Below are 61,207 nucleotides of genomic sequence, written 5' to 3' on the forward strand. Positions count from 1 at the left end.
CACCCCTCTATACATCCTGCTGCTGTCTCTACACCCCTCTATACATCCTGCTGTCTCTACACCCCTCTATACATCCTGCTGTCTCTACACCCCTCTATACATCCTGCTGTCTCTACACCCCTCTATACATCCTGCTGTCTCTACACCCCTCTATACAAGAAGTATATTTGTGTTCAGGTACTTGACTGTGTTTTCACTGTGCTCTCAAAGATGGTCTGAGAGGTTAGCACCCCTATTCAGACACCCTAAAGCAGGGCATCTTAACCACTTCTGTTGGGGCTGTACCACATCTTATAATATCCAGTCAGCAGCAGCAGAGGTAGAGATAAATCAGACAGGGTAATGCAGACTGAGAGCTAGCCAATGATCTCTGGCGATGCTGAGAGCTAGCCAATCATCTCTGGCGATGCTGAGAGCTAGCCAATCATCTCTGGCGATGCTGAGAGCTAGCCAATCATCTCTGGCGATGCTGAGAGCTAGCCAATCATCTTTGGAGATGCTGAGAGCTAGCCAATCATCTCTAGTGATGCTGAGAGCTAGCCAATCATATTTGGAGATGCTAAGAGCTAGCCAATCATCTCTGGCGATGCTGAGAGCCAATCATCTCCCCTCTCCTCTCCTCTCCTCTCCTCTCCTCTCCTCTCCTCTCCTCTCCTCTCCTCTCCTCTCCTCTCCTCTCCTCTCCTCTCCTCCTCCTCCTCTCCTCCTCTCCTCCTCTCCTCTACCCCTCCTCTCCTCTACCTCTACCTCTACCTCTACCTCTACCTCTACCTCTACCTCTACCTCTCCTCTCCTCTCCTCTCCTCTCCTCTCCTCTCCTCTCCTCTCCTCTCCTCTCCTCTCCTCTCCTCTCCTCTCCTCTTCTAGTAGACCATTCACAACAGAGGTAACATGGTAAAAGTGTAAATGAAACTCTGGGAGCTGCTTCCTCACCTCTCTGGCATGTCTTGAAGAAAATGGCATTGTGAGGTGTCCTCAGGATGATGTTACCACCGGCGTCCATGACCAGTACGGTGACCTCGAACGCTGCTACGCCATCCTGGTCTCCTAAACACGGGAAGCCCACCTGCACCACTAAAACACAGAGAAACCACAAAGTAATCAGTATGCAAGCTATTATGACTGATTTCAAGCTATTTCACTGTACTGGCATGTGTGGTCTAGTGGTTAGTGTTGGGCTGTTGACCGTCAGCTAGCATGGATCCAGCAGCTCCTGTCTCACCTGAGGGTCTACATGGCACAGAGCCCAGCAGAGGAACGTTGACCGTGGGGTTGTCCATGATGTCCAGATCCATGGAGCGCAGTGTCTGGAACTCATAGAAGTACTCTGCCTGCAACACACATGGATGGAGGACGGCTGAAGTCTCATAGAAGTACTCTGCCTGCAACACACGAGTTTGTGTGTGTGTGTGTGTGTGTGTGTGTGTGTGTGTGTGTGTGTGTGTGTGTGTGTGTGTGTGTGTGTGTGTGTGTGTGTCTGGATGCGTTCGTGCGTCTGTGCTAGTGTGCTTGCATGCATATACAGTGCTATGAAAAAGTATTTGCCCCCTTTCTAATTTTCTCTACTTTTGCATATTTGTGATACTGAATGTTATCAGATCTTCAACCAAAACCTAATATTAGATAAAGGGAACATAAGTGAACAAATGACACAACAATTACATATTTATTTCATAAACAAAGTTATGCAACACCCAATTCCCCTGTGTGAAAAAGTAATTGCCCCCTTACACTCAATAACTGGTTGTGCCACCTTTAGCTGCAATGACTCCAACCAAATGCTTCCTGTAGTTGTTGATCAGTCTCTCACGTCGCTGTGGAGGAATTTTGTCCCACTCTTCCATGCAGAACTGCTTTAACTCAGTGACGTGTGGGTTTTCAAGCATGAACTGCTCGTTTCAAGTCCTGCCACAACATCTCAATTGGGATTAGGTCTGGACTTTGACTAGGCCATTCCAAAACTTCCAATTTGTTGCTTTTTAGCCATTTTCATGTAGACTTGATTGTGTGTTTTGGATAATTGTCTTGCTGCATGACCCAGCTGCGCTTCAGCTTCAGCTCACAGACGGATGGGTCTGACATTCTCCTGTACAATTCTCTGATACAGAGCAGAATTCATGGTTCCTTCTATTAAGGCAAGTCGTCCAGGTCCTGAGGCAGCAAAGCATCCCCAAACCATCACACCACCACCACCGTGTTTGACCTTTGGTATGATGTTCTTACTGTGGAATGCAGTGTTTGGTTTCAGTATCACAAATGACAGAAAGGGGGCAAATACTTTTTCATAGCACTGTACATGTATGTTTGTCACACAGTGAGTTTGTATTAGTACGCCCTGTGTCCCTCTCTCTAAATAATGTCTGTGTTCATCCCCCCCTCTCCCAAAGACATGCGGTCCCTCTCTCTTCTCCCCTTTGAAAATGACCCATTTGTCAGGTGATTGTGGCGGCATGGCAGAACACACACAGGGAAAAAAGAGAGAGCCCAGAACAGAGAGATGAAAGAGGGAGAGAGGAAGGGGCCAGTGATTTTTCCCTCTCTGCAGTGACTCCTTAAAGGGGCCAGTGATTTTCCCTCTCTGCAGTGACTCCTTAAAGGGGCCAGTGATTTTCCCTCTCTGCAGTGAATCCTTAAAGGGGCCAGTGATTTTCCCTCTCTGCAGTGAATCCTTAAAGGGGCCAGTGATTTTCCCTCTCTGCAGTGACGCCTTAAAGGGGCCAGTGATTTTCCCTCTCTGCAGTGACTCCTTAAAGGGGCCAGTGATTTCTCCTCTCTGCAGTGAATCCTTAAAGGGGCCAGTGATTTTCCCTCTCTGCAGTGACTCCTTAAAGGGGCCAGTGATTTCTCCTCTCTGCAGTGAATCCTTAAAGGGGCCAGTGATTTTCCCTCTCTGCAGTGAATCCTTAAAGGGGCCAGTGATTTTCCCTCTCTGCAGTGACTCCTTAAAGGGGCCAGTGATTTTCCCTCTCTGCAGTGAATCCTTAAAGGGGCCAGTGATTTTCCCTCTCTGCAGTGAATCCTTAAAGGGGCCAGTGATTTTCCCTCTCTGCAGTGAATCCTTAAAGGGGCCAGTGATTTTTCCCTCTCTGCAGTGACTCCTTAAAGGGGCCAGTGATTTTCCCTCTCTGCAGTGACTCCTTAAAGGGGCCAGTGATTTTCCCTCTCTGCAGTGAATCCTTAAAGGGGCCAGTGATTTTCCCTCTCTGCAGTGAATCCTTAAAGGGGCCAGTGATTTTCCCTCTCTGCAGTGAATCCTTAAAGGGGCCAGTGATTTTCCCTCTCTGCAGTGAATCCTTAAAGGGGCCAGTGATTTTTCCCTCTCTGCAGTGACTCCTTAAAGGGGCCAGTGATTTTCCCTCTCTGCAGTGACTCCTTAAAGGGGCCAGTGATTTTCCCTCTCTGCAGTGACGCCTTAAAGGGGCCAGTGATTTTCCCTCTCTGCAGTGACTCCTTAAAGGGGACAGTGATTTCTCCTCTCTGCAGTGAATCCTTAAAGGGGCCAGTGATTTTCCCTCTCTGCAGTGACTCCTTAAAGGGGACAGTGATTTCTCCTCTCTGCAGTGAATCCTTAAAGGGGCCAGTGATTTTCCCTCTCTGCAGTGAATCCTTAAAGGGGCCAGTGATTTTTCCCTCTCTGCAGTGACTCCTTAAAGGGGCCAGTGATTTTCCCTCTCTGCAGTGACTCCTTAAAGGGGCCAGTGATTTTCCCTCTCTGCAGTGAATCCTTAAAGGGGCCAGTGATTTTCCCTCTCTGCAGTGAATCCTTAAAGGGGACAGTGATTTTCCCTCTCTGCAGTGAATCCTTAAAGGGGCCAGTGATTTTCCCTCTATGCAGTGAATCCTTAAAGGAGCCAGTGATTTTCCCCCTATGCAGTGAATCCTTAAAGGAGACAGTGATTTTCCCTCTATGCAGTGAATCCTTAAAGGGGCCAGTGATTTTCCCTCTCTGCAGTGAATCCTTAAAGGGGCCAGTGATTTTCCCTCTCTGCAGTGAATCCTTCCCAGTGTTAAAGCGTCCGATGAAGGGGAAGGTACACAAGGCGGGCAGAGGGAGAGCAGGCTAATCCTGCAGCTGAATGGTAATTAACCAACACAGATAACTCTCCACCATGCAGCCTTTCATGCCCCCGGGCTTTGTTCCTAAGCCTCGCCGGCTGCCTTTGAAGTACAGGGGTAACAGAGCCCAGAAAAGAGAAGGGCCCTCTCTCTGTATCTCTCTCTCTCTCATTTGCCGACTCGACATGCCATTAGCGGATTACGATCTGTGTGTGTGTGTGTGTGTGTGTGTGTTTTGTGTGTGTGTATGTGAGTGTGTGTGTGTTTTGTGTTTTGTGTGTGTGTGTTTTGTGTGTGTGTGTGTTTTGTGTGTGAGTGTGTGTGTGTTTTGTGTGTGTTTTGTGTGTGTGTGTGTTTTGTGTGTGTGTTTTGTGGTCCAGCGTTGACACACCAGGGGAAATAGTGAATGAAAGAGAAGAACAAACTGGCTTGGAGGGAGCTGGAAGCTTTGGTCCGTTTCCGCTGTCTGACATCCTCTGTCATTTGCTGTCACCAGAGATGATCTCATCATGAAGAGAAATTGGTCAATACTTTGACTAAAATAAGTTTACAGTTTATTATGGATGTCAACACACTTGTTGCAGTCTACCACAATGGGGTTTTCTGTATGTGGATTCCTTGTTTTTACTGATAAGAGAATTCTACCATCCATGAACACCCCTCCTAACAAACCACTAACTCTATTAGAAGAAGAAGAAGAAGAAGGAGAAGAGGGTGAGGAGGAGGAGGAGGAGGAGGAGAGGGTGAAGGGGAGGAGGAGGAGAGGGTGAAGAGGAGGAGGAGGAGAGGGTGAAGAGGAGGAGGAGGAGAGGGTGAAGAGGAGGAGGAGAAGAGGGTGAAGAGGAGGAGAAGAAGAGGGTGAAGAGGAGGAGGAGAAGAAGAGGGTGAAGAGGAGGAGGAGAAGAGGGTGAAGAGGAGGAGGAGGAGGAGGAGAAGAGGGTGAAGAGGAGGAGGAGAAGAAGAGGGTGAAGATGAGGAGGAGGAGAGGGTGAAGAGGAGGAGGAGAAGAAGAGGGTGAAGAGGAGGAGGAGAGGGTGAAGAGGAGTGAAGAGGAGGAGGAGAAGAGGGTGAAGAGGAGGAGGAGAAGAGGGTGAAGAGGAGGAGGAGGAGGAGAGGGTGAAGAGGAGGAGGAGAAGAGGGTGAAGAGGAGGAGAAGAAGAGGGTGAAGAGGAGGAGGAGAAGAGGGTGAAGAGGAGGAGGAGAAGAGGGTGAAGTGGAGGAGGAGAGGGTGAAGTGGAGGAGGAGGAGAGGGTGAAGAGGAGGAGGAGAAGAGGGTGAAGTGGAGGAGGAGAAGAGGGTGAAGTGGAGGAGGAGAAGAGGGTGAAGAGGAGGAGGAGAAGAGGGTGAAGTGGAGGAGGAGAAGTGGGTCAAGAGGAGGAGGAGGAGAAGAGGGTGAAGAGGAGGAGGAGAAGAGGGTGAAGTGGAGGAGGAGAAGAGGGTGAAGTGGAGGAGGAGAAGAGGGTGAAGAGGAGGAGGAGAAGAGGGTGAAGAGGAGGAGGAGAAGAGGGTGAAGAGGAGGAGAAGAAGAGGGTGAAGAGGAGGAGGAGAAGAAGAGGGTGAAGAGGAGGAGGAGGAGAAGAGGGTGAAGAGGAGGAGGAGGAGAAGAGGGTGATCTTTATAGAAGAATGAATGGCACCGTGGTCCAGGGGCCTCCCACCCAGGGAGCGGTGAGGTCATGGCTCTCTGACCTGTTAACAATGTAACACGTGGCCCATGGGGCCCCTGGGATTCCTCCTGACAGAGACAGCCCCCTCGTGTGGCAGGGGAACAATCCTGCGTCCCAAATGGCACCCTATTCCTTGCTCTGGTCAAAAGTAGTGCACTATATAGGGAATATGATGCTATGGGCCCTGGTCAAAAGTAGTGCACTATATAGGGAATATGATGCTATGGGCTCTGGTCAAAAGTAGTGTACTATATAGGGAATATGATGCTATGGGCCCTGGTCAAAAGTAGTGCACTATATAGGGAATATGATGCTATGGGCTCTGGTCAAAAGTAGTGTACTATATAGGGAATATGATGCTATGGGCTCTGGTCAAAAGTAGTGTACTATATAGGGAATATGATGCTATGGGCCCTGGTCAAAAGTAGTGCACTATATAGGGAATATGATGCTATGGGCCCTGGTCAAAAGTAGTGTACTATATAGGGAATATGATGCTATGGGCCCTGGTCAAAAGTAGTGTACTATATAGGGAATATGATGCTATGGGCCCTGGTCAAAAGTAGTGCACTATATAGGGAATATGATGCTATGGGCCCTGGTCAAAAGTAGTGTACTATATAGGGAATATGATGCTATGGGCCCTGGTCAAAAGTAGTGCACTATATAGGGAATATGATGCTATGGGCCCTGGTCAAAAGTAGTGCACTATATAGGGAATATGATGCTATGGGCCCTGGTCAAAAGTAGTGTACTATATAGGGAATATGATGCTATGGGCTCTGGTCAAAAGTAGTGCACTATATTCACTCATGATTCATAAATGATTTGTCACGCTGCCTTGTTCGGAAGCAGCACATGTTATGTGTAGTGGAGTAGTGCAGTTTCGCGGGGCCCCTCTGCCTGAACAGGTGATTGAAATATTTTTCCCGAATAACAAAAATATTGACTCCATCAGTGATGGAGTTGACAAGCCACTGACGGAGTTGACAACAGACACTCAAAACAGACATATAAAAAAATTAAAATAAAAGTTCAACGCAAACATTAGTAAAATATGGAAAATGATTCATTTGAAAATCCTCAATAAAAACAACCAGTCTTTCAGCCCTCTGTCCTGGTGTGTCTTGGCTAGTTCCATTGTTTTGTTCACACACTAAGGTTGTTTTTCAATATTAGTTAGAGTTTGCTGCAACTGTCTGCTGCTAGCGAAGAGACACGGAGATTCTCACTTCTGACGCTGACGCGGCGCGGCGTTACCACGGTAACGGCACCCCCCCTTCATCCTTAAGAGTCGACCGTGCGTCAATCCAAATTAACATAATAATAAAAAAAATCCCCAATCAAAATCCATCAGTTTAAGCTAGAGATATCCTGTTTTTTTTTTTGTATGGGCTGCGTTTTCAATTCACCGCATCCACCTATGGCGGCCTTCTGCATCTGCGGTGGAAGTTGTCAGTGCTACAGCGCTGTTTATCAGACAGGAGACGTCCCGAACATCTGTCTTTCTCACAAACGTCTGTAGCGTCAGAACGGGGTATAAACGAATACTTTATGGACAGATGAGACTCTCACGAACACGATGGTGTTCACAAGTGACGCGTCAGAGAAGGAACCTGGTAACGGTTTTAAAAATGAATGGAAGTACGGAGGTAGTTTTGTGCCAATGAAAAGAAAAGGGAGTTAAATATCCAAGAAACTAAAATACTTCCTGATCTTTCTCATATCATCCTAGATATAGGACAGACACGTCAAAACCTTATTCCTTATGATTTATTTTTTGACTGTCTGTTTAGCCATTATTGAATGTGTTATCAAAAGCATTTCTAGTAAAGGCCAAATTCAATATTTTATCAAATAATAATTAACTAATTAATTATACCCCAAGACAAAAGATTGAAGTGCATTTGAACTGGGTATGGTAGTAGGTGCCAGGCGCACTGGTTTGAGTGTGACAAGAACGGCAACACTGCTGGGTTTTTCACACTCAACAGTTTCCCCGTGTGTATCAAGAATGGTCCACCACCCAAAGGACATCCAGCCAACTTGACACAACTGTGGGAAGCATTGGAGTCAACATGGGGGCCAGCATCCCTGTGGAACACTTTCGACACCTTGTAGAGTCCATGCCCCGACGAATTGAGGCTGTTCTGAAAAAAAAGGGGGGTGCAACTCAATATTAGGAAGGTGTTTATAATGTTTTGTACACTCTTGAATATACACTGTATATATAAAAGACGATTGTATTGAGCAATATACCACATTACTTCTTATTAGTGATACATTTGTTGTTTAAGAAACATTACAAAGCTCATCCTTTATTTGTGATATTTGGTGTAATTATGGCGAAAAAAAAAATAATCTGTCTGGTTAATAGAATCTGAGTGGCTGGTAGATTTATTTATTTTTTTCTGGCGTAACGCAGTGTCACGTTCGTTGATTAAAGGATCGGACCAAGGTGGAGCGTGGTAGGCGAACATATTAATATATTACGTGAACACCGACAAAACAACAAAATACGAACGAACGTAAAGTTCTGCAGGCTACAAAGCAACTATACAAAAACAAGATCCCTGTCACGATCGTCGTATACAGAGGAGGACCAAGGCGCAGCGTGGAAGGTGAACATGCTTTTTATTAATGTTACACGAACAAAACAACAAACGATACGTGAAGTCCTACGGTACAAACACTAACCAAAAGGAACAAGATCCCACACCATACTGTGGGAAACAGGCTGACTAAGTATGGTTCCCAATCAGAGACAACAAGCAACAGCTGATTCACGTTGCCTCTGATTGAGAACCACACTGGCCAACATAGAAACACAATACTAGAACGAACACAAATGAAAACTCACACCCTGGCTCAACATACTAGAGTCCCCAGAGCCAGGGCGTGACAATCCCACAAACTAAAGGTGGGAAAAAAGGCTGCCTGGGTATGATCCCCAATCAGAGATAACGATAGACAGCTGCCTCTGATTGGGAACCACACCCGACCAAACATAGAAATAGAAAAACTAGAATGCCCACCCAAATCACACCCTGACCTAACCAAAATAGAGAATAAAAGGGATCTCCAAGGTCAGGGCATGACGCGCAGTTTCTCTGGACCCAGCAAGGTATACAACCGTCCTGTAGAGGCAACCTGAACCTGCATGATGTTAGCCGTCCTCGCGCTCTCTCCCAGCTTGGATAGAAAGTTGCGCGTAAAACCAGTCTACATTTTTTACATTTTAGTCATTTAGAAGACGCTCTTATCCAGAGCGACTTACAGTTAGTGAGTGCATACATTTTTCATGCTGCCCCCCCGTGGGAAACGAACCCACAACCCTGGCGTTGCAAGCGCCATGCTCTACCAACTGAGCTACACGGGGGACTATGCCAAATAATAGTCAGTCCACCCTCCAAACCACTACCTCACTATGGATTGTGTCATTATGCAGTATACTGTCTGTGTAGCTATTTACCATATTTAGATGCTATTTATAAATGTTTTATAAAAAGTTCCGCATCAAATAGCCTAACAATGAGGAAGAAAAGTAGTCGGCTTGAGGATAAACTCAGCAACTATTTATTGTTGACCTCAGTGGGTTTTGTCTGGCTAATAGCCTACACAAACGGGCTGCAATATTCAAGGTCAATTAAATTAAATCAAATTAAATCCAACTTGAGAGACCTGAAGCCTCCTTTTTTTTTGTGTGCAAATGTTTTCACCACGGCTTTTAGGTCCAGGTAGCGGAACTGACTGTTTTCTATACCGAGTATTGCCGCCCCAGACAGTCTTTCCTGAGACATTGTGCATTATAGGTCCATTGGGCTGCACACAATATGAACTTAGTCTTGAATGATGCATGCCAAGATATACCAGAGATAAGGGACTGTTGCTATTGCAACCACACAACTCAAACATCGGTTCACCAGTACGAACCAAATCGCTTTTTTTTTGTGTTCAAGCCCTAAAGAACTGTTGTCTGCTAAAGATGGTAATCTGTTTGCATCTGCCAATTGATTGGCTGTCCAGCATCCAGACAACCTGTCCCCAGGGCTTCCTATACAGGTAATTCCTCCAACACAACTCACTCTGCCCCTACTCAGATGGTAATGCGCCGTCGCAACCTCCGCTCTCTCTCTCCCGCTACTCTCTCCTCTTCCATCCTATCATCTCTTCCCTCTGCTCAAACCTTCTCCCTCCAATCTCCTGATTCTGCCTCCTCAACCCTCCTCTCCTCCCTTTCTGCATCCTTTGACTCTCTATGTCCCCTATCCTCCCGGCCGGCTCGGTCCTCCCCTCCAGCTCCGTGGCTTGATGACTCATTGCGAGCTCACAGAACAGGGCTCCGGGCAGCCGAGCGGAAATGGAGGAAAACTAGACTCCCTGCGGACCTGGCATCTTTTCACTCCCTCCTCTCTACATTTTCTTCATCTGTTTCTGCTGCTAAGGCCACTTTCTACCACTCTAAATTCCAAGCATCTGCCTCTAGCCCTAGGAAGCTCTTTGCCACATTCTCCTCCCTGCTGAATCCTCCTCCCTCTCTGTGGATGACTTCGTCAACCATTTTGAAAAGAAGGTTGACGACATCCGATTCTCGTTTGTTAAGTCAAATGACACTGCTGGTCCTGCTCACACTGCCCTACCCTATGCTTTGACTTCTTTCTCCCCTCTCTCTCCAGATAAAATTTTGCGACTTGTGACGGCCGGCCGCCCAACAACCTGCCCGCTTGACCCTATCCCCTCCTCTCTTCTCCAGACCATCTCCGGTGACCTTCTCCCTTACCTCACCTCGCTGATCAACTCATCCTTGACCGCTGGCTATGTCCCTTCCGTCTTCAAGAGAGTGAGAGTTGCACCCCTTCTCAAAAAACCAACACTCGATCCCTCTGATGTCAACAACTACAGACCAGTATCCCTTCTTTCTTTTCTCTCCAAAACTATTGAGCGTGCCATCTTTAGCCAACTCTCTTGCTATCTCTCTCAGAATGACCTTCTTGATCCAAACCAGTCAGGTTTCAAGACTGGTCATTCAACTGAGACTGCTCTTCTCTGTGTCACGGAGGCTCTCCGCACTGCTAAAGCTAACTCTCTCTCCTCTGCTCTTGTCCTTCTAGACCTGTCTGCTGCCTTTGATACTGTGAACCATCAGATCCTCCTCTCCACCCTCTCCGAGCTGGGCATCTCCGGCGCGGCTCACTCTTGGATTGCGTCCTACCTGACCGGTCACTCCTACCAAGTGGCGTGGCGAGAAGCTGTCTCCGCACCACGTGCTCTCACCACTGGTGTCCCCCAGGGCTCAGTTCTAGGCCCTCTCCTATTCTTGCTATACACCAAGTCACTTGGCTCTGTCATATCCTCACATGGCCTCTCCTATCATTGCTACGCAGACGACACACAACTAATCTTCTCCTTTCCCCCTTCTGATAACCAGGTGGCGAATCGCATCTCTGCATGTCTGGCAGACATATCAGTGTGGATGTCGGATCACCACCTCAAGCTGAACCTCGGCAAGACGGAGCTACTCTTCCTCCCGGGGAAAGACTGCCCGTTCCATGATTTCGCCATCACGGTTGACAACTCCGTTATGTCCTCCTCCCAGAGTGCGAAGAGCCTTGGCGTGACCCTGGACAACACCCTGTCGTTCTCCGCTAACATCAAGGCGGTGACCCGATCCTGTGGTTCATGCTCTACAACATTCGGAGAGTACATTTACATTACACTTACGTCATTTAGCAGACGCTCTTATCCAGAGCGACTTACAAATAGGTGCATTCACCTTATAGCCAATGGGATAACCACTTTGGCACAGGTCCTAATCCAGGCACTTGTCATCTCCCGTCTGGATTACTGCAACTCGCTGTTGGCTGGGCTCCCTGCCTGTGCCATTAAACCCCTACAACTCATCCAGAATGCCGCAGCCCGTCTGGTGTTCAACCTTCCCAAGTTCTCTCACGTCACCCTGATCCTCCGCACACTCCACTGGCTTCCAATTGAAACTTGCATCTGCTACAAGACCATGGTGCTTGCCTACGGAGCTGTGAGGGGAACGGCACCTCCGTACCTTCAGGCTCTGATCAGTCCCTACACCCAAACGAGGGCATTGCATTCATCCACCTCTGGCCTGCTGGCTCCCCTACCTCTGCGGAAGCACAGTTCCCGCTCAGCCCAGTCAAAACTGTTCGCTGCTCTGGCACCCCAATGGTGGAACAAGCTCCCTCACGACGCCAGGACAGCGGAGTCACTCACCACCTTCCGGAGACATTTGAAACCCCACCTCTTTAAGGAATACCTGGGATAGGATAAAGTAATCCTTCTACCCCACCCCAACCCCCAAAAAAATCAAACAAAAAAAAACATTGTCAAGTGGTTATCCCACTGGCTATAAGGTGAATGCACCAATTTGTAAGTCGCTCTGGATAAGAGCGTCTGCTAAATGACATAAATGTAATGTAATGTAATGTAATTTATTTCCATAACGTGTTGAGGCCGGCAATTAAGGAGAACGAGAGTCTCAATTAACGGACGTTACAGAACTGCTGTATTTGAACTCCCTTCTGCCCAGTTTCCCTGAAGTTGCTACGGCAATCAAGCAGTTTTTTACCATCCCTGTAACTGTCGCTCCTGCGGAGAGATCGTTTTCTAAACTAAAACTCATAAAGAACTAGCCTGCCTAAGAAGCATTAGGCTCTCGGTCTGATATGCGCTTTTGAAACGCCTGAGTAAGCTCCACTTATTGCACTGGCGCTTTCGTAGCTTTCATCACTAGTATCCCCTTACACTTGTTTTGGGAGGGTTACTGTCAAAATGATTTATTCATTAAAAAATAAAAATAAAATAGACATGGATGACAGCCGCATGGGCCTCTAGAGCTGGTGGGCCCCTTTGCCTTGAGGGGGAGGCACAGGTGTCTGGTATGCCAGTCTGGTGGGCCCCTTTGCCTTGAGGGGGAGGCACAGGTGTCTGGTATGCCAGTCTGGTGGGCCCCTTTGCCTTGAGGGGGAGGCACAGGTGTCTGGTATGCCAGTCTGGTGGGCCCCTTTGCCTTGAGGGGGAGGCACAGGTGTCTGGTATGCCAGTCTGGTGGGCCCCTTTGCCTTGACGGGGGAGGCACAGGTGTCTGGTATGCCAGTCTGGTGGGCCCCTTTGCCTTGAGGGGGATGCACAGGTGTCTGGTATGCCAGTCTGGTGGGCCCCTTTGCCTTGAGGGGGAGGCACAGGTGTCTGGTATGCCAGTCTGGTGGGCCCCTTTGCCTTGAGGGGGAGGCACAGGTGTCTGGTATGCCAGTCTGGTGGACCCCTTTGCCTTGAGGGGGAGGCACAGGTGTCTGGTATGCCAGTCTGGTGGACCAAAAGGTTCAATTCCCACCCTGACGTTAGACAAACAATCTGACAGAGTTTATGTTTTTTACGGAGTTGACAAAAGTGACCATTTTTCTTCATTCATAGTGGTACACACAGTAGCGATTTAGTTTTTTTCATCAGTTGCTTTATGACTCTAAAACCTAATTAAATGTAACATATTTTAACCAAAATTCATATATCTATCAGGCAGATGGTTTTTGTGACCATGGTGATTTCAATATTGTTTGTTTAAATCTATCAAAAAGTAGAGAACTTTCCAGATCATGAGTGGCCTTGTTGCACTACATGTAATGAGGACATGAATAAGGGGTCCTTATGGTATAGCTGCCCCTGATCATTCCTGATTCATTTAGGCTCCATTACAGCCATTATTTTTGAGCTGTACTCCCCTCAGCAGCCTCCACTGGTTCATATGCTATCTGGGGGGCCCAAACCCAAAACATGATTTATATATATATATACAGTGGGGAGAACAAGTATTTGATACACTGCCGATTTTGCAGGTTTTCCTACTTACAAAGCATGTAGAGGTCTGTAATTTTTATCATAGGTACACTTCAACTGTGAGAGACGGAATCTAAAACAAAAATCCAGAAAATCACATTGTATGATTTTTAAGTAATTAATTTGCATTTTATTGCATGACATAAGTATTTGATCACCTACCAACCAGTATGAATTCCGGCTCTCACAGACCTGTTAGTTTTTCTTTAAGAAGCTCTCCTGTTCTCCACTCATTACCTGTATTAACTGCACCTGTTTGAACTCGTTACCTGTATAAAAGACACCTGTCCACACACTCAATCAAACAGATTCCAACCTCTCCACAATGGCCAAGACCAGAGAGCTGTGTAAGGACATCAGGGATAAAATTGTAGACCTGCACAAGGCTGGGATGGGCTACAGGACAATAGGCAAGCAGCTTGGTGAGAAGGCAACAACTGTTGGCGCAATTATTAGAAAATGGAAGAAGTTCAAGATGACGGTCAATCACCCTCTGTCTGGGGCTCCATGCAAGATCTCACCTTATGGGGCATCAATGATCATGAGGAAGGTGAGGGATCAGCCCAGAACTACACGGCAGGACCTGGTCAATGACCTGAAGAGAGCTGGGACCACAGTCTCAAAGAAAACCATTAGTAACACACTAAGCCGTCATGGATTAAAATCCTGCAGCGCACGCAAGGTCCCCCTGCTCAAGCCAGCACATGTCCAGGCCCATCTGAAGTTTGCCAATGACCATCTGGATGATCCAGAGGAGGAATGGGAGAAGGTCATGTGGTCTAATGAGACAAAAATAGAGCTTTTTGGTCTAAACTCCACTCGCCGTGTTTGGCGGAAGAAGAAGGATGAGTACAACCTCAAGAACACCATCCCAACCGTGAAGCATGGAGGTGGAAACATCATTCTTTGGGGATGCTTTTCTGCAAAGGGGACAGGACGACTGCACCGTATTGAGGGGAGGATGGATGGGGCCATGTATTGTGAGATTTTGGCCAACAACCTCCTTCCCTCAGTAAGAGCATTGAAGATGGGTCATGGCTGGTTCTTCCAGAATGACAACGACCCGAAACATACAGCCAGGGCAACTAAGGAGTGGCTCCGTAAGAAGCATCTCAAGGTCCTGGAGTGGCCTAGCCAGTCTCCAGACCTGAACCCAATAGAAAATCTTTGGAGGGAGCTGAAAGTCCGTATTGCCCAGCGACAGCCCCGAAACCTGAAGGATCTGGAGAAGGTCTGTATGGAGGAGTGGGCCAAAATCCCTGCTGCAGTGTGTGCAAACCTGGTCAAGACCTACAGGAAACGTATGATCTCTGTAATTGCAAACAAAGGTTTCTGTACCAAATATTAAGATCTGCTTTTCTGATGTATCAAATACTTATGTCATGCAATAAAAAGCAAATTAATTACTTAAAAATCATACAATGTGATTTTCTGGATTTTTGTTTTAGATTCCGTCTCTCACAGTTGAAGTGTACCTATGATAAAAATGACAGACCTCTACATGCTTTGTAAGTAGGAAAACCTGCAAAATCGGCAGTGTATCAAATACTTGTTCTCCCCACTGTATATATATATATTGGGGACCCGCCTTGCAGGGATGTGTGCCACACAACTGGTAATGTTTAGCCTAGGCTCCTCTTGTGAAGTCTTCATGAAGCTCAAAGTCTCTGAACATAAAAGAGGATACATTTTCATCCTCATTGCATTATTATCATCAATAGTTTATAACCGTTTTATGTGTGTTATACATAAATGTCAATATTGTCCAATTGCCTCACAGTAGGTTACCAAATCACTTATAGGAGAGAGAAGACTTGTTGAAAGGCATTTTGTGTAGATAAAAAAAAATATTTTACCACTTCACTGACTGTTATTGCCAAAGCTGTTACTCATAACAGAGATTATGAACAAGGCAATAACACCATTGCACAAAGCGAATCCCAAATGGAACTTTCTTTTCCCTCTCAGTTCCAATAAAGCGCGCGGGATGGGTCTGGCACGCGTCTGAGAATTTGACCCAATGTTTTCAATGCGCAGATGGACCAGATGTTTGGCACATGTCCTAGAGGCGGCCTCGCCGCGGCCCGGTGCTTTGATCCGTGGCGGCAGGTTCCACGACACCGACATGTAAAATACCGCAAGAGATGGGAATTAGAATATTAAAAAAGGAAACTGGTCAGAGAGCTCAAGCTAAAACTCTTTTTAAAAATCAATCATCTGCTGCTACCGCGCACATAGGCTTATTTTTTAAACCTCAAAATTGCGTAGTTGTTTGATCAGAATTGGGTCTTTGATGTAGGGGAAAGCGTGAGAAACAATAGTTCAGAAGAAATGTGGACTAGTTTATGAATGAAGGCTTAAGTGTGGGGGATAGTCAGTGGCTCTTGCCTAGTTTATTGATCTTTATCGAGACAATAATTTCAAAGACATTCTTCATTTGAAGTGAGTTTTTTTTTTTTTATGCATAATGTGGTTAATCAATGCGTACTAAATATAGGCTATTAGCCTTACCGATTCAAAATAATAAGAACAACAAAATGTATCATTATTTTATCAAAACAAAATGAATTACAGCCTTTTTGCCATATAGAATTGCGCGCTAGTCACCGCATTGTGCATTAGGCTACAATTACGCGCATGTTCTCAGATCAATAGCCTTTGATATGGCCTATCAATGATCACTAAAAGTCTTACAATAAATGGAATCAAATATACACATTTTCCTCTTTTCAAATGTAGGTAGGCCTATAAGCTAATGTGATCCTGTCACCGTCTCCTACCTGTTCAGTAGCTTGCCAGGTGAAGTTGACGTTCTGGATATTCACTGGGATCGCAGGCATCCTCTGCTGGGCCTTTCTGAAGTCAGTTGTGAATGGAGCCATTTTCCCCTCGGACACGATCAAGATATCCTCCTCAAACCCTGTACAATAACACACACATTTACAACATGATCCCCTAACTTTTCCTTAAGTCAGTTGTAAATGGGGCAATCTTTCCCTCTGACACGATCAATGATATCCTCCTCAAACCCCTGCACAATAACACACACTGACATTTCAACAAGAGCATCAACACATGCGAAAGAGCATGGGGTGGCTACAACATTTTTACTCAGTCCAATATAATAGGGGTCACAGTGCATGGAACTTACCCTTTAAAGTTAAAGTTACAATCCAACTTTTCTATGCACGTTAAGCCAATACAAGTGACACTGTAACATTGGTTAATTGCAAATAAACGCTACTTACCAATTAGGATTCTGGCTTGGTTGGCATCAATCCACATGTACAAACTTCCCTGCTGGTCCTGCGCAGCTTTGGACACCAACCCACCCAAAAGTAGAAGAAAGCACGTTTTGAAGGGGGACAGAAAAACAGAGGCTGTATCGGTAGCCATTCTGAGTTGCAGCCTCTCAAATCTAACCCTTTAAATTGTGAATTGATCTCCGTTCGGTCTCCTCGTAGTTAAAATTGTGCGTCTGTGTATCCTGGGTTAGGCACTGTACTCTAGTCTGGTATGCCGAGAGCGAGCCTCTTTCATTGACAGTGAGACGCCTGCGCTTCGTCGCAAGCTACTTGTACACAGCAGGCGCTGCAGGGAGGATGTGTGGCCACACGGTGGCGCAGTGGGCAGTAAAGAGTTGGCGCACATTTAGTTAGGCTATGCCCTGCCTATTGATTCATGCGGTGGGAAGTAAATGGCTTAACATGTTGACAAACAACTGGCACTATAAATACTTATTTATTGGTCGGAGTATTGGTCTAATCTTTCCTTTTTTTTTTCTTTTTTTTTTTTTACACACATCCGTTTTTATGATGAATCCCAGTAAAATAAACATAACAATCATTATAATTGATAGCCTACAAAATATTCACATGGTGATGAGAATTGAATGATGTTGCTAGTAGACCTATTCTCTGAAACATATATATATTTTTTTTTTGCATTGACTCAATACAAGCTTCCAGAATAGGAAGAGGAAAAAAGGGGGGGGGGGGGGAATTCAAGACAAATCATCTTCCTGTGTGGTCTATGTCTTATAAGGCTCATAAACTCTCCAAGATAAACACTTCAGATGGTGGTATGTCACCTGGTGCCTTCTTCTAAAGGATGGGACTCCGGGGTATTTGAGTGGAAACGGGTGAGAATGCAGAAATTCCAGACATTAGTTATTTTATTGCATTCCAACAGAGTTTTGTCAATGATTCAATATTTCAAATCAATCTCACTGGATCACTGAAGAACAAATCCCATAGGCTACACTGAGTATAAAGCATTTTTAAATTCATTTTTATTTAAAATAAAAAAATAAAAAAATATCCATATAATTCCTACAATAGAATGTTTCAAACCAGTAGGCCTACAACCTTTATTAATCACGAAATTCTTATTTGTGAACTTCCAATGAATGTAGACTACATTTCCTACAACCCTATTCCACACATGTATGCACTCACTAACTGTAAGTCGCTCTGGATAAGAGCGTCTGCTAAATGACTAAAATGTAAATGTAATCATGCCCTCACCTGGTCTAAAGGTGACACGACATGCATACAAGACAGTCTCTCATACAGTATGTAGTAGGCCTTTATCATACAGTTAGGTGGTTTATGCAAAATAGTCTACAGTGCTCACAAAATACAATAAATAATAGACTATAGATTCCTATAGACTATTATAGGAATGATGCAGTGTTGGAGCTCGGCGCTTAAGTATTTCACTGTACACTGCAACTACATCTGCGACCCTGTGGATGTGACTAAATAAAAATCGAATCGAATCTATTTCATTGGCTCAACCCTTAGACTCCCCTTTGAGGCAAACCTCCTAAATCAATATTCATATAAAACAATGTGTTTGTAAAACGACTCATTTAAATAGAATTCTGTCAGACACGCACTAGATAGAACCTACTTTTTAGACGTGATGGTTCTTATAGCAGGTCATTGAGCTGCCTGCCCCCTGCCTGTAGACAGCTGACTGACTTTGGTAGACTTTCTTCTTCTTTTTCTTTTTTTCTTTCTGTCTGCTTCTGCTATTTGTACGTCACTTCCGTCACAGCTTTTGAGTTTTCGAGCAAAGATGGCGACGGCGCAGCTAACCGACGAGGAGCTTTTCTCCGAGTTAAAGCGCTTTGGGTTCAGCCCAGGCCCGGTGTCCGAGAACACGCGACCTGTTTATTTGAAAAAACTAAAGAAACTGCGCGATGAGCAGCAACAGAAAGGAACCAGGGCGGGGAAAAACCGAAACAGTGGCGGCGTCAACAACGGCACTAGTGGCGATGGCAACAGCGGCTACACAGCGGCGGGAGCTTCGGGAGTCGGAGCCAGGCCAGCTAGCGGTGACGTCACGCACCTGAGCCCTAGCAGCCGGAGCCCCGGCGGTCGACCGGGCCTGAACGAAAAGCGAGCTGGCGGAGCGGGGAAGTTCGTTTTGGGCTTTAGCTCGGACGAATCGGACGTGGAGGCCCCGCAGAAAAAACGAGGACCGAACCACAGCGGCAGGAGAGACCGAGGCTCCGCGTACCACCACCAACAACAACAGCAGATCAGGCCTACAACGGGAGCTGCCACCGCCGCCCGAAAGAGCCTGGGAGTCGCTGTGAGTACCAGCAGCAACAATTCCTCTCCCGCCGGGCTGCTGGAGGGGAGGAGAAGCGGACCCGGTTCTCTCGGCTGGGTGGACCGGGGAAAATCGAGCCTCGAGGTCTCGCAGCCCGCGGAGGGGAAGGGTTATGACGTAGAGCCCGAAGAGGAAGAAGATTTCCAAGGGGAGACGGAGAGAGACAGTCGGTCTCTGAATGGGAACAGGGCGTCTTACTCACTGAATACCAGTAGTAAACTAGTCGGGGATTACTCGGATTCGGAGGAGGAGGAAGAAGAGGGAATCATATCTGGGCAGGACCGTCAACGAGACCGCCGCTTACAGGTACACTGCTCCAGACGGAGTCACTCCTTCAAGTCGTCTCCCCACAGAAGTGCCAGGGGGTCAGAGAGCGGCCAGGAAAAGACTGCAGCCATGGCAATCAGGCTAAATGACACGCCTGGCGCTAGTAGGAGTCGACTAGACATGATGGGAGGCCGAGGGGAGGAGGAGGATGACGAGGACGAGGGAAAGAAGCGAGGCCCCGGCGAATCGTCTCGGAGCGGGGGCTTGTTGCGACGCCATTACCCCAGGGGGACCATCTACGTGTCGGCTGTGATGGGGGAGAGCGACCGCGGCAGCCCCGGGGAAAGCAGCGGCAACAATTCCCCGTCCTCCGCCTACAACAAAAACCACGTCGACAGTGGGGATGGCGCCACTAGCAGCAGCAGCAGTAGCCGATTCAGCATCGGCCTGAGACCGCGGTTCTCCAACTACAACACTCTATCCGCTACTTACCGGTCCAACCATTCGAATCATAGCGGGCACAACCATGCCTACAGCCAGTCGAGCCTCAAGCACAAACACACGGCGCCGGAGGATGAGCTGCTCCAGCAATTCAAGCGGGAGGAGGTGGGGTCGTCCACCGGTGGTTGGGGCTTCAGCGCACACTACCTGTCCATGTTGTTGCTCATGGCCGCTTGCCTGTTCTTCCTCCTGCTCGGCCTCATGTACCTCCGGATGCGGGGGTCTGGAGCCTCTGAGGTCGATGTTGTCAGTAAGTTTACAGCCCTATGAAATGGAACTTCCTAAACATAGTTAGCTAGTAGTGTTTTGTTTGTCTCTCAATCCAATCCATCATTCTGTGGCTAGGTTTACTGTACAATTGTAGCATTCTAAAGCTTCCACATTGCAGTATAATATCAATATTTAAAACGGATTGATAACCAGCCCTGGTATTTTTTAATATTAGTGACTGACTGTCTAGATACTGCCTTATGCATAGGACGGCCGGACTTTAGCCTTTTGCAATGGACATTTGTAATATGAAAACAATCTAACAAAGGTTTTAAATTGCTACTAGCATGTTTTGAAGACAATAAGGAGAGATGTAAACCTATACCCTCCAGAAATGATTTCCTATAGTTTACTCTACAGTACGTGATGAGTTTTTGCATTCTGCACAGAGTCACTCTTTGTCGGACATCAAAATCAGTTATTTGCCTCTTAGCAGAAAATCGCCACAAGGAACCTAAACATTTAGGCCTAAAAACGATGATTTCATAGGACTAATTAGTGTGTAACGAAGCAGGCCTAGCAGTTGTCACCCTCGTAGCCATTCACACATTTTTGTTTACATTTTAGTCATTTAGCAGACTCTCTTATCCAGAGCGACTTACAGTTAGTGAGTGCATACCATTTTTCACACCTTCAAAGACAGGAAGTCCTACAACATCATTCTACATAGAGGGACACGTATTTTATGGAGGGTACAGCAGAGGTATTAGCATGTCAACATAGAAAGCTACCTCCCATCCATTGGCTTCCATAGGCTGGCTAACTATCGGCCGCTTCATTTACAGTTTTAGTCATTTAGCAGACGCTCTTATCCAGAGCGACTTACATGACCAATTAGGGTTAAGTGCCTTGCTCAAGGGCACATCGACAGATTTTTTTTCACCTAGTCGGCTCGGGGATTAGAACCAGCGACCTTTCGGGTTACTGGCACAACGCTCTTAACCACTAAGCTAGCCCATTCAACCCCACTGTGTGTGCTTCAGGGTATGATCCCCCTCCCCCTCCCCCCCCGGGTGTGCCCAGGTATGCTGTTACAAATGACACGATAGAGCCTTGCCTTAATACGGATACTGTAGTATTTACTGTGAGGTATTAACACTATAGGCCTAAGCAAATGCCTGCCTGGTCACTAGAGCTAGACTCATACTCTACCTCAGGACTGCACCTCTGAGTGCTGTCAAAGCCACAAACACATGAAATATTCTATAACCCATTCAGCTGCATTTTACAGTGCAGTTACTCAGTTCACCTTCTCAGATTAAAAAAATAAAAATAAAAAGGGGGCCTGACTTGGTGTGGTTTGAACGGATCGGCTACGGTCATGCATATACAGTACCAGTCAAACGTTTGGACACACCTACTCATTCAAGGGTTTTTCTTTATTTTTACTATTTTCTACATTGTATAATAATAGTGAAGACATCAAAACTATGAAATAACACATGGAATCATGTAGTAACCAAAAAGTGTTAAACAAATCAAAAATATATTTGAGATTCTTCAAAGTAGCCACCCTTTGCCTTGATGACAGCTTTGCACACTCTTGGCATTCTCTCAACCAGCTTCATGAGGAATGCTTTTCCAACAGTCTTGAAGGAGCTCCCACATGCTGAGCACTTGTTGGCTGCTTTTCCTTCACTCTTTGGTCCATCTCATCCCAAACCATCTCAATTGGGTTGAGGTCGGGTGATTGTGGAGGCCAGGTCATCTGATGCAGCACTCCATCACTCTCCGTCTTGGTCAAATAGCCCTTACACCGGTGTTTTGGGTCATTGACCTGTTGAAAAACAAATGATAGTCCCACTAAGCGCAAACCAGATGGGATGGCGTATCGCTGCAGAATGCTATGGTAGCCATGCTGGCTAAGTGTGCCTTAAATTCTAAATAAATCACACAGTGTCACCAGCAAAGCACCCCACACCATCACACCACCTCCTCCGTGCTTCACGGTGGGAACCACACATGCAGAGATAATCCGATCACCTAGTTTGAAGAATCTCATATAAAATATATTTTGATTTGTTTAACACTTTTTTTGGTGACTACATGATTCCATATGTGTTATTTCATAGTTTTGATGTCTTCACTATTATTCTACAATGTAGAAAATAGTAAAAATAAAAACATTTGAATGAGTAGGTGTGTCCAAACTTTTGACTGGTACTGTATATCCCAACCATAGGGTATTGTAGACAAATTCATGCCTACAGGTTTTCTTCATTCATTATAATTAAACCGTATACTACAGGCTCTCTGTATAGGAAGCATTTAATGTGGGGAGGAAGTGTTGAATAATGAATGGTCGCTCAGACAGTAGTAGTAGTAGTAGTAGTAGTAGTAGTAGTAGTAGTAGTGGTGGTGGTAGTAGTGGTCATGGCAGGCCAGAGACTGGAGCATCTCACTGTGACTGTCTTCTCTAGTCTCTCTCCTCAGTCCTCACTGTGACTGTCTTCTCTAGTCTCTCCTCAGTCCTCACTGTGACTGTCTTCTCTAGTCTCTCCTCAACCCTCACTGTGACTGTCTTCTCTAGTCTCTCCTCAATCCTCACTGTGACTGTCTTCTCTAGTCTCTCTCCTCAGTCCTCACTGTGACTGTCTTCTCTAGTCTCTCCTCAGTCCTCACTGTGACTGTCTTCTCTAGTCTCTCCTCAATCCTCACTGTGACTGTCTTCTCTAGTCTCTCTCCTCAGTCCTCACTGTGACTGTCTTCTCTAGTCTCTCTCCTCAGTCCTCACTGTGACTGTCTTCTCTAGTCTCTCCTCAGTCCTCACTGTGACTGTCTTCTCTAGTCTCTCCTCAACCCTCACTGTGACTGTCTTCTCTAGTCTCTCTCCTCAGTCCTCACTGTGACTGTCTTCTCTAGTCTCTCCTCAACCCTCACTGTGACTGTCTTCTCTAGTCTCTCCTCAACCCTCACTGTGACTGTCTTCTCTAGTCTCTCCTCAACCCTCACTGTGACTGTCTTCTCTAGTCTCTCTCCTCAGTCCTCACTGTGACTGTCTTCTCTAGTCTCTCCTCAATCCTCACTGTGACTGTCTTCTCTAGTCTCTCCTCAACCCTCACTGTGACTGTCTTCTCTAGTCTCTCCTCAACCCTCACTGTGACTGTCTTCTCTAGTCTCTCCTCATTCCTCACTGTAACTGTCTTCTCTAGTCTCTCCTCAATCCTCACTGTGACTGTCTTCTCTAGTCTCTCTCCTCAATCCTCACTGTGACTGTCTTCTCTAGTCTCTCTCCTCAGTCCTCACTGTGACTGTCTTCTCTAGTCTCTCCTCAGTCCTCACTGTGACTGTCTTCTCTAGTCTCTCCTCAATCCTCACTGTGACTGTCTTCTCTAGTCTCTCTCCTCAGTCCTCACTGTGACTGTCTTCTCTAGTCTCTCCTCAGTCCTCACTGTGACTGTCTTCTCTAGTCTCTCTCCTCAGTCCTCACTGTGACTGTCTTCTCTAGTCTCTCCTCAGTCCTCACTGTGACTGTCTTCTCTAGTCTCTCTCCTCAGTCCTCACTGTGACTGTCTTCTCTAGTCTCTCCTCAATCCTCACTGTGACTGTCTTCTCTAGTCTCTCCTCAACCCTCACTGTGACTGTCTTCTCTAGTCTCTCCTCAACCCTCACTGTGACTGTCTTCTCTAGTCTCTCCTCAGTCCTCACTGTGACTGTCTTCTCTAGTCTCTCCTCATTCCTCACTGTGACTGTCTTCTCTAGTCTCTCCTCATTCCTCACTGTGACTGTCTTCTCTAGTCTCTCCTCAACCCTCACTAACTACAGTAGGTAATGAAAGACCATATATCTGTGATGTCTTCATTTACTGTCAGTCTTTATTCTCCCCCTAGCCCCCCTGTTTCAAACTTTCAATTAAATGGGGCGTGGTCGGATTATAATTGCTGTGTTTTTGTTCTTTCTTCAGTTAAGAACCACCCGTTTGGCAGCGAGTTTGACAAGTCTTATGTAAGTATATTTTCTTATAATTTTGGCCCTAGCCTAAGGCCAAGTTAGTGTAGCTGTCTGTCTAACAATCAGGGCTTAACATGAACATCTGTAGACCGCCCACTGCATTCTGCGCCCTTACTACGTGATGCTCCCACTACACGTCCCTTACTATGTAATGCTCCCACTACACGTCCCTTACTACGTGATGCTCCCACTACACGTCCCTTACTATGTAATGCTCCCACTACACGTCCCTTACTACGTGATGCTCCCACTACACGTCCCTTACTACGTGATGCTCCCACTACACGTCCCTTACTACGTGATGCTCCCACTACACGTCCCTTACTACGTGATGCTCCCACTACACGTCCCTTACTACGTGATGCTCCCGCTACACGTCCCTTACTACGTGATGCTCCCGCTACACGTCCCTTACTACGTGATGCTCCCGCTACACGTCCCTTACTACGTGATGCTCCCGCTACACGTCCCTTACTACGTGATGCTCCCACTACACGTCCCTTACTACGTGATGCTCCCACTACACGTCCCTTACTACGTGATGCTCCCGCTACACGTCCCTTACTACGTGATGCTCCCACTACACGTCCCTTACTACGTGATGCTCCCGCTACACGTCCCTTACTACGTGATGCTCCCGCTACACGTCCCTTACTACGTGATGCTCCCGCTACACATCCCTTACTACGTGATGCTCCCGCTACACGTCCCTTACTACGTGATGCTCCCGCTACACGTCCCTTACTACGTGATGCTCCCGCTACACGTCCCTTACTACGTGATGCTCCCACTACACGTCCCTTACTACGTGATGCTCCCACTACACGTCCCTTACTACGTGATGCTCCCACTACACGTCCCTTACTACGTGATGCTCCCGCTACACGTCCCTTACTACGTGATGCTCCCTCTACACGTCCCTTACTACGTGATGCTCCCACTACACGTCCCTTACTACGTGATGCTCCCGCTACACGTCCCTTACTACGTGATGCTCCCACTACACGTCCCTTACTACGTGATGCTCCCACTACACGTCCCTTACTACATGCCACGCCCACTACACGTCCCTTACTACATGCCACGCCCACTACACGTCCCTTACTACGTGCCACGCCCACTGCCATTGAGGCTGCTAGCTAGCTAGGACACCGGCACATACTGTCCTTCGCCCCTCCGCCTGCTAGCTAGCTAGGCTAGGGGACAGCGGTACAGAGTCCTTCGCCCCTCCGCCTGCTAGCTAGCTAGGCTAGGGGACAGCGGTATACAGAGTCCTTCGCCCCTCCGCCTGCTAGCTAGGCTAGGGGACAGCGGTACACAGAGTCCTTTGCCCCTCCGCCTGCTAGCTAGCTAGGCTAGGGGACAGCGGTACACAGAGTCCTTCGCCCCTCCGCCTGCTAGCTAGCTAGGCTAGGGGACAGCGGTACACAGTCCTTCGCCCCTCCGCCTGCTAGCTAGCTAGGCTAAGGGACAGTGGTACACAGAGTCCTTCGCCCCTCCGCCTGCTAGCTAGCTAGGCTAGGGGACAGCGGTACACAGAGTCCTTCGCCCCTCCGCCTGCTAGCTAGCTAGGCTAGGGGACAGCGGTACAGAGTCCTTCGCCCCTCCGCCTGCTAGCTAGCTAGGCTAGGGGACAGCGGTACAGAGTCCTTCGCCCCTCCGCCTGCGGAGCACTGCTTTCCTGCAGTTACTTTAACGTTACGGCGAGGGTAATCACTACCCGGTAGGGCCACGCAAGAGTTGGGTTGGCGACACTAGCTAGCTACTTCCCTCGCCATAACGTTAACAGAACTGCAGGAAAGCAGTGCTCGGCAGGCGGGATCGAAGAACTCTGTGTACTGCTGTCCCCTAGCCTAGCTAGCTAGCAGCCTCCCTCCTTCGGTGGGAGTTTGTTCAGCGGTTGGCATCCAACGTTGGTGCGTTTCCGCCACCTACTGTGCTGGAGTGTGGACCAGAGGCGGAGCTAGCGGCCTCAATGGCGGCGGGCACAGCATTTTAATAAGTGACGTGTAGTGGGCGTGGCATGTAGTAACTGCGGTCTGCGGAGAGACGTTATTGATTAGGTTTCGGCTTTGGCGGGTAAGAAGATGTCTATTTCACCAGCCACGTTGGCGGATGGTCAGGGCTCCACAGTGCAAGCGTTTCACTCGCGCATCTGTGAATATAAATAGTCAAGTATGATCACATTTTATAGCTTAATAAATGCTGCAGTAGCATTTTGGTCAAATTTACTTGAAATGAAAGTCTGCAAAGTGAGTCTTTGTCCTCGTGTTTCTTGGCTATTTACATTTGTTTTGTTCACCAGCCAGGTAGTTTTTTGAGTTTTGAGTTCCAACTGCTAGGGAAGAGAGGACCACGCGGATGCTAGTCACTCTCTCAATCAACTGCTAGTCACTCTCTCAATCAACTGCTAGTCACTCTCTCAATCTCACAGGCACAAACATGACTCAGCAGAGGTCACCTCCCACCCTTAAAGGGGCAGGTTACATTATATTTTGGAAAAGTCACAAAATATTTCATGAAATTAAGCAATATACCACCTTATTTTGTCATACATTTTAATTGTTTAATAAACATTAAAGCATGCTTATGTTTTTTTTGTGTGTAATTTTGGCAGAATATCTGAGTGGCTGGTAGATTTGATTGATTTCTATATCTACAGTGGCTGGTGGACCAACAAGTTAGTTTCAGGCCCTGCTAACAATTCAGCGATATTGTAACGTATAGGACTGAAAGATGGCTTGTGTATATATATATAGTAGTCTACATGAAACATTATCTCTAATACGGCCACACGTGAGCATTTACCTGAAAAACATGAATAAATAGACTTTAGCAGTACGTCATTTGTGTTGACAGATGTCTGTAATACTGCCACAGAAATATTGACTTGATCTTTTGTGGATTTCAGACCAAGACAGAGAAGGACACCATTCTGAAACTCCTACTCAAACTTCATGACCACCTGGCTAATGTTGCTGGTACGTTAAGAAAGGATCTTGCAGATTTTTTGTTGTTGTTTTTGTTCTCAATTAAATGAGATTCTTCCATCCTCCAACCTTGGCTATATGCTACGCTTAAATAGTTAGAATGTGTCGTTTTCAAATGAAGACCCCAGGGTGTACACAGTGTACAAAACTCTGCCCTTTCCATGACATAGACTGTCCAGGTGAATCCAGGTGGAAGCTATGATCCCTTATTGATGTCACTTGTTAAATCCACTTCAATCAGTGTAGATGAAGGGGAGGAGACGGTTTATAGAAGGCATTTTAAGCCTTGAGACATGGATTCTGTGTGTGCCATTCAGAGGGTGAATGGGCAAGACAAAATATTTAAGTGCCTTTGACCGGGGTATGGTAGTAGGTGCCAGGCGCACCGGTTTGTGTCAAGAACTGCAACGCTGCTGGGTTTTTCACACTCAACAGTTTTCTGTGTGTATCAAGAGTGGTCCACCACCCAAAGGACATCCAGCCAACTTGACACAACTTTGGGAAGCATTGGAGTCAACATGGGCCAGCATCCCTAACTCAATATTAGGAAGGTGTTCCTAATGTTCTGTTCACTCAGTATATGTAGTCAAATGGCACACCTTTTTTTTTTTTTTGCTGTAATGACGACACTAACAGCTCAAGGATAGTTTGAAATCTTAACTCCGTGGATTACTGTTGAAATGAGGTGTCAGTCCGCCTGTCTGTCTAATAATAAGTGGTTTATCTGGAGCTAACGTTTAATATTGTCCCCCCCATCAGGACAACATGACTGTATAGACCCGGAGCAGCAGCAGGCCAACAGGAGTCTGTCTATGGAGGATGCCTCTGACTATCTGATACAGCAGAATGAGGACTACCGTCACTGGCTACTCCTCTCTCTGGAGTGGATCATACGGTCAGGGGAGGATGTTGGCATACGGTAAATAGCGAAGAGCACCTAGGGTCGTGGTCATTAGGGCATGCAGTTTAAAAAAACGCTTTGCAACAGAAAACCAAACTGGGCATTTCATATTGGACCAGGTAGTCCAGGGTGTCTCTCCCTGTTTGTCTGTGTTCTTCTGTTTGGTGCCTAATGAACAGGACCCTGTTATCGCCCACTGTGATGTATTCTCATACTAATGGCACCTCTCCCTCCTCCCCTCTCCTCTCTCTCCTCCCTCCCCTCTCCTCTCTCCCTCCTCCCCTCCCCTCCCCTCTCTCTCCCTCCCTCCTCCCCTCCTCTCTCTCCCTCTCCTCCCTCCTCTCCTCTCCCTCTCTCTCCTCTTCTCTGCCAGGCTGATCGGGGATAACCCAGAGGAGACGGTAGCGGAGGTGAGTGAGGTGACTCGTCTGGAATCGACCCACCCCAAAATGTCCTTCTCCTGCCGCTTCAGAAGAGCCTTCTTTACAGTCATCCACAGGCTGCTGCTCATCCTAACAGGTTAGAAATCTCTCTGTCTCTCTCTGTCTCTCTCTGTCTCTCTCTGTCTCTGTCTCTCTCTCTGTCTCTCTCTCTGTCTCTCTCTCTGTCTCTCTGTCTCTGTCTCTCTCTCTGTGTCTCTCTCTCTGTGTCTCTCTCTCTGTGTCTCTCTCTCTGTGTCTCTCTCTCTGTCTCTCTCTCTCTAGTGATTGGTCTGGTCTGGGGTGTATTCTACTACATGAAGTATCTAACCTGCTCTCTCTCTCTCTCTCTAGTGATTGGTCTGGTGTGGGGTGTAATCTACTACATGAAGTACCGTTGGAGGAGAGAGGAGGAGGAGACCAGGCAGATGTATGACATGGTGGAGAGAATCATCGATGTTCTGAAGAGCCACAACGCGGCGTGTCAGGAGAACAATGACCTCCAGCCCTACCTACCCATCCCTCACGTCAGAGACTCCCTGGTCCAACCCCAGGACAGGTCAGTACTAACCCCCTACCGACCCATCCCTCACGTCAGAGACTCCCTGGTCCAACCCCAGGACAGGTCAGTACTAACCCCCTACCGACCCATCCCTCACGTCAGAGACTTCCTGGTCCAATCCCAGGACAGGTCAGTACTAACCCCCTACCGACCCATCCCTCACGTCAGAGACTTCCTGGTCCAACCCCAGTACAGGTCAGTACCAGTACTAGGGGCCCTATAAAATCTGCGTTGTGGACGGAATCATGGAATCCAGACATTAAAACAGAGTTCAACAATATTCAAAAAATCTATTGAATTTAGTAGGGAATCAACTAAATGTATTGAACTTATTAGAAAATGCATTACATTTGCCCAAGTTTATCATAAGACATGAACAAAATGCATCAGTGAGTACGTTTACATGCACACTAATAATTCGATATTAAACTGATTATGGCAGTGATGTAAACACCTGCTAATCGTAAGATCAAAACGTATCCACATGTATCCTATCTGTCCGGGTAAGCATACACCAAGTTAAAACACCTGGTTTTCTGAGCAATCTTTCAAATGATTAGGAAATGTAACCGGCTTAATCAGCGTTCCAGCAGTGTGTTTGATCTACGCATGTGGCAGCACCGGGCAGCGCCAGCCTCCCTCTTATGGCATGTGGCAGCACCGGGCAGCGCCAGCCTCCCTCTTATGTGCGAGTGTAGTGAGTTAGGAAAAACTGAAAGTATGCATCTTAGAAATAGTTTTCACGTACAAACTTTGTGTCCGAACTCAAATAGCCTTCTCCAAAAAAAAAAACACGTGGTAGAACGATGATTCTGATTGGTTTCTGTATTTATTTAAGTCCCATCAGGAAGCCTGATTTCAGATGTGTCCATGGAAACAGGATTATTAGGGAAATCGTTCTTCTTGCAAAGCATGTAAACGTTTTAAAACTATGATATTAACCAGACTATGCACAATAATCGTATTGTGCGCATGTAACCGTACTGTGATTTGTATTTTCAGGCAACGGCACAGGAATGCCCCTGTCTGTCCTGTCTGTCTTGTCTGTCCTGCCTGCCTGCCTTCCTTCCTTCCTTGTCGGTCTGTCTTGTCTGTCTGCCTGTCTGTCTGTCTCTGGTCTGTCTTGTCTGTCTGTCTCTTGTCTGTCTACCACTTTGTGTTGGCGATTGACGCTAATATATTGACAAGCTCTCTTCTGGTAGATGGAAAAGTTCCCCAAAATCTTCTCAATTAAATGTTAACTACAAAGTAGACTATGCCTACCTGGCAGAATGATATCCTGATTATTTGCGTCAATCCAGTGGCCATTTTGTTTGGCAAACTTTGCAATCACATGAGCGCTACAGAAACATTGAAACGTCGCTAACCAAACGATGGTCTCTGGCTGGTTCACAGTTTAATTAAAAGGGGAACTACACCAAAATATATAAACATTTATTAAATTTTTCCCAGACCTCAAAAGTGGACTCCTGATGTGGTTTAAGCGTTGTTGTGGGCTTAGAATATCCAATTTAGTTGTTTTCCTATTTAAAAAAAAGTTTGATTTTGAGAGCAAAAACTGGGAAAAAACGGAAACCTGGAAAAACTAAAAGGAGGAAATTGAATTTTGTGGGGGGGGAAACTAATGGAACCAGGCAAAAATGTTACAGATTTTATAGGGTCCTACAGTACAGAACCACCCTCAACTTCCAACGAAACTATCATCACACTCCACTGTTTGTGTAACCACTTAGCTATCGACAAAAATGGACATGGCTTCTTGAAGTCCATGAGATCCGTACAGTTAACTTCCGATACTAGTTTGTGTTTAGGGCAGATTCAGTTGTTTAGCCCCTGAGGAGCAATGTCAGTTTCAGGGAACAAATCCCATCTTGTTCAGTTTAACTGTGTTTTCCTACCATGTCAGAGAGACAAGCTAGTGATTAATAACTGTTAGTTTATATTCTAACATTCAGAGAGACAAGCTAGTGATTAATAACTGTTAGTTTATATTCTACCATGTCAGAGAGACAAGCTAGTGATGATAACTGTTAGTTTATATTCTAACATTCAGAGAGACAAGCTAGTGATGATAACTGTTAGTTTATATTCTAACATTCAGAGAGACAAGCTAGTGATTAATAACTGTTAGTTTCTATTCTACCAGTGAGACAAGCTAGTGATGATAACTGTTAGTTTCTATTCTACCAGAGAGACAAGCTAGTGATTAATAACTGTTAGTTTATATTCTACCAGAGAGACAAGCTAGTGATGATAACTGTTAGTTTCTATTCTACCATTCAGAGAGACAAGCTAGTGATTAATAACTGTTAGTTTCTATTCTACCAGAGAGACAAGCTAGTGATGATAACTGTTAGTTTCTATTCTACCAGAGAGACAAGCTAGTGATGATAACTGTTAGTTTCTATTCTACCAGAGAGACAAGCTAGTGATGATAACTGTTAGTTTCTATTCTACCAGAGAGACAAGCTAGTGATGATAACTGTTAGTTTCTATTCTAACATTCAGAGAGACAAGCTAGTGATGATAACTGTTAGTTTCTATTCTAACATTCAGAGAGACAAGCTAGTGATGATAACTGTTAGTTTCTATTCTACCAGAGAGACAAGCTAGTGATGATAACTGTTAGTTTATATTCTACCAGAGAGACAAGCTAGTGATGATAACTGTTAGTTTCTATTCTAACATTCAGAGAGACAAGCTAGTGATGATAACTGTTAGTTTCTATTCTAACATTCAGAGAGACAAGCTAGTGATGATAACTGTTAGTTTCTATTCTACCAGAGAGACAAGCTAGTGATGATAACTGTTAGTTTATATTCTACCATGTCAGAGAGACAAGCTAGTGATGATAACTGTTAGTTTCTATTCTACCAGAGAGACAAGCTAGTGATGATAACTGTTAGTTTATATTCTACCATGTCAGAGAGACAAGCTAGTGATGATAACTGTTAGTTTATATTCTACCAGAGAGACAAGCTAGTGATGATAACTGTTAGTTTCTATTCTACCAGAGAGACAAGCTAGTGATGATAACTGTTAGTTTCTATTCTACCAGAGAGACAAGCTAGTGATGATAACTGTTAGTTTATATTCTACCAGAGAGACAAGCTAGTGATGATAACTGTTAGTTTCTATTCTACCAGAGAGACAAGCTAGTGATGATAACTGTTAGTTTATATTCTACCATTCAGAGAGACAAGCTAGTGATTAATAACTGTTAGTTTCTATTCTACCAGAGAGACAAGCTAGTGATGATAACTGTTAGTTTCTATTCTACCAGAGAGACAAGCTAGTGATGATAACTGTTAGTTTATATTCTACCAGAGAGACAAGCTAGTGATTAATAACTGTTAGTTTCTATTCTAACATTCAGAGAGACAAGCTAGTGATGATAACTGTTAGTTTATATTCTACCATTCAGAGAGACAAGCTAGTGATTAATAACTGTTAGTTTCTATTCTAACATTCAGAGAGACAAGCTAGTGATGATAACTGTTAGTTTATATTCTAACATTCAGAGAGACAAGCTAGTGATTAATAACTGTTAGTTTATATTCTAACATTCAGAGAGACAAGCTAGTGATGATAACTGTTAGTTTCTATTCTACCATTCAGAGAGACAAGCTAGTGATTAATAACTGTTAGTTTCTATTCTACCAGAGAGACAAGCTAGTGATTAATAACTGTTAGTTTCTATTCTACCATTCAGAGAGACAAGCTAGTGATTAATAACTGTTAGTTTCTATTCTACCAGAGAGACAAGCTAGTGATTAATAACTGTTAGTTTCTATTCTACCAGAGAGACAAGCTAGTGATGATAACTGTTAGTTTCTATTCTACCATCCCAGAAAGAAGCTGAAGAAGGTTTGGGACCGGGCCGTGACCTTCCTCTCAGCCAACGATAGCCGTATCAGGACGGAGTCTCAGCGGATTGGTGGAGCTGACTTCCTGGTGTGGAGGTGGCTCCAGCCGTCTCTGAGCTGCGACCAGATCTCACTCATCCCCTCCAAAGTCTGGCAGGGCAAAGGTAACTAACCTGGCACCGTACCTAGGATGCGTCCCAAAAATGGCACCCTGTTCCCTGTGAAGGGCACTCCTTTTGACCGGAGCCCTGCCATTTGGGGCGCAGACCTAGTCCCTTAACTGTGAAGGAGTTGGGTTATGGTTTCCAAGATGTACCTTGGCTTTTATGTGCAGCATGTAGGTTGTAGATGGAGTTTTGGTCAATGTAAAGTGTACTGTATTAAGTAGACCAATGCATTGGAATCTAACGAAGAACATGTACAGTATATGTAAAAACACTAATATATACAGCAGTATGTGGACACCCCGTTCAAATGAGTGGATTCGGCTATTTCAGCCACACCCGTTGCTGACGGGTGTATAAAATCGAGCACACAGCCGTGCGATCTCCATAGACAAACATTGACAGTAGAATGGCCCGTACTGAAGAGCTCAGTGACTTTCAACGTGGCACCGTCATAGGATGCCACCTTTCCAACAAGTCAGTTGGTCAAATTTCTGCCCTGCTAGAGCTGCCCCAGTCAACTGTAAGTGCTGTTATTGTGAAGTGGAAACGTCTAGGAGCAACAACGGCTCAGCAGCGAAGTGGTAGGCCACAGAAGCTCACAGAACGGGACTGCCGAGTGCTGAAGCTCGTAGCGTGTAAAAATCGTCTGTACTCATTTGCAACACTCACTACCGAGTTCCAAACTGCCTCTGGAAGCAATGTCAGCACAAGAACTGTTCGTCGGGAGCTTCATGAAATGGGTTTCCATGGCCGAGCCATTGGACTTTGGAGCAGTGGGAACGCCTTCTCTGAAGTGATGAATCACGCTTCACCATCTGGCAGTCCGACGGACAAATCTGGGTTTGGCGGATGCCAGGAGAACGCTACCTGACCCAATGCATAGTGCTAACTGTAAAGTTTGGTGGAGGAGGAATAATGGTCTGGGGCTGTTTCATGGTTCAGGCTAGGCCCCTTAGTTCCAGTGAAGGGAACTCTTAACGAAACTGCATACAATTACATTCTAGACGATTCTGTGCATCCAACTTTGTGGCAACAGTTTGGGGAAGGCCCTTTCCTGTTTCAGCATGACAATGCCCCCGGGCACAAAGTGAATTCCATACAGAAATTATTTGTTGAGATCGGTGTGGTAGAACTTGACTGGCCTGCACAGAGCCCTGACCTCAACCCCATCGAACACCTTTGGGATGAATTGGAATGCCGACTGCGAGCCAGGCCTAATCTCCCAACATCAGTGCCCGACCTCACTAATGCTCTTGTGGCTGAATGGAAGCAAGTCCCCGCAGCAATGTTCCAACATCTAGTGTAAAGCCTTCCCAGAAGAGTGGAGGCTGTTATAGCAGCAAAGGGGGGGGGGGGACCAACTCCATATTAATATCCATGATTTTGGAATTAGATGTTCGATGAGCAGGTGTCCACATACTTTTGGTCAATAGTGTATGTCAGAAATTTAAAAAAGGTTGCTTCCATCCTGTTATACTGTATGTCTCTCTCCATCTAACGTCTCTTTCCTGTCCCTGTCTCTCTCCATCTAACGTCTCTTTCCTGTCTCTGTCTCTCTCTATCTAACGTCTCTTTCCTGTCTGTCTCTCTCCATCTAACGTCTCTTTCCTGTCTGTCTCTCTCCATCTAACGTCTCTCTCTGTCCATCTAACATCTCTTTCCTCTCTGTCTCTCTCTGTCCATCTAACGTCTCTTTCCTGTCTCTCTCTGTCCATCTAACATCTCTTTCCTCTCTGTCTCTCTCTGTCCATCTAACATCTCTTTCCTGTCTGTCTCTGTCCATCTAACGTCTCTTTCCTGTCTCTGTCTCTCTCCATCTAACGTCTCTTTCCTGTCTCTGTCTCTCTCCATCTAACGTCTCTTTCCTGTCTCTGTCTCTCTCCATCTAACGTCTCTTTCCTGTCTCTGTCTCTCTCCATCTAACGTCTCTTTCCTGTCTCTGTCCATCTAACGTCTATTTCCTGTCTGTATTTTCTCTCCTCTCAGCATTCCCTCTGGACAGGAGAAACTCTCCTCCCAACAGTTTAACACCGTGTCTCAAGATCAGAAACATGTTTGATCCAGTCATGTGAGTACCGGAGGTTATTACTAAGCAAATGTCTTCGGCGTAAATCTTTAGGGTTGTGTTGGGGGGGTGAGCGTGGTACTCATCAGCGGACTAAAACGTCCTCTTTGCATGTCAGTGGCAGCAGCTGCATACATACATACATACATACATACATACATACATACATACATACATACATACATAATGACTAAGCCAACATCATCGCCCTCAACTCTTAGATAAATTGCATCAAGTGGTTTCACTGGGGGCTAGAGCTGTCTGTCTACATGTGACCTAGTCCAACCATGGAACACCTATTCCAGTGGAATGACACCTGTGTGTACCCCATGTAGTGACCTGTCCTACCTGTGTGTTCTTGACTTACCAGGTTAGAGGTGGGTTAGGACTCCTAGCTGACGTCTAACCCCTGTGTGTGTGTCTGTGTGTGTGTGTGTGTGTGTGTGTGTGTGTGTAACAGGGAGGTTGGTGAAAACTGGCACCTGGCCATCCACGAGGCCATCTTGGAGAAGTGTTGTGACAACGACGGTATCGTCCACATCGCTGTCGACAAGAACTCCAGAGAGGTGAGTGTCACAGCTGTTTTTTTATAGCACGCAATGGCTGTTTTCCAAATGGGGGGAAACTGGTCAAAGTGTAGTGCACTATATAGGGAATAGGCTCCCATTTGGGACGTACACAATGTCTCGGTTCTTATTCCCCAGATTTCTAGTGGTTTTGGACTGACTCTATACACTTGATATTCACTGACCAGATGTGACCAACAGCCATATGGTTGTTATATATTCACTGACCAGATGTGACCAACAGCCATATGGTTGTTATATATTCACTGACCAGATGTGACCAACAGCCATATGGTTGTTATATATTCACTGACCAGATGTGACCAACAGCCATATGGTTGTTATGTATTCACTGACCAGATGTGACCAACAGCCATATGGTTGTTATATATTCACTGACCAGATGTGACCAACAGCCATATGGTTGTTATATATTCACTGACCAGATGTGACCAACAGCCATATGGTTGTTATATAGTCACTGACCAGATGTGACCAACAGCCATATGATTGTTATATATTCACTGACCAGATGTGACCAACAGCCATATGGTTGTTATATATTCACTGACCAGATGTGACCAACAGCCATATGGTTGTTATATATTCACTGACCAGATGTGACCAACAGCCATATGGTTGTCATATATTCACTGACCAGATGTGACCAACAGCCATATGGTTGTTATGTATTCACTGACCAGATGTGACCAACAGCCATATGGTTGTTATATATTCACTGACCAGATGTGACCAACAGCCATATGGTTGTTATATATTCACTGACCAGATGTGACCAACAGCCATATGGTTGTTATATATTCACTGACCAGATGTGACCAACAGCCATATGGTTGTTATGTATTCACTGACCAGATGTGACCAACAGCCATATGGTTGTTATATATTCACTGACCAGATGTGACCAACAGCCATATGGTTGTTATATATTGCAGTGTGTGAGTCTCTACAGGCAGAGTGATGTGGCTGTGTTACAACCTGTGATAGAAGAGCTTGTTAAACTCTCTCTCTCCCCTCTTTCTCTCTCTCTCCCCTCTCTCTCTCTCTCTCCCCCCTCTTTCTCTCTCTCTCCTCTCTCTCTCTCCCCTCTTTCTCGCTCTCTCTCCCCTCTTTCTCTCTCTCTCTCCCCTCTCTCTCTCTCCTCTTCTCCTCTTCTCTCTCTCTCTCTCTCTCTCTCCCCCCCTCCCCCCTCTTCTCTCTCCCCTCTTCTCTCCCCCTCTCCCCTCTTCTCTCCCCCCTCTCCCCCCTCTCCCCCCTCTCCCCCCTCTCCCCTCTTCTCTCCCCCTCTCCCTCTTCCCCCTCTCCCCCCTCTCCCCCTCTCCCCCCTCTCTCCCCTCTCCCCCCTCCCCCCTTTTCTCTCCCCAGGGCTGTGTCTATGTGAAGTGTCTGTCATCAGAGCACTCAGGGAAAGCCTTCAAGGCGCTACACGGCTCCTGGTTCGATGGTAAATCCATTTTAAATGACAAGGCTTTAGCATCAACACACTTGTCTTGGTTTGGGCTTCATTGTCCTTCCATCCTTTAATGGACCTTGTTGTTCCCTGCTGAGGTCCTGGTGCTCAACATTTATCTAACCAATTTCAACAATCCCGTGTTTGCAAACTATGAGCCAATAGCATTTGTACTACTAGTCATGTGGTGTTTTGGTAATTGATACTGGATAAAGTAGGAAGGATTTAAGAGATTTAGTCACATGGTTGGTCTTCATTGTCTCCCTCCCTACCTCCCGTCTCTCCCTCCCTCCCGTCTCTCCTCTCCCTACCTCCCGTCTCTCCTCCCCTCCCGTCTCTCCTCCCCTCCCGTCTCTCCTCCCCTCCCTCCCTCCCTCCCTCCCGTTTCCCCTCCCCTCCCGTCTCTCCTCCCCTCCCTCCCGTTTCCCCTCCCCTCCCCTCTCTCCCTCCCCCGTCTCTCCCTCCCTCCCGTCTCTCCTCCCCTCCCGTCTCTCCTCCCCTCCCGTCTCCCCTCCCCTCCCGTCTCTCTCTCCCTCCCTCCCGTCTCTCCTCCCCTCCCGTCTCTCCTCCCCTCCCGTCTCTCCTCCCCTCCCGTCTCTCTCTCCCTCCCTCCCGTTTCCCCTCCCCTCCCGTCTCTCTCTCCCTCCCTCCCGTCTCTCCTCCCCTCCCCTCTCCTCCCCTCCCGTTTCCCCTCCCCTCCCGTCTCTCCCCCCCTCCCTCCCGTCTCTCCCTCCCTCCCCTCCCGTCTCTCCCCCCCTCCCTCCCGTCTCTCCCTCCCGTTTCCCCTCCCCTCCCGTCTCTCTCTCCCTCCCTCCCGTCTCTCCTCTCCTCCCCTCCCGTCTCTCTCTCCCTCCCTCCCTCCCCCCTCCCAGGGAAGCTGGTGACGGTGAAGTACCTGCGTCTGGACCGCTACCACCAGCGGTTTCCCCAGGCCCAGGGCTGTACCACCTCCCTGAAGCCCTCTGGTACTCACATGAACACCATGTCCAGGCTACGTCACCACACCAGCCCTGATACCAGCACTAACGCTAACTCTCTAGGCTTCTCCTGAGGGGGGGGGGGCAGATTACCCCAGCCTCCTCTCTCCCTCAACCCCACAGCTACCAACGCTACCAACCCAACCAGCTCCTTCTTACCACAGTGTAACGGTCTCACCTCAACACAAGCCCCCCTTCCTTCAGTCTCCCCTTAGCCAGCCTCCACTGGAGGTGATGGTGGCTTGGTCTGTCAACTCACAGGGCTGGGTGAACCGTCTGTCCAACTCACAGGGCTGGGTGAACCGTCTGTCCAACTCACAGGGCTGGGTGAACCGTCTGTCCAACTCACAGGGCTGGGTGAACCGTCTGTCCAACTCACAGGGCTGGGTGAACCGTCTGTCCAACTCACAGGGCTGGGTGAACCGTCTGTCCAACTCACAGGGCTGGGTGAACCGTCTGTCCAACTCACAGGGCTGGGTGAACCGTCTGTCCAACTCACAGGGCTTTGTTTTCTCTTTAAGGGGACTGACTGTCTGTCTGTCTGACTGTTGGTTGTCCACAACCTGTCTGGACCACAGGAGTGGTTGGGAGGATTTAGACTGACTGACAGACCTGTGGTGTTTTTATTGTAAAGAACAATCAGTGTTGAAAACAAAAGCGGTGAGCTAAACTTTGGAAGACCGCTTGAACAACCAATGGGCTGGGAGATTGGAGACTAGGGGGCGTGGTCTGAGCTCTCCATGAGAAAGGTGGAGATGTGTGATTCGCTGGTGCCGTCGACACTATTTAAAAATTTTTGTGTCTTTTTGTATTACAAACTTTTATGGATTTAACAAGGAAACAAACTTCCATTTCGTTCTAATGGCATATTTAAAGAGAGAAATGAGAGAGAAACAATCCCTTCTTTCTCTCGTCTCCCCTCCTTCCCACCATCCCCCTCTTTTAATGACTGGCCCCATGATTTCTCAAGGAGTTGAGTTGGGCTATACATTGAAATTGCTGCATGTGCTGGTTAAAGTATGCCTCTTATTTAAGCTTTTGAATTTAAAACATAATGTGGATGTTTATTTCCTGGAGGACGTAATCCCCTTTTTTCTTTTGGTGTTTTAGTGGAGCGGCGGGGGGGAAGGCTGGGTGCTAGCTGGAAGCTGTAGATACATGTTGAATGGTTGGTTGGTGGCGGTGGCTTCCTTTTTTTGAGTTGTCTGTATTAATAAAGCAAAACCATAAGCTCATTTTTCCGGCCTACCGCTCCCAATTTCTCTTAACGTGCTGACTGCATCAGATTCTGTATCAGAGGTGGAAGCGTTTTTGTGAGGGTTGGGGAGGATAACATCCATGGGTAACTTGTTTGCGAGACGGTGATTTTTGGCTGGTGGTGTTAGTGCACTCTGGGCCTACGTCTTAGAGAGAGAGACTCCCTCACTGTGGAGCTCAGAGAAGAGGGAGCAATAACGTGGGCGGTCAGTCAGTCGTCCATTTCTTTTTTTTTTTTTTTTTTTTTTGGCTTCTTTGCTTTTCTGTCTTTTTTTTAATTCCGTATTGGTGGCCATTTTTAAGTATCTTTCCTCCCTCAAGCTCCTGAAGCGCTTCTCCAGTCAGTCAGAATATATTCCAATGGATTCCAATGTTATATTGTTTTGTGTTACTGTTTTCATGAATAACAACTGTTTTTGATTTCTAATTGATTTATGGTTCATGCTCTTTTAATTGTTCCATCCACATAGACTTCTGCTGGAACATGGGGATGTATGCATACCTAGGCTTCCTGCAACCCAAATGGCACTCCTTTTCCATTTTCTAGTGCACTACTTTTTGACCAGAGCCCCGCTGTATAGGGAATAAATAGGGTGGCCATTTGGGACGTGCGCGTACACTGAGTATACAAAACATTAAGAACACCTGCTCTTTCCATAACACCGACTGACCAGGTGAAAGCTATGATCCCTTTTATTGATGTCGCTTGTTAAATCCACTTCAGTCGGTGTAGATGAAGGCGAGGAGACAGGTGGTTAAAGAAGGATTTTTAAGCCTTGAGACATGGATTGTGTATGTGTTGCCATTCAGAGGGGTGAATGGATTCTCAGTAAGACACTGGTTTTAATATGTTTTGTATATATCCATGGATGTGTAGATGGAGTGGAAGCCATGCATCGCTGTTCTATGGTCCCTCCAATACAGTCCTGTGTGTTTAAATGGTACCCTATTCCCTATATGGTGCACTAACCCTATGGGTCCTGGTCTAAAGTAGTGCACTACAAAGGGAATAGGGTGCCATGTCAGACGCAGCCAGTCCTGTGTACAGGAACAGAGTTCAGCTGGTTCCATATGTGACGCTCCAGATTCCTTTTATTGGTCATTTATGCATACCGTTTTATAACTACTTTGTGAGAAAGAAAAATCGGCGTCCCAAAATGGCACCCTGTTTCTTTTTTATAGTGCACTACTAAGGGAATGGGGTGCCATTTTGGGACGCATACAAAGACTTTTTTTTCCTGCCATGTTGAAAGTCATTTGACTTCTTTTGTTATAGTGGTTATTTTAATTGTATCCAGCCATTTTGTTGTTCATAAACACAGACCTAATGTTGATGTTATTATAATGATGCACAGAGAGAGAATGCAAAACCCAGTTGTTTTTTTAGATGTAACACGGAATAAATGGTGTTTAACGTTGATGCGGGAAATAAGCTGATTTCAAAATATTTTCTTTATTAAAGTACAAACTCAATATCCGTGTCCCAAATGCCACCCTATTTCAACCAAAAGTAGTATACTATTTAGGGACTAGGGTGCCATTTGGGAAGCACGCAAGTATTCCAACCCCTCTGTATCTAAATGGAGACTGTAAAGTTCTGAGCGATTGCTTGTGAGTTAGACGTGATGTTGTGTTGGCGTCTAACTATGAACACATTCATAATGCTTCAAGATGAAAGGATAGGCCACCATTCAGATTCGTAAAAAAAAATGTTGGGGGTGGGGGGGGAAATGCAGTGTAAAGTTGAAAGTGGGGCGCAGTAAGTTGTACAAAACGATGCACATTTTAAAAATGTTTTTAACCTGGTGCAGTCATGTCCCCTGCAACAGTTGACCTGGTTGTGCCTTAACTTTGTGCTTTTTTTTTTTTTTTTTACGTCTGGCGCTGCATTACTGGAGAATGTCTTGGGTTTACTAAAGTGGTACAGTCATTTGTTTAAAGGGAACGTAAGGTCAGAAATAATTGTGTTTTCTTGGAATGTTTTTTTTCAGGTCAACACCCAGAATGGGGGGTTTTGTAGGTGTTAGTGTACAACAAATATGCTCTCCTGCACCCCCACCAGGGATTCTGTCCCAAATGGCACCCTATTCCCTATATAGTGCACTACTTTTGACCAGAGCCCTATGGTGAATAGGATGCCATTTGGGACGTAACCAGTGTTTTTTTTAATTAAAGTCAGGTTGTTGTCGTTTTGGGTAGTCATTTTAATGTTGTTTTAGATACTGTGTGTTAGTGCTTACATGATTTAAAGTACTTACTCTCCTTCCCGTTACAGAACAACCTTACATTCACTTTAAACAATTGTATTCCACTGCACAGAGCTGAATATGTACAAAATAAACAACGTTCAAAATGGAAGCCAGTTTTTGCTTACTGTACTTTCCTGCGTGGTGCGTCATGGGTAATGGTAATCTTTTATATTTTTGTAATGTTGAATACCAGTGATGCACCCGAAGGTTGTTTTTCTTATAAGAGACTGTCTAAAGTGATTGCGTGAATGTACATGTTAGTTTGGTCTGTGTGCGGTTTACAAAAAAAGACGTAACGTTTTCCTGAAATCCCGGTTGGAGGATTTTGGGATTTTCTGCTTATTCCCTCTTTTTATTCCGGGTATCTTCCAACCGGGAATTTTGGGAAAGTTTCCAGAATTTTCTAACCCCATCTGTGTGGCACTTCTCTGTGGTCCAAGGTGACGCTGGCTGCTTCAACTATCGGCTGCACCCCCTAAATGATGTTTCCTCTTCTGATTTATGTATTTTATGGAAACACTGTACATTTTATATACCTGTAATATATACTATTATTATATGCAGAAGCTGTTTAATTTCTATTGCATTGTATCGTTCAGTTTGACCTATCACTATCCCCCCCTGCAAGCCAGATGAAGGCAAGGTTGTACAATAATCTCCAGACATTTTAAAAGGGTCAGTTGATATTTTAATGTAATTTGTCACTTAATTGTCTTGTAAAAAATGCTCTGATTTAAAGGTTTATTTGTTAGTTTTTTCCTTCAACTGGTCCACATGGCTAGACTGTGCATTGAAGACTGCTAATGGTGTGAGAAGTATTGTTCCACAGCTTTCTCTCTCTCTATATCTTCTCCTATATGGAAATGGGAGGTGTCCTGCCCGTCTCTACCTCCACCCGACCTGCCCCTCAGTGCAGAGCCTGTCCAGCAGCAGGGCCTGTGTACACTTTGCTTCCTGACCCGCCAATTTGAGCCGTCTGTTGAGTCGCGACCCACCATAAGTGGTGAAAAAAAAATAGATAATTAAAACCGCTTCTTCAAAACAGACTGAATTCTAACAGTTCTATTCTAATTCATTCTAAATATTTGTCTCACTATTCTAACAGTTCTATTATATTCCAGTCTATTCTATGTCTCTCATTGGACTCGCTTTCCAATCTGCTCTAGCAACAATACATTATGATAGTGTTTCCAGGAATGAGAGCCAGTAGTAGGATAACTGTTTTTAATTTAAATAGTCTGCTAGTTCGGTTTGATCCGACTGCATGTACTCAGCTTCGCGTAATCAGATTTAGCTCTTGCTCATATTTGGAGATCTGTGCCCGTGGCGCTGGAATCTATCCCACAATGCACCAGTCATTACCTAACTAAGAAGTCCACAGTAGACATTTCCCACTATAGTGGCAAGCTGCAAAGTCGACATTTGGCATAAATCGTGAAAATGTATGAAGACGTCAATTAGCTTTTTTGCTCTTCATTTAAGCGTAGGTCAGGCACACGTTTTAGGAGTATGGTTAATGTTAGCGTTTAGTTTTAAAATCCGATGTTTAGAAGATAAATTGTAGAAGTTCCGGTTTTGCAGCTTGGCCAGATAGTCCCAACCCCTCAGTAGACAGACGGGCCAGTGGTGTGTTCTCGGTTTCTCTAGTCTCACTGAGTTGTGTTGACAGCGTATGGACTGCCTGTCTGTCAGCGGGTTGACGGTCTGCGTTACTTTGGTGGCCCTGCTTTTTACAGGTATGTGAACGACATTTCGATTCGTAGTTTTATTTACTAGCTGTTGCAATAGCCCGACAAAATAGTGGAGTCTGTATAGATTGTCATTTTGTTTCCAGAACTTTCTGCTCGGGGAAAGTGGCGCTTGTTGACCGTCCACGACAAAACAATGTCTTTTGTCATGTGATAGCCTAGCTAACAATACAGGGGGGTTTTGAGACAACAGTTGCTGAAATAGCCTCTTCAGTTCTAATACACAGTCATACACGTGTAGGCGACAATATTGCCTTTTCTGTAGCGACGTTGACACTTGACGTGGCAACAGTTGTTGGTGGATACATTTATATTATCGGTAACGTGTTGTATCCAGCGTCAGTGTAATCGGATGCATTAGCAACACGGCTAGTTATTATGTTACACTAAGCTACTAGACCAAACGTTACAGAAGAGCTGACCACTTGACTGTAGTCCATACTGACTGTAGCCTATCGCATTTTTAATACGGCGCACTTGTCAGCCTTTGCTTATCAAGGCAAAACGGTACTAGAAAAAGCTCGAAGCAGGGTTAATCTCAGTTCATTCAGTACAGCCTCCGTTATAAGCGTAGTTGGTAATATATACCATGGCATGAGCATTTAGTACAGAATATAGAACATACGCCTACTCTATTATATTCTTTATTATTGACTGGCTGGGAGTTAATTCATCCGATGTATGAAGTGGTGGTTCACCTTGAGTTGGATGGCCAGTCTGACCCATAATAAATATTCACAGAACTCCTAGAATAAGACGATTCTATGGTCGGACCGTTCAGGAGAGGAGAATGTTATAAGGATCGCCCTACCTTGTTACTGACCTACACAGTTACTATGTCTGGAGAAAAAATATATATATATTCTTATCCGTTGGGTTTTCAGAGGTTGGCTTCGGCCACGGTTGGCTGCGTGGGAACTACAATTATTATTATTATTATTATTATTATTAAAGAGACTTACTGTGACAGTTTAGCACAGATCCAAAGGCTGTGTCTCCAATTGACCACCTGCCCTTCCTCCCCAGTTAGCTGACACACAGGTGTTCAAAACATGCTAGATAGCCTTCCTTCTGTGTTCCCTAAACAAGAGCTGGAACATGTGGGAACACTGACCCTAACCCTATTAAAGGTGTGTAGTAATTTAACCATTGTTTTATTAAAGTTATTTCTCGCAGTTTACAAAACTGTACCGCAAGTGATGCGTTTTAACGTTCAGAACGAGCGTCGGGGCTCGTAAAAAAACTCCACCGACCAGAAGATACTATCGTCAATAGGCGATTACACAGTTACCTACCTATTGTAGGCTATTTGTGCCTTTAAAAAGAAAATGTATGTAGTTCTGTCCTTGAGCTGTTCTTGCCTATTAATGTTCTGTATTATGTCAGGTTTTGTGTGGACTCCAGGGAGAGTAGCTGCTGCTTTTGCAACAGCTAATGGGGATCCTAATAAAATACCAAAATACCCAGTTACCTGTTAGGCCACCCAGTTCTAACCGGTCTGTAATGTCACACATTTACATTTACATTTTAGTCATTTAGCAGACGCTCTTATCCAGAGCGACTTACGGGAGCAATTAGGGTTAAGTTCCTTGCTCAAGGGCACATCGACAGAATTTTCACCTTTACATTCATATAATAGTAACAAAGCCATTAAAACGTGATCAAATCACCACTAATCAACTAGAGAAATGTGCTGCATCATTCACCACTCAAATCAAATCAATTTTTTATTGGCCACATGCGCCGAATACAACAGGTGTAGACATTACAGTGAAATGCTTACTTACAAGCCCTTAACCAACAATGCATTTTATTTTTAATAAAAAAGTAAAATAAAACGACAACAAAAAAGTGTTGAGAGAAAAAAAAGAGCAGAAGTAAAATAAAATAACAGTAGGGAGGCTATATATACAGGGGGGGGTACCGGTGCAGAGTCAATGTGCGGGGGCACCGGCTAGTTGAGGTAGTTGAAGTAATATGTACGTGTGGGTTTACCACAAGGTTGTTGGCCGTAGTCTCAGTCATTATTTGGCAGAACGTCCTACCCGTTCGAGGGCATGGATAGCCCGGGCCTTCTTAAGAGGGCATGGATAGCCCGGGCCTTCTTAAGAGGGCATGGATAGCCCGGGCCTTCTTAAGAGGGTTTGGATAGAATGGCCCTCTCCTTCAGCAGTTATTGTTCATTGTGTCCAAAACAAAGGCTACTTGCTTAGCACAATAATCACTGCCTGCCTGCCTGCTGTGCTCAGTCCCGCTACTGCCTCCACATACTGTAGTCATTAGCCATGTTAAATAGTCGGTGGCAAGCTTAAGAAACATCAATTTGCGAAATCAATGGAAGCGTAGGCTACAAAATCAAATGTACCAAATGCAAAAATATATTCATCATTTTGAAGATTATTTCCATTGATACTGTCCTGCTACAGTATCCTATCAGTCTAATAGCAGGCTACAGTATCCTATCAGTCTAATAGCAGGCTACAGTATCCTATCAGTCTAATAGTAGGCTACAGTATCCTATCAGTCTAATAGTACAGTATCCTATCAGTCTAATAGTAGGCTACAGTATCCTATCGGTCTAATAGTACAGTATCCTATCAGTCTAATAGTAGGCTACAGTATCCTATCAGTCTAATAGTACAGTATCCTATCAGTCTAATAGTACAGTATCCTATCAGTCTAATAGCAGGCTACAGTATCCTATCAGTCTAATAGTACAGTATCCTATCAGTCTAATAGTAGGCTACAGTATCCTATCAGTCTAATAGCAGGCTACAGTATCCTATCAGTCTAATAGTACAGTATCCTATCAGTCTAATAGCAGGCTACAGTATCCTATCAGTCTAATAGTAGGCTACAGTATCCTATCAGTCTAATAGTACAGTATCCTATCAGTCTAATAGTAGGCTACAGTATCCTATCAGTCTAATAGTACAGTATCCTATCAGTCTAATAGTAGGCTACAGTATCCTATCAGTCTAATAGTACAGTATCCTATCAGTCTAATAGCAGGCTACAGTATCCTATCAGTCTAATAGTACAGTATCCTATCAGTCTAATAGTACAGTATCCTATCAGTCTAATAGTACAGTATCCTATCAGTCTAATAGTAGGCTACAGTATCCTATCAGTCTAATAGTACAGTATCCTATCAGTCTAATAGTACAGTATCCTATCAGTCTAATAGTACAGTATCCTATCAGTCTAATAGTACAGTATCCTATCAGTCTAATAGTAGGCTACAGTATCCTATCAGTCTAATAGCAGGCTACAGTATCCTATCAGTCTAATAGTACAGTATCCTATCAGTCTAATAGCAGGCTACAGTATCCTATCAGTCTAATAGTAGGCTACAGTATCCTATCAGTCTAATAGCAGGCTACAGTATCCTATCAGTCTAATAGTACAGTATCCTATCAGTCTAATAGTAGGCTACAGTATCCTATCAGTCTAATAGTACAGTATCCTATCAGTCTAATAGTACAGTATCCTATCAGTCTAATAGTACAGTATCCTATCAGTCTAATAGTACAGTATCCTATCAGTCTAATAGTACAGTATCCTATCAGTCTAATAGTACAGTATCCTATCAGTCTAATAGTACAGTATCCTATCAGTCTAATAGTAGGCTACAGTATCCTATCAGTCTAATAGTACAGTATCCTATCAGTCTAATAGTAGGCTACAGTATCCTATCAGTCTAATAGTACAGTATCCTATCAGTCTAATAGTAGGCTACAGTATCCTATCAGTCTAATAGTAGGCTACAGTATCCTATCAGTCTAATAGCAGGCTACAGTATCCTATCAGTCTAATAGTACAGTATCCTATCAGTCTAATAGCAGGCTACAGTATCCTATCAGTCTAATAGTACAGTATCCTATCAGTCTAATAGTACAGTATCCTATCAGTCTAATAGTACAGTATCCTATCAGTCTAATAGTAGGCTACAGTATCCTATCAGTCTAATAGTACAGTATCCTATCAGTCTAATAGTACAGTATCCTATCAGTCTAATAGTACAGTATCCTATCAGTCTAATAGTAGGCTACAGTATCCTATCAGTCTAATAGTACAGTATCCTATCAGTCTAATAGTACAGTATCCTATCAGTCTAATAGTACAGTATCCTATCAGTCTAATAGTAGGCTACAGTATCCTATCAGTCTAATAGTACAGTATCCTATCAGTCTAATAGCAGGCTACAGTATCCTATCAGTCTAATAGTACAGTATCCTATCAGTCTAATAGTACAGTATCCTATCAGTCTAATAGTACAGTATCCTATCAGTCTAATAGTACAGTATCCTATCAGTCTAATAGTAGGCTACAGTATCCTATCAGTCTAATAGTAGGCTACAGTATCCTATCAGTCTAATAGCAGGCTACAGTATCCTATCAGTCTAATAGTAGGCTACAGTATCCTATCAGTCTAATAGTACAGTATCCTATCAGTCTAATAGTACAGTATCCTATCAGTCTAATAGTACAGTATCCTATCAGTCTAATAGTACAGTATCCTATCAGTCTAATAGCAGGCTACAGTATCCTATCAGTCTAATAATAGGCTACAGTATCCTATCAGTCTAATAGCAGGCTACAGTATCCTATCAGTCTAATAGTACAGTATCCTATCAGTCTAATAGTACAGTATCCTATCAGTCTAATAGTACAGTATCCTATCAGTCTAATAGTAGGCTACAGTATCCTATCAGTCTAATAGTAGGCTACAGTATCCTATCAGTCTAATAGTACAGTATCCTATCAGTCTAATAGTACAGTATCCTATCAGTCTAATAGTAGGCTACAGTATCCTATCAGTCTAATAGTACAGTATCCTATCAGTCTAATAGTACAGTATCCTATCAGTCTAATAGTAGGCTACAGTATCCTATCAGTCTAATAGTACAGTATCCTATCAGTCTAATAGTACAGTATCCTATCAGTCTAATAGTACAGTATCCTATCAGTCTAATAGTAGGCTACAGTATCCTATCAGTCTAATAGTACAGTATCCTATCAGTCTAATAGTAGGCTACAGTATCCTATCAGTCTAATAGCAGGCTACAGTATCCTATCAGTCTAATAATAGGCTACAGTATCCTATCAGTCTAATAGCAGGCTACAGTATCCTATCAGTCTAATAGTACAGTATCCTATCAGTCTAATAGTACAGTATCCTATCAGTCTAATAGCAGGCTACAGTATCCTATCAGTCTAATAGCAGGCTACAGTATCCTATCAGTCTAATAGTACAGTATCCTATCAGTCTAATAGTACAGTATCCTATCAGTCTAATAGTAGGCTACAGTATCCTATCAGTCTAATAGTAGGCTACAGTATCCTATCAGTCTAATAGTACAGTATCCTATCAGTCTAATAGTACAGTATCCTATCAGTCTAATAGTACAGTATCCTATCAGTCTAATAGTAGGCTACAGTATCCTATCAGTCTAATAGTACAGTATCCTATCAGTCTAATAGCAGGCTACAGTATCCTATCAGTCTAATAGCAGGCTACAGTATCCTATCAGTCTAATAATAGGCTACAGTATCCTATCAGTCTAACAGCAGGCTACAGTATCCTATCAGTCTAATAGTACAGTATCCTATCAGTCTAATAGTAGGCTACAGTATCCTATCAGTCTAATAGTAGGCTACAGTATCCTATCAGTCTAATAGTACAGTATCCTATCAGTCTAATAGTAGGCTACAGTATCCTATCAGTCTAATAGTACAGTATCCTATCAGTCTAATAGTACAGTATCCTATCAGTCTAATAGCAGGCTACAGTATCCTATCAGTCTAATAGTAGGCTACAGTATCCTATCAGTCTAATAGTACAGTATCCTATCAGTCTAATAGTACAGTATCCTATCAGTCTAATAGCAGGCTACAGTATCCTATCAGTCTAATAGCAGGCTACAGTATCCTATCAGTCTAATAGTACAGTATCCTATCAGTCTAATAGTACAGTATCCTATCAGTCTAATAGTACAGTATCCTATCAGTCTAATAGCAGGCTACAGTATCCTATCAGTCTAATAGTACAGTATCCTATCAGTCTAATAGTAGGCTACAGTATCCTATCAGTCTAATAGCAGGCTACAGTATCCTATCAGTCTAATAGTACAGTATCCTATCAGTCTAATAGTACAGTATCCTATCAGTCTAATAGCTACAGTATCCTATCAGTCTAATAGCAGGCTACAGTATCCTATCAGTCTAATAGTAGGCTACAGTATCCTATCAGTCTAATAGTACAGTATCCTATCAGTCTAATAGTACAGTATCCTATCAGTCTAATAGTAGGCTACAGTATCCTATCAGTCTAATAGTACAGTATCCTATCAGTCTAATAGTACAGTATCCTATCAGTCTAATAGTACAGTATCCTATCAGTCTAATAGTACAGTATCCTATCAGTCTAATAGTAGGCTACAGTATCCTATCAGTCTAATAGTACAGTATCCTATCAGTCTAATAGCAGGCTACAGTATCCTATCAGTCTAATAGTACAGTATCCTATCAGTCTAATAGTACAGTATCCTATCAGTCTAATAGTACAGTATCCTATCAGTCTAATAGCAGGCTACAGTATCCTATCAGTCTAATAGTACAGTATCCTATCAGTCTAATAGTAGGCTACAGTATCCTATCAGTCTAATAGCAGGCTACAGTATCCTATCAGTCTAATAGCAGGCTACAGTATCCTATCAGTCTAATAGTACAGTATCCTATCAGTCTAATAGCAGGCTACAGTATCCTATCAGTCTAATAGTACAGTATCCTATCAGTCTAATAGTACAGTATCCTATCAGTCTAATAGTACAGTATCCTATCAGTCTAATAGCAGGCTACAGTATCCTATCAGTCTAATAGTACAGTATCCTATCAGTCTAATAGTAGGCTACAGTATCCTATCAGTCTAATAGCAGGCTACAGTATCCTATCAGTCTAATAGTAGGCTACAGTATCCTATCAGTCTAATAGTAGGCTACAGTATCCTATCAGTCTAATAGTACAGTATCCTATCAGTCTAATAGTACAGTATCCTATCAGTCTAATAGTAGGCTACAGTATCCTATCAGTCTAATAGTAGGCTACAGTATCCTATCAGTCTAATAGTACAGTATCCTATCTGTCTAATAGTACAGTATCCTATCAGTCTAATAGTAGGCTACAGTATCCTATCAGTCTAATAGCAGGCTACAGTATCCTATCAGTCTAATAGTACAGTATCCTATCAGTCTAATAGTAGGCTACATTATCCTATCAGTCTAATAGCAGGCTACAGTATCCTATCAGTCTAATAGTACAGTATCCTATCAGTCTAATAGCTAGGCTACAGTATCCTATCAGTCTAATAGTACAGTATCCTATCAGTCTAATAGTACAGTATCCTATCAGTCTAAAGCAGGCTACAGTATCCTATCAGTCTAATAGTAGGCTACAGTATCCTATCAGTCTAATAGTACAGTATCCTATCAGTCTAATAGTACAGTATCCTATCAGTCTAATAGTAGGCTACAGTATCCTATCAGTCTAATAGTACAGTATCCTATCAGTCTAATAGTACAGTATCCTATCAGTCTAATAGTAGGCTACAGTATCCTATCAGTCTAATAGTAGGCTACAGTATCCTATCAGTCTAATAGTAGGCTACAGTATCCTATCAGTCTAATAGTAGGCTACAGTATCCTATCAGTCTAATAGCAGGCTACAGTATCCTATCAGTCTAATAGTACAGTATCCTATCAGTCTAATAGTACAGTATCCTATCAGTCTAATAGCAGGCTACAGTATCCTATCAGTCTAATAGCAGGCTACAGTATCCTATCAGTCTAATAGTACAGTATCCTATCAGTCTAATAGTACAGTATCCTATCAGTCTAATAGTAGGCTACAGTATCCTATCAGTCTAATAGCAGGCTACAGTATCCTATCAGTCTAATAGTACAGTATCCTATCAGTCTAATAGTACAGTATCCTATCAGTCTAATAGTAGGCTACAGTATCCTATCAGTCTAATAGTACAGTATCCTATCAGTCTAATAGTAGGCTACAGTATCCTATCAGTCTAATAGTACAGTATCCTATCAGTCTAATAGTACAGTATCCTATCAGTCTAATAGTAGGCTACAGTATCCTATCAGTCTAATAGCAGGCTACAGTATCCTATCAGTCTAATAGTAGGCTACAGTATCCTATCAGTCTAATAGTACAGTATCCTATCAGTCTAATAGTACAGTATCCTATCAGTCTAATAGTAGGCTACAGTATCCTATCAGTCTAATAGTACAGTATCCTATCAGTCTAATAGTACAGTATCCTATCAGTCTAATAGTAGGCTACAGTATCCTATCAGTCTAATAGCAGGCTACAGTATCCTATCAGTCTAATAGTAGGCTACAGTATCCTATCAGTCTAATAGTACAGTATCCTATCAGTCTAATAGTACAGTATCCTATCAGTCTAATAGTACAGTATCATATCAGTCTAATAGTACAGTATCCTATCAGTCTAATAGTAGGCTACAGTATCCTATCAGTCTAATAGTAGGCTACAGTATCCTATCAGTCTAATAGTAGGCTACAGTATCCTATCAGTCTAATAGTACAGTATCCTATCAGTCTAATAGTACAGTATCCTATCAGTCTAATAGTACAGTATCCTATCAGTCTAATAGTACAGTATCCTATCAGTCTAATAGTACAGTATCCTATCAGTCTAATAGTAGGCTACAGTATCCTATCAGTCTAATAGTAGGCTACAGTATCCTATCAGTCTAATAGTAGGCTACAGTATCCTATCAGTCTAATAGTAGGCTACAGTATCCTATCAGTCTAATAGCAGGCTACAGTATCCTATCAGTCTAATAGTACAGTATCCTATCAGTCTAATAGCAGGCTACAGTATCCTATCAGTCTAATAGTACAGTATCCTATCAGTCTAATAGCAGGCTACAGTATCCTATCAGTCTAATAGTACAGTATCCTATCAGTCTAATAGCAGGCTACAGTATCCTATCAGTCTAATAGCAGGCTACAGTATCCTATCAGTCTAATAGTACAGTATCCTATCAGTCTAATAGTACAGTATCCTATCAGTCTAATAGTACAGTATCCTATCAGTCTAATAGTACAGTATCCTATCAGTCTAATAGTAGGCTACAGTATCCTATCAGTCTAATAGTACAGTATCCTATCAGTCTAATAGTAGGCTACAGTATCCTATCAGTCTAATAGTAGGCTACAGTATCCTATCAGTCTAATAGCAGGCTAAAGTATCCTATCAGTCTAATAGTACAGTATCCTATCAGTCTAATAGTACAGTATCCTATCAGTCTAATAGTACAGTATCCTATCAGTCTAATAGTAGGCTACAGTATCCTATCAGTCTAATAGTAGGCTACAGTATCCTATCAGTCTAATAGTAGGCTACAGTATCCTATCAGTCTAATAGTACAGTATCCTATCAGTCTAATAGTACAGTATCCTATCAGTCTAATAGTAGGCTACAGTATCCTATCAGTCTAATAGTACAGTATCCTATCAGTCTAATAGCAGGCTACAGTATCCTATCAGTCTAATAGTACAGTATCCTATCAGTCTAATAGTACAGTATCCTATCAGTCTAATAGTAGGCTACAGTATCCTATCAGTCTAATAGTACAGTATCCTATCAGTCTAATAGTACAGTATCCTATCAGTCTAATAGTACAGTATCCTATCAGTCTAATAGCTACAGTATCCTATCAGTCTAATAGTACAGTATCCTATCAGTCTAATAGTAGGCTACAGTATCCTATCAGTCTAATAGTAGGCTACAGTATCCTATCAGTCTAATAGTACAGTATCCTATCAGTCTAATAGTACAGTATCCTACAGTCTAATAGTACAGTATCCTATCAGTCTAATAGTACAGTATCCTATCAGTCTAATAGTACAGTATCCTATCAGTCTAATAGTAGGCTACAGTATCCTATCAGTCTAATAGTAGGCTACAGTATCCTATCAGTCTAATAGTACAGTATCCTATCAGTCTATAGTACAGTATCCTATCAGTCTAATAGTACAGTATCCTATCAGTCTAATAGTACAGTATCCTATCAGTCTAATAGTAGGCTACAGTATCCTATCAGTCTAATAGTACAGTATCCTATCAGTCTAATAGTACAGTATCCTATCAGTCTAATAGTAGGCTACAGTATCCTATCAGTCTAATAGCAGGCTACAGTATCCTATCAGTCTAATAGCAGCTACAGTATCCTATCAGTCTAATAGTACAGTATCCTATCAGTCTAATAGCTACAGTATCCTATCAGTCTAATAGTACAGTATCCTATCAGTCTAATAGTACAGTATCCTATCAGTCTAATAGTAGGCTACAGTATCCTATCAGTCTAATAGTACAGTATCCTATCAGTCTAATAGTACAGTATCCTATCAGTCTAATAGTACAGTATCCTATCAGTCTAATAGCTACAGTATCCTATCAGTCTAATAGTAGGCTACAGTATCCTATCAGTCTATAGTACAGTATCCTATCAGTCTAATAGCTAGGCTACAGTATCCTATCAGTCTAATAGCAGGCTACAGTATCCTATCAGTCTAATAGTACAGTATCCTATCAGTCTAATAGTACAGTATCCTATCAGTCTAATAGTACAGTATCCTATCAGTCTAATAGTAGGCTACAGTATCCTATCAGTCTAATAGTAGGCTACAGTATCCTATCAGTCTAATAGCAGGCTACAGTATCCTATCAGTCTAATAGTACAGTATCCTATCAGTCTAATAGTAGGCTACAGTATCCTATCAGTCTAATAGTAGGCTACAGTATCCTATCAGTCTAATAGTACAGTATCCTATCAGTCTAATAGTAGGCTACAGTATCCTATCAGTCTAATAGTACAGTATCCTATCAGTCTAATAGTACAGTATCCTATCAGTCTAATAGTACAGTATCCTATCAGTCTAATAGTACAGTATCCTATCAGTCTAATAGTACAGTATCCTATCAGTCTAAATATTTAGTCTTAGGCTACAGTATCCTATCAGTCTAATAGTAGGCTACAGTATCCTATCAGTCTAATAGTACAGTATCCTATCAGTCTAATAGTACAGTATCCTATCAGTCTAATAGTACAGTATCCTATCAGTCTAATAGTACAGTATCCTATCAGTCTAATAGGCTACAGTATCCTATCAGTCTAATAGTACAGTATCCTATCAGTCTAATAGTACAGTATCCTATCAGTCTAATAGTGTACAGTATCCTATCAGTCTAATAGTAGGCTACAGTATCCTATCAGTCTAATAGTACAGTATCCTATCAGTCTAATAGTAGGCTACAGTATCCTATCAGTCTAATAGTAGCAGTATCCTATCAGTCTAATAGTACAGTATCCTATCAGTCTAATAGTACAGTATCCTATCAGTCTAATAGTAGGCTACAGTATCCTATCAGTCTAATAGTAGGCTACAGTATCCTATCAGTCTAATAGTAGGCTACAGTATCCTATCAGTCTAATAGTAGGCTTACAGTCTACAGTATCCTATCAGTCTAATAGTACAGTATCCTATCAGTCTAATAGTAGGCTACAGTATCCTATCAGTCTAATAGTACAGTATCCTATCAGTCTAATAGTACAGTATCCTATCAGTCTAATAGTAGTAGCTACAGTATCCTATCAGTCTAATAGCAGGCTACAGTATCCTATCAGTCTAATAGTACAGTATCCTATCAGTCTAATAGTAGGCTACAGTATCCTATCAGTCTAATAGTACAGTATCCTATCAGTCTAATAGTACAGTATCCTATCAGTCTAATAGTACAGTATCCTATCAGTCTAATAGTACAGTATCCTATCAGTCTAATAGCAGGCTACAGTATCCTATCAGTCTAATAGTAGGCTACAGTATCCTATCAGTCTAATAGTAGGCTACAGTATCCTATCAGTCTAATAGTACAGTATCCTATCAGTCTAATAGTACAGTATCCTATCAGTCTAATAGTACAGTATCCTATCAGTCTAATAGTAGGCTACAGTATCCTATCAGTCTAATAGTAGGCTACAGTATCCTATCAGTCTAATAGTACAGTATCCTATCAGTCTAATAGCAGGCTACAGTATCCTATCAGTCTAATAGTAGGCTACAGTATCCTATCAGTCTAATAGTACAGTATCCTATCAGTCTAATAGTAGGCTACAGTATCCTATCAGTCTAATAGTACAGTATCCTATCAGTCTAATAGTACAGTATCCTATCAGTCTAATAGTACAGTATCTATCAGTCTAATAGTACAGTATCCTATCAGTCTAATAGTACAGTATCCTATCAGTCTAATAGTACAGTATCCTATCAGTCTAATAGTACTACAGTATCCTATCAGTCTAATAGTACAGTATCCTATCAGTCTAATAGTACAGTATCCTATCAGTCTAATAGTAGGCTACAGTATCCTATCAGTCTAATAGAGTAACCTATTCAGTCTATAGTACCGTATCCTATCAGTCTAATAGTAGGCTACAGTATCCTATCAGTCTAATAGTACAGTATCCTATCAGTCTAATAGTACAGTATCCTATCAGTCTAATAGTAGGCTACAGTATCCTATCAGTCTAATAGCAGTACAGTATCCTATCAGTCTAATAGTACAGTATCCTATCAGTCTAATAGTAGGCTACAGTATCCTATCAGTCTAATAGCAGGCTACAGTATCCTATCAGTCTAATAGTAGGCTACAGTATCCTATCAGTCTAATAGTACAGTATCCTATCAGTCTAATAGTACAGTATCCTATCAGTCTAATAGTACAGTATCCTATCAGTCTAATAGTACAGTATCCTATCAGTCTAATAGTAGGCTACAGTATCCTATCAGTCTAATAGTAGGCTACAGTATCCTATCAGTCTAATAGTAGGCTACAGTATCCTATCAGTCTAATAGTACAGTATCCTATCAGTCTAATAGTACAGTATCCTATCAGTCTAATAGTACAGTATCCTATCAGTCTAATAGTACAGTATCCTATCAGTCTAATAGTACAGTATCCTATCAGTCTAATAGTAGGCTACAGTATCCTATCAGTCTAATAGTAGGCTACAGTATCCTATCAGTCTAATAGTAGGCTACAGTATCCTATCAGTCTAATAGTAGGCTACAGTATCCTATCAGTCTAATAGCAGGCTACAGTATCCTATCAGTCTAATAGTACAGTATCCTATCAGTCTAATAGCAGGCTACAGTATCCTATCAGTCTAATAGTACAGTATCCTATCAGTCTAATAGCAGGCTACAGTATCCTATCAGTCTAATAGTACAGTATCCTATCAGTCTAATAGCAGGCTACAGTATCCTATCAGTCTAATAGCAGGCTACAGTATCCTATCAGTCTAATAGTACAGTATCCTATCAGTCTAATAGTACAGTATCCTATCAGTCTAATAGTACAGTATCCTATCAGTCTAATAGTACAGTATCCTATCAGTCTAATAGTAGGCTACAGTATCCTATCAGTCTAATAGTACAGTATCCTATCAGTCTAATAGTAGGCTACAGTCTAATAGTATATCCTATCAGTCTAATAGTAGGCTACAGTATCCTATCAGTCTAATAGAGTATCCTATCAGTCTAAATAGTACAGGTATCCTATCAGTCTAATAGTACAGTATCCTATCAGTCTAATAGTACAGTATCCTATCAGTCTAATAGTACAGTATCCTATCAGTCTAATAGTAGGCTACAGTATCCTATCAGTCTAATAGTAGGCTACAGTATCCTATCAGTCTAATAGTAGGCTACAGTATCCTATCAGTCTAATAGCTACAGTATCCTATCAGTCTAATAGTACAGTATCCTATCAGTCTAATAGTAGGCTACAGTATCCTATCAGTCTAATAGTACAGTATCCTATCAGTCTAATAGCAGGCTACAGTATCCTATCAGTCTAATAGTACAGTATCCTATCAGTCTAATAGTACAGTATCCTATCAGTCTAATAGTAGGCTACAGTATCCTATCAGTCTAATAGTACAGTATCCTATCAGTCTAATAGTACAGTATCCTATCAGTCTAATAGTACAGTATCCTATCAGTCTAATAGTACAGTATCCTATCAGTCTAATAGTACAGTATCCTATCAGTCTAATAGTAGGCTACAGTATCCTATCAGTCTAATAGTAGGCTACAGTATCCTATCAGTCTAATAGTACAGTATCCTATCAGTCTAATAGTACAGTATCCTATCAGTCTAATAGTACAGTATCCTATCAGTCTAATAGTACAGTATCCTATCAGTCTAATAGTACAGTATCCTATCAGTCTAATAGTAGGCTACAGTATCCTATCAGTCTAATAGTAGGCTACAGTTATCCTATCAGTCTAATAGTACAGTATCCTATCAGTCTAATAGTACAGTATCCTATCAGTCTAATAGTACAGTATCCTATCAGTCTAATAGTACAGTATCCTATCAGTCTAATAGTAGGCTACAGTATCCTATCAGTCTAATAGTACAGTATCCTATCAGTCTAATAGTACAGTATCCTATCAGTCTAATAGTAGGCTACAGTATCCTATCAGTCTAATAGCAGGCTACAGTATCCTATCAGTCTAATAGCAGGCTACAGTATCCTATCAGTCTAATAGTACAGTATCCTATCAGTCTAATAGTACAGTATCCTATCAGTCTAATAGTACAGTATCCTATCAGTCTAATAGTACAGTATCCTATCAGTCTAATAGTAGGCTACAGTATCCTATCAGTCTAATAGTACAGTATCCTATCAGTCTAATAGTACAGTATCCTATCAGTCTAATAGTACAGTATCCTATCAGTCTAATAGTAGGCTACAGTATCCTATCAGTCTAATAGTAGGCTACAGTATCCTATCAGTCTAATAGTACAGTATCCTATCAGTCTAATAGTAGGCTACAGTATCCTATCAGTCTAATAGTAGGCTACAGTATCCTATCAGTCTAATAGTACAGTATCCTATCAGTCTAATAGTACAGTATCCTATCAGTCTAATAGTACAGTATCCTATCAGTCTAATAGTAGGCTACAGTATCCTATCAGTCTAATAGTAGGCTACAGTATCCTATCAGTCTAATAGCTACAGTATCCTATCAGTCTAATAGTAGGCTACAGTATCCTATCAGTCTAATAGTAGGCTACAGTATCCTATCAGTCTAATAGTACAGTATCCTATCAGTCTAATAGTAGGCTACAGTATCCTATCAGTCTAATAGTACAGTATCCTATCAGTCTAATAGTACAGTATCCTATCAGTCTAATAGTACAGTATCCTATCAGTCTAATAGTACAGTATCCTATCAGTCTAATAGTACAGTATCCTATCAGTCTAATAGTAGGCTACAGTATCCTATCAGTCTAATAGTAGGCTACAGTATCCTATCAGTCTAATAGTACAGTATCCTATCAGTCTAATAGTACAGTATCCTATCAGTCTAATAGTACAGTATCCTATCAGTCTAATAGTACAGTATCCTATCAGTCTAATAGTAGGCTACAGTATCCTATCAGTCTAATAGTACAGTATCCTATCAGTCTAATAGTACAGTATCCTATCAGTCTAATAGTACAGTATCCTATCAGTCTAATAGTAGGCTACAGTATCCTATCAGTCTAATAGTACAGTATCCTATCAGTCTAATAGTACAGTATCCTATCAGTCTAATAGTAGGCTACAGTATCCTATCAGTCTAATAGTACAGTATCCTATCAGTCTAATAGTACAGTATCCTATCAGTCTAATAGTACAGTATCCTATCAGTCTAATAGTAGGCTACAGTATCCTATCAGTCTAAGTAGGCTACAGTATCCTATCAGTCTAATAGTAGCTACAGTATCCTATCAGTCTAATAGTACAGTATCCTATCAGTCTAATAGTAGGCTACAGTATCCTATCAGTCTAATAGTACAGTATCCTATCAGTCTAATAGTACAGTATCCTATCAGTCTAATAGTAGGCTACAGTATCCTATCAGTCTAATAGTAGGCTACAGTATCCTATCAGTCTAATAGTACAGTATCCTATCAGTCTAATAGTAGGCTACAGTATCCTATCAGTCTAATAGAGGCTACAGTATCCTATCAGTCTAATAGTACAGTATCCTATCAGTCTAATAGTACAGTATCCTATCAGTCTAATAGTACAGTATCCTATCAGTCTAATAGTAGGCTACAGTATCCTATCAGTCTAATAGTAGGCTACAGTATCCTATCAGTCTAATAGTAGGCTACAGTATCCTATCAGTCTAATAGTACAGTATCCTATCAGTCTAATAGTACAGTATCCTATCAGTCTAATAGTACAGTATCCTATCAGTCTAATAGTAGGCTACAGTATCCTATCAGTCTAATAGTCTACAGTATCCTATCAGTCTAATAGTACAGTATCCTATCAGTCTAATAGGTACAGTATCCTATCAGTCTAATAGCAGGCTACAGTATCCTATCAGTCTAATAGTACAGTATCCTATCAGTCTAATAGTAGGCTACAGTATCCTATCAGTCTAATAGTACAGTATCCTATCAGTCTAATAGTACAGTATCCTATCAGTCTAATAGTACAGTATCCTATCAGTCTAATAGTACAGTATCCTATCAGTCTAATAGTACAGTATCCTATCAGTCTAATAGTACAGTATCCTATCAGTCTAATGAGTACAGTTATCCTATCAGTCTAATAGTACAGTATCCTATCAGTCTAATAGTACAGTATCCTATCAGTCTAATAGTAGGCTACAGTATCCTATCAGTCTAATAGTAGGCTACAGTATCCTATCAGTCTAATAGTACAGTATCCTATCAGTCTAATAGTACAGTATCCTATCAGTCTAATAGTACAGTATCCTATCAGTCTAATAGTAGGCTACAGTATCCTATCAGTCTAATAGTACAGTATCCTATCAGTCTAATAGTACAGTATCCTATCAGTCTAATAGTACAGTATCCTATCAGTCTAATAGTACAGTATCCTATCAGTCTAATAGTACAGTATCCTATCAGTCTAATAGTACAGTATCCTATCAGTCTAATAGTAGGCTACAGTATCCTATCAGTCTAATAGTCCTGACAGTATCCTATCAGTCTAATAGTACAGTATCCTATCAGTCTAATAGTAGGCTACAGTATCCTATCAGTCTAATAGTACAGTATCCTATCAGTCTAATAGTATACAGTATCCTATCAGTCTAATAGTAGGCTACAGTATCCTATCAGTCTAATAGTAGGCTACAGTATCCTATCAGTCTAATAGGCTACAGTATCCTATCAGTCTAATAGTACAGTATCCTATCAGTCTAATAGTAGGCTACAGTATCCTATCAGTCTAATAGTACAGTATCCTATCAGTCTAATAGTACAGTATCCTATCAGTCTAATAGTACAGTATCCTATCAGTCTAATAGTAGGCTACAGTATCCTATCAGTCTAATAGTAGCTACAGTATCCTATCAGTCTAATAGTACAGTATCCTATCAGTCTAATAGTACAGTATCCTATCAGTCTAATAGCAGGCTACAGTATCCTATCAGTCTAATAGTACAGTATCCTATCAGTCTAATAGTACAGTATCCTATCAGTCTAATAGTAGGCTACAGTATCCTATCAGTCTAATAGTACAGTATCCTATCAGTCTAATAGTACAGTATCCTATCAGTCTAATAGTACAGTATCCTATCAGTCTAATAGTACAGTATCCTATCAGTCTAATAGTAGGCTACAGTATCCTATCAGT

The 61,207-nt window shown here is 43.4% G+C and overlaps 2 protein-coding genes across 2 annotated transcripts; one reads left to right on the forward strand and one right to left on the reverse strand.

Annotated features, from left to right (window-relative positions):
- Positions 1–933: 933 nt before the first annotated feature.
- Positions 934–18,574, reverse strand: LOC311126188 (wnt inhibitory factor 1-like; the record flags this gene model as incomplete). Its single annotated transcript, XM_084200205.1, has 5 exons — positions 18,500–18,574; positions 16,834–16,899; positions 16,366–16,505; positions 1,223–1,331; positions 934–1,074 (listed from the first exon to the last, which is right to left on the reverse strand). Coding segments are annotated over exons 2-5 (427 nt in total), but the record flags the coding sequence as incomplete, so codon positions are not given.
- A 90-nt stretch (positions 18,575–18,664) lies between these two features.
- LOC311126189 (inner nuclear membrane protein Man1-like) lies at positions 18,665–41,795 on the forward strand. Its single transcript, XM_084200206.1, has 11 exons — positions 18,665–20,225; positions 24,150–24,190; positions 27,108–27,177; positions 27,946–28,105; positions 28,461–28,606; positions 28,861–29,065; positions 32,920–33,098; positions 35,088–35,169; positions 35,627–35,732; positions 37,119–37,197; positions 38,076–41,795. Exons 1-11 carry the CDS (start codon positions 18,668–18,670, stop codon positions 38,252–38,254), a joined length of 2,805 nt encoding a protein of 934 aa, XP_084056332.1. The 5' UTR covers positions 18,665–18,667; the 3' UTR covers positions 38,255–41,795.
- Positions 41,796–61,207: the final 19,412 nt, after the last annotated feature.

The sequence above is a fragment of the Coregonus lavaretus genome, assembly GCF_964263955.1.
Source record: "Coregonus lavaretus genome assembly, contig: HAP1_SCAFFOLD_3578, whole genome shotgun sequence".
NCBI classification, from domain to species: domain Eukaryota; kingdom Metazoa; phylum Chordata; class Actinopteri; order Salmoniformes; family Salmonidae; genus Coregonus; species Coregonus lavaretus.

What these genes read in the sequence shown, in the direction of transcription:
- LOC311126189 (XM_084200206.1), top strand. Translation starts at nt 18,668, where the DNA reads ATGGCGACGGCGCAGCTAACCGACGAGGAGCTTTTCTCCGAGTTAAAG. An exon ending in CCACCTGGCTAATGTTGCTG is followed by an intron (nt 27,178 to 27,945) that starts GTACGTTAAGAA and finishes CCCCCCCATCAG; the next exon opens with GACAACATGACTGTATAGAC. An exon ending in AACATGTTTGATCCAGTCAT is followed by an intron (nt 35,170 to 35,626) that starts GTGAGTACCGGA and finishes TGTGTGTAACAG; the next exon opens with GGAGGTTGGTGAAAACTGGC.